The 72,089-nt window shown below is 42.3% G+C and overlaps 1 protein-coding gene across 1 annotated transcript; it reads right to left on the bottom strand.

Annotated features, from left to right (window-relative positions):
• Window positions 1–12,226: 12,226 nt before the first annotated feature.
• Window positions 12,227–70,631, bottom strand: LOC306920759 (NACHT, LRR and PYD domains-containing protein 3-like; the record flags this gene model as incomplete). The annotated part of the gene is made up of 17 exons (XM_079497620.1): window positions 12,227–12,404; window positions 12,492–13,715; window positions 28,065–28,114; window positions 28,687–28,815; window positions 32,991–33,167; window positions 33,957–34,111; window positions 38,168–38,261; window positions 39,869–39,912; window positions 40,896–41,004; window positions 43,627–43,791; window positions 45,442–47,305; window positions 47,565–47,646; window positions 60,755–60,854; window positions 62,552–62,662; window positions 64,237–64,347; window positions 69,904–70,044; window positions 70,495–70,631. 16 exons carry the CDS (start codon window positions 70,629–70,631, stop codon window positions 13,168–13,170), a joined length of 4,017 nt encoding a protein of 1,338 aa, XP_079353746.1. The 3' UTR covers window positions 12,227–12,404; window positions 12,492–13,167.
• Window positions 70,632–72,089: the final 1,458 nt, after the last annotated feature.

The raw sequence follows: 72,089 nt of genomic DNA, 5'->3' as shown, positions 1-72,089 counted from the left end.
TGTACAACTGACCACAGAACCACCTCTCCATTCATCTGAACTGTACAACTGACCACAGAACCACCTCTCCATTCATCTGAACTACAACTGACCACAGCACCACCTCTCCATTCATCTGAACTGTACAACTGACCACAGCACCACCTCTCCATTCATCTGAACTGTAGCACCACCTCTCCATTCATTTGAACTGTACAACTGACCACAGAACCACCTCTCCATTCATCTGAACTGTACAACTGACCACAGAACCACCTCTCCATTCATCTGAACTGTACAACTGACCACAGCACCACCTCTCCATTCATCTGAACTGTACAACTGACCACAGCACCACCTCTCCATTCATCTGAACTGTACAACTGACAACAGCACCACCTCACCATTCATCTGAACTGTACAACTGACCACAGCACCACCTCTCCATTCATCTGAACTGTACAACTGACCACAGCACCACCTCTCCATTCATCTGAACTGTACAACTGACCACAGCACCACCTCTCCATTCATCTGAACTGTACAACTGACCTGCACAGCACCACCTCTCCATTCATCTGAACTGTACAACTGACCACAGCACCACCTCTCCATTCATTTGAACTGTACAACACACACACACACACACACACACACACACACACACACACACACACACACACACACACACACACACACACACACACACACACACACACACACACACACACACACACACACACACACGCAGGCTGCCGTGGCAACAACTCCAGCTCCCAGAAGGCCTCAGGAGTCAGACAACAGACAGGTGTAGGTGTTTGAGGCAGAGCTGGGAGAGAACTGCAACTCCCAGAGGGCCTTGCAGCACAGCACACAGTAGCCTACTATTCATTCGTTTTTTAGTAATAGTACAAAACATTTACAGAGACTTTAGTTGTCGCTGTAGCCGAGTTTGGAAATGGTCGCCTATGAAAACAAATACCGCTCACTGTACAATACTTGTATTTAAAATTAAAATACTAAAATTGCTGATATTTGCACCGCCCTTGTTGAAAAACAATGTATTTCAAACTCCATCTTGTCCCTCTCCAGTCCAGGCTGCTTGGACAGTTTTCTGCCCCCTCTATGGCACAACTTTGTATAATTCAATAGCTCTGATCCTCATTAGCTCCTACATGCAGCTCTACTGACCCCTTGTGGAAGGCCTTTGGCCGTGTAGAACCAAGAGCCATCATTTTCAGCACTGTTATGTTACTTTGAGTCAGTAGACTAGTACTAAGACTATACCAGTCTCAGACCCAAAACTAAAGAATATTGTTATCATTGGATAATATTTTTGTCCACAATTCAATAGCAAAAACACTTGCCATGAACAATTATGTTCATGGCAAAAAGCAGGACAACTGTGACAAATAGCCTACATTAAAAACAGCTTTAACGAGACCAAGTCTTTCAGCTGGGGACCACCTGGGAACGTCCACAAGGACCACTGGTTGAGAACCACTTGCTTTAGACTTTTTAGATACATTTTCTACCAAAACAGTTTTTCCACATGAATCATGAAAGCGCTTCAGAAAGGAGTATGAGTGGCTGTCTCTCAGTGATAAAATGTTCTCATTAAACTATTTGATTAAACTAAATATCCTTTAAGTGCCACATTCAAGGTTGGAGTCCTGCACACAAACAAGCATTTTTGTACAACATTCTATTCCACACTCATTTCCATCAGCAGGCTATAGTTATACCACACATATCTTTATTTATTCACTTTTATAGAAATATAGTTAACTATTGTATAAGGTGGTTTGTTGTATCCTTCACATGCATGTTCCAGGTCCTGTAAGACCATATAAATATAGTTAACTATTGTATAAGGGGGTTTGTTGTATCCACCACATGCATGTTCCAGGTCCTGTAAGACCATATAAATATAGTTAACTATTGTATAAGGGGGTTTGTTGTATCCATCACATGCATGTTCCAGGTTCTGTAAGACCATATAAATATAGTTAACTATTGTATAAGGTGGTTTGTTGTGTAAGACCAAACTTACTCACAGAGCCCCAATGCTCGGGACATTTTTGGTGATGGTTATGGACCTTATTCTCCTTTTTGATCCTTTGATCCTTAACCGTTTTTATTGTTTTCATTTTTCTGGTACTAGCCTTCTGATTTGAATGTTATATTTATATTTATTTTGGCATATCACAAGCTGACCCAATATTGGGACATGCAGAAGACACCCAGATTGTAATGTAGGCTACTGTACGCTGTCAAAATGTAAACAAAAAACAAAACAAAAACAAGTCATTTTTAATAACTACATCTATCTTTTTAATAGCCATGATTCTTGTCATCAAACCAGTGACTGATGGTCAGAAACATTCCTGCTCTCTGAGTGACATACCAGGCATGTTGATTTGAGATATCTATCTAATCCACCTACTGTACTAACTGCATGGACCCCTGGTCTGTATGCACTTTGATTTATGTTCAACTGATAGACCTTTTATTTGCGTTATTTATTTCTCTGACAGGAATCCTGTCATTCCATAAATAGCCTATAACTCTCTGGTATAAAGGACTCTCTGACAGGAATCATTTCCATAGATAGTGGACCAACCAACCCATAATGAAGAGGTTATCACTTGAAGAGTTGCCTTTTCTTTTCTTAGTTTTACATGTCATGGAAAAAACTTCATCTCACATCAAAGCATATTAACAGTAAAAGACACAAAGGACATAAAGAGAGAGAGAGACATTGATTGAAGTTCAGTTCAAATTATGGACAGATACTGCAGGTCAGCATTAAGTTGGCATTTCTTTCCCCTTAAATGTATACAATAAAGAATAAATGTATGCTTTGGAAAATGGACGTAAATAATGTCATCAATATCCATGACTTTACGGTACATAATTATCAGACCTAACCCTTCAACGTCTTGTGTATGACTGGCTATAGTGGCTATCACAGGTTTTATAGCATTTAAAAACATATTAGATGCCACATAAGCTCTGTTTCCAAACATTAAAAATCACACCCATGTGAAGTGAGGGGCGCTAAAGTCTAACTCATTAGGTGATGTAATGGTGGTGTAAAACAAAAGGTGACAAAACAAACATTAAATTATCTTTATTGTTAATGGCATTTAATGTTTGTGTTAGGGACAAGATGCATGGCGTAAACTTTCCCTTGCATTGTCAATGGCGTTTTTAAAACAAACATTGAACTAAAAACTAAACTAAAACTAAAATAAATAATACAAAAGCTTAGATTGTAGATCTATTTTCAATGGATTTCAACAAATCTGTTTCAACAAATTTGTGACCAGAGGCATTTGTGACCCACGGCCGCATTGTTTATTATTAGTATTAAAAAAAAATCCCCCAAAAAGCAAAACCTTTCATGAAATAAACCAAAATGCAATTTTTTTTTCCCAGTAACTATTGGAAATAAAAGACAAATCGAATACATTCCATGAATTAGAACAAATATTTAAGAAGTAGTGAAAATAGCCGATTTACAAGCTCACAACGCGGCGCGAAGCTATCTGCTATTATCGCTAATTATTGAGGGTCCCTTAATTAATGTCTAATTTCTGTTATTGGTCACGGATTAAAATGTTTGGGAACCACTGCATTTTATAGTCTATCAGCGTTCATTCTCAAAGCCAGGAGACGGAATGGAAGATATAGAGCCTATACTATTCAGACATAAAAGACACATGCAAGATAAGAAATGATACCCTACAGAAAGTGGACATTCAATTTAAAATGAATAGCCTAATAACATATAGGCTCACGGTGAAGAAGCCATATACATCTGAGTTTTCTCATCCTAGGCCTGATGTCGAAATTTAAAAAATGTCTTCTAAATCATGACAATTTTCTGAAAAACCTCATGTTTCTATGTCAGTGGTGCTCAACCTTTTTCATGGCAGGGACCCCCAGAATTATCTGTATTTGGCTGCGGACCCCCATCTGAAAATATGTAGTTCCAGGGACCCCCCATGCAGAACCAAAGATTCCCATTCTGGACGGGAACCTCTTTTGGTGTTTTAACTAAGCATTATGTTATACTTTAGCTATTGAAAAATAGCAGATCTACGAGCTCATAGCGCGCCACCGAGTGGCGCCACCGAGTGGCGCGCTACGAGCTTGTAGGTCTGCTATTTTTGAAAAATCATAAAAATGCGGCACAAATCTTTGAATATATATTATTTCAGAGCGAAAGTTTTTTTTATTTCGACGTCAGGCTTAAATGGGTTAAAAGCGTTCGCTCTGAAAGAATATATATTCAAAGATTTGCACTAAATTTTCACGATTTTCAATAGCTAAAGTGTAACATAATGCTTAAAACACCAAAAGGAGTTCCCACCCAGAATGGGTTAAGCTTTAAATAACCCATAGGCTTCATTCCTCGTAGCCTATCGCACAAATTCACACCAAATTCTAATTTCTTACCAAGGTGACTGCTAAAAATAAATAAATAAATCAACATAATAACAACAATACCATCAGGACAGGGTCATTAAGTAAAAAAGTAAAATAAAGATCGTAAGATCGCTGTCTGTTTTGGCACTTATAGCTGTGCCAATCAATAATAACACAGTGGAGGACTGCACTGCTCTCTCTCTCTCTTGCACGCACGCACGCACGCACGCACGCACGCACGCACGCACGCACGCACGCACGCACGCACGCACGCACGCACGCACGCACGCACGCACACACACACACACACACACACACACACACACACACACACACACACTCAAATCAAATCAAATTCCGATCACATCAAATGATCGGAATCGGATCGGGAGCAAAACAACGTGATCGGGACATCATTCACAAAGTGTAGCCTAGTGAAAATCCTAGTGCCTGTTTAACAACAGTCAGTCAGGCTGCTGCGTGTGTGTCTTAATTGTAGCCCAGTGGTTCCAAAACTTTTTCATGTCAAGGACCCCCAAATTGACACTAATTAGCCCGCGGACCCCCATTTGAAGAGATGCGCGGACCCCCATTAGAGAAGATTTTTACGGCTCTAGCAGTGATTCTCAACCTGTTTAATTCCAGTTTGACATGCATTAGTCTACCTACAGACCCCCATTTAATGGAATTTATATCTCTGAGACCCCCAATTTATATTGTAAAATCAAATTTAATTTAATGTGTAGGCCTACTTGAAATGGAACCAAATGGACCCCAATCAGAATTACATATACCCATAAGGGTCCATTTTGTATCATTTAGCTGGGGACCCCCTGGAACTCCCTTAAGGACCCCTGGGGGTCCCCGGACCCCACTTTGAGAAGCACTGTTGTAGCCTACAAGAAGACACACACATAGCCTAGCCTATACTCAACTCAAGTCCATTTTATTTCTATAGTGTTTAACCTGCAGGGCCAGCTGGTCAAGTGCTGTACAGGTTCAAAGAAAACAAAGAGCAAACCATGCAATATAAACAGACAGTAGAAAACATAAATATAAGCAGGCATTAGAAAACAATCAAGGAGCAAACGGTGCAATATAAATGGACATATAGGCCTACAAATATGCATGTTCAAATGAATCATTTATAGACAGTAAAATGATTAAAACATTTAAATAAATGATTTCACTTAAAAGAACATATATGGGTAATGTTATCCATATCTGGGCTTTTGAACCCCCCCAGATGTTCAGTTGCTCCATTCAGTATTTAGATGTTTGACTCGTTTTATCACTCACTCACACACACACACGCACACGCACACGCACACGCACACGCACACACACACACACACACACACACACACACACACACACACACACACACACACACACACCTTCCAATACAAATCCATTGTAACTCCAAACCTTTTTATTACATTTTTTTAAGATTTGTTTTGGGCTTTTCTGCCGCCGCCCCTCAATCACACCCGTGTGAAGTGAGGGGCATTATCATCATCATCCGTCGTCTCATTCCGGCCAATCACAATTTGCGTCCTCACTTTTCCCTCCCCGCTTTTCTGCCCTCACTTTTAGCTTCAAATTTCAATATATATGAACTCAGCCAATCAATTCATCGCTGTGGGGTGATCAGCCAATCACAACAAGACAATATTTGTGTTCACACAAACCCGGAAAGCTGGCCATAGGGCTACCGCGCCTCAAAAATAAATAATATTGTTTTGTATTTTCGACGAGCTCCTATATATTCAGCTATTAGTGTAGACTTTCGTCTTACACAAACATTAAATTCCCATTGACAATGAATGGAGAATTTACATCATTATGTGTCTGAGCAAATCGGCAAATGTTGTCCTACACAAAGATTCAATTCCCATTGACAAAGGAGAGTTTACGTCATTATGTGTCTGAGCAAATGGTTACGTCATGATGATGTACAATGAGAAGAGCGTCCCTCACATTTTGGACTGAGGTCGATAAAAAAAATGTCTTCTAGATCTTACATTTTTTCTTAAAAACCCATGTTTCTATGTCAGTGGTGCTCAACCTTTTTCATGTCAAGGACCCCCAGAATTATCTCTATTGGGCCACGGACCCCCATCTCAAAGTAGATATGTAGTTCCAGGGACCCCCCAGAAGCCAATATTTTAATTAAAAATGTTCGCTCTGAAATATATATTCAAAGATTTATGCCACATTTTCACGATTTTTCAAAAATAGCAGACCTACAAGCTCGTAGCGCGCCACTCGGTGGCACGCTATGAGCTTGTAGATCTGCTATTTTTCAATAGCTAAACAGAATGCTGTATAACAGAATGCTTAAAACACCAAATGGGGTTCCCACCCAAAATGGGTTAACACAGGTATGTTTTTTTTCTTTTTACATCTCACGTCGTCATTAGTGCCCTAAACAAACTGCCTTATGACGTCATTTCAAAAGCCATACATAGTCTATAGTAGCCAGAATGTGAACCCGGACATGTTGAGTACACCAACGTTTATGTTAGAAATGTTTACTATGGGCCCCAGCATGTAGAAACTGATAGTCTAGTAGCCAGAATGTGAACCCGGACATGTTGAGTACACCAACGTTTATGTTAGAAATGTTTAGTATGGGCCCCAGCATGTAGAAACTGATAGTCTAGTAGCCAGAATGTGAACCCGGACATGTTGAGTACACCAACGTTTTATGTTACAAATGTTTAGTATGGGCCCCAGCATGTAGAAACTGATAGTCTAGTAGCCAGAATGTGAACCCGGACATGTTGAGTACACCAACGTTTTATGTTACAAATGTTTAGTATGGGCCCCAGCATGTAGAAACTGCCAGATGCTAACTTGCATATGTTGAGCAATTTTCCTAATCGGCATAATTAGCTTTAATGACTATCATTAAACATGGACACTATTTCAGATGATATAGTCCGAGACTTTAGTCATATTTTTGCGGTAATCAGTCTTAGAAGCACCACATTTGGCACAGATGTAGCCCAGGGCATGCTCTAATGATTTAGCTAGGGTGGGGGCCAGTGTGTCAGTGTAAAAACCAGATAAATTAATGTCCACTGACTGCATTGAGTCTTCTGCTCACTTTGAATTAACTAATTGCTACTTCTAGTCTCTCGAGACAGACTGTTGACTAACGTCACATTCACAGGAAAAGAGGGAGCTGTTTTTTTTTTTTGACAAGGGGTTCTCAGATTGCTTCTTGTCTGAATGGGATCGAGGAATGTCACAACAAATGTGTAGGTCTGTCGCCCTCTGCTGGACAAACATCGGACATAACATTAAAATAATAAACATCCACGGTTGAGAGAGACAGACACAACATTTGTCACACCATAAACACAACATTTACCACCACCTCCAATCCCAGGTATATCATTTTAGATATATAATTTTACCCAATATAATACATTCCATAAAAGCAATTTGAGGTACCGTAAAATGTGGAACGCCCTACCAACAGTCATTAAGACATGCGAATCCCTTGACTCCTTCAAAACCGCTCTCAAAGGGCACCTACGGATGGCTGCAATTCGAAACTGGCCCCTGTAAAATCTGAATCCCCTAGGCTAAAACGAACGCAAGAGAACGTTTGAGAAGAAAGAAGGAAATGAAAATAGCAGATCTACAAGCCACTCAGTAGGTGACGTTCCCGCATAACTTCTGGGTATGATGATGATGTCATTCGCATACCCTCTATTCTGGGGGGAACCTTCAGCCAAAAATAGCAGATCTACAAGCTGTAGGACGACTATGTTTGGCAACATTTGGTGTAGACAGAAAATAAGGTACAGAGACAACTCAGGTCCAGTTTAGTAAGTCTAGAGGGTTTAAGATGATAAATAACAAGCTGTATTATAGTGTGTATATGAATTAATTTTAACAAACTGTATTCTACTATATGTTTATATGTATATGAATGTATTTTAACAAGCTGTATTCTATGTTTATATATATGAGCTGTTTGAACTGATTTTGAAGGATGTGTCATTGATTGATTCCATCAATTGGTTCATTAATGGACGTGTCTTTTAGTTTACAAATAAGGAACAAAGTGTGTCTCCTATCAGTTCAATAACGGACATGTCTTTTAGTTTACAAATAACAAAGTGTGTCTTATTGTTGTTTCCAAACAAGGGACGATTCCTTATTCCTTATTCAGTTGGCGACCCAATATATGGCTATTTACGTACACAATAAATTACCAGAATGATCCAAAAGTACAAATGAAACAAAGTATTTCATTGCTTACGGTAATGAAAGTAGTCCATTAGGCCATTGGTTCCCAACCTTTTTATACTGAAGTACCACCTCAGAAAATATTTGTCTCTCCAAGTCCCACCAATAACTGATGTTAGATAATTAATGGGAATTGACCCATGAGTAAAAACTAAATGAAGGTGGATTTCATTGCTTACAGGAATGAAAGAATTCCATTAGTTTATGCCAGGTGAGTCCAGTGCAACACGCCTCAGAAATCAACGGGAAGTGTTGGAGAAATAGAATCAATATCCAGTCAGTGCGTTCAGTGTCTGTTTCTCGCTTCAAATGTTTTCAGAAACATTCTTGAGAGAAATGTTTAGCTGTAAATGACATTGTTTGTTTATACATGAAATAATAACGTGTGTTCCGATTGGATCCAACGTAGTTCTTATTGTGGACATGTTGTCACACTATGAATATTAATACACAGGAACAACGACAGACTGTCAACAAATAGCGGTGCACGATTATGAAATTATGACCGATATCCGATTATTTGCAGAGTCATATCTGCCAATACCGATTGTGACCGATTCCGATATCATACAGAGGACCACAATGGAAACAAGCCTATAGGCCTTATAGGTGCTTGGCCCAAAGCCTGTTAATAAAGTATTAAAGCAATCAATAAATAGCCTAGATACTCTTTTCCAAGTGTCTGTTTTCACAACTGAATGACTGAATGAGATAAGTACACAAATTAAATGTAGAAAAATGTAAAGTTTATTTTTTAATAACAATTTACATCATATTTGATGTGGCTTTTGTTCTAGACTAGAGGTACTAGACACTTTGGATTTATATTGAACTCATTGATGATTTTTTACATTTTTCATTTAAAACCGATTAAATAATCTGTATTATTTTGAGACTGTTCCGATACCAATATGGCATTTTTATGGCCGATATGGCCGATTCCGATTTATGCTACCGATTAATCGTGCATCCCTATCAACAATCAATTTATTAAACAATTATGACTTCTACACATGATCATACAATAACATGTGAAGAATGAGAATATCAAATGAATGAATGAATGAATGAATGAATGCAATATTTATTTTCGTGTCATGCCACTTTGGCTCATCCCATATGGGATTATATGACACATTTCACAAAGTACATTGAATACAACTGACAGTCCTTCCTGTTCATACATATTTGTACATTATTCGAACAAAAAAAGAAAACAAAACGAAAATAAACATAACGAGGCCATTTTACATGTAAATGGCCCTCCTCCTCATTGACCAGGCCTTTAGTCAACCATTTCTCATGATTCTGAAATCATTGCAAACATTTGTTTTGTTACTAGACACCTTTACAAACACATTGAAATCATTGCAAGCATTTGTTTTAGTCAACTTTCTTGTACCGCGCTCTGACTTATGGTGCGTCACCGGCTTAAATCAACATCATAAAAAGTAGAGAGGTCGCACACACCAAGAAATAAATTCAAGCAGGTTTATTTCTCTATTTCATCAGGACAAACGTTTGGGCTAACAGCCTTCTTCAGTGTGAGGAGTTGTGGGAGTCAAGTCTCTTTTGAAGGAGTGGTGACGTTGTGCAGGTGCACACCATCACTAATCATCACCTCACAGTCACACCCAAGGTGTGATTACAGACTGGATAGATAAAAGCTATCAGTATCTATTAACAATGTCAATACATTTGCCCAATATATAGAAATATCAAATATACAAATATACAAATATTATAAAAAGATTGAACACTAATGAAAGTGGCTGAGGACATCGGGTATTACTGCCGTTCATAAATCGTTAGAGGAAAACGATTACTGTTTGTTTGGGACCTCCTTGGACTCCCATTCCTTTGTCCAAGCTGATTGGACGGTGAAGTCAGCTGGTGGAGGGTTGGTCTAGATGGAAGTGGAGCAGTGGGGGGGTGTAGATGTCTGCATGGTAGATGAATGAAGACAGGGACTGTGTTCCTCCACCTCACAGCTGCCTTTGATACCGTCTGGCACAAACACCTCACAGTGAAACTCACAAAGACCTCACAGGGAAACTCACAAAGACCTCACAGTGAAACTCACAAAGACCTCACAGTGAAACTCACAAACACCTCACAGTGAAACTCACAAAGACCTCACAGTGAAACTCACAAAGACCTCACAGTGAAACTCACAAAGACCTCACAGGGAAACTCACAAAGACCTCACAGGGAAACTCACAAAGACCTCACAGTGAAACTCAAAAAGACCTCACAGTGAAACTCACAAAGACCTCACAGTGAAACTCACAAAGACCTCACAGGGAAACTCACAAAGACCTCACAGGGAAACTCACAAAGACCTCACAGTGAAACTCACAAAGACCTCACAGTGAAACTCACAAAGACCTCACAGTGAAACTCACAAAGACCTCACAGTGAAACTCACAAAGACCTCACAGGGAAACTCACAAAGACCTCACAGTGAAACTCACAAAGACCTCACAGTGAAACTCACAAAGGGCGCTCCCTGCTTGTACGCGGCAATAATTCAAACTCTGCTGACCAACAGGAGGTTCAGAGTTCACCTAGGTCAGAACACAGGCACACGGAGAACACAGAGAAATGGAGTCCCGCAGGGCTCAGTTCTAGAGCTCCAACCCTGTTCAACCTCTACACAAAACAACCTACCATCCACCAACTCCTGCAAATGTATCTATGCAGATTACATCTGTCTGGCATTCCAAACCACCAGACCTTGACCGACTGGAACAGGTGCTCACCAAATACCTTTACAAAACTGGACCAGTTCTGCAAAACCTGGTGCCTAAAACCAAGCCCAACAAAAAAAGTTTCCAGCGTATTCCATCTCCACAATGCTAAAGCTGCCAGAGAACTGAACATCCATCTGAGTGGACTCAAGCTAAAGCTGCCTCTAATCCAACCCACCTCGTTGTGACCCTCGACAGAACCCTGTCCTTCAAAGAACAACTAAAAGGGAACGACAGCGAAGGTGAAGTCCAGAAACAACCCACTCTGCTGCAGATGAGCTTTGCTGCAGCATCCACACTGAGCTCTGCTGCAGCCTCCACACTGAGCTCTGCTGCAGCCTCCATACTGAGCTCTGCTGCAGCCTCCATACTGAGCTCTGCTGCAGCCTCCACACTGAGCTCTGCTGCAGCCTCCACACTGAGCTCTGCTGCAGCCTCCACACTGAGCTCTGCTGCAGCCTCCGCTCTGCTGCAGCCTCCAATCTGAGCTCTGCTGCAGCCTCCACACTGAGCTCTGCTGCAGCCTCCACACTGAGCTCTGCTGCAGCCTCCACACTGAGATCTGCTGCAGCCTCCACACTGAGCTCTGCTGCAGCCTCCACACTGAGCTCTGCTGCAGCCTCCACACTGAGCTCTGCTGCAGCCTCCACACTGAGCACCAGCAGTTACTCAGAGGATGCTTCAGAAAGTCAAAGACTCTCCCCGTCTACCAGGTCAAAGACTCTCACATATACCAGGTCAAAGGTCAGAGACTCTCCCAGTCTAACAGGTCAAAGGTCAAAGACTCTCCCATAGTCTTTGGAATGAAGCTTCATTTAGTTTTAGTCATATTTTAGTCATCTGAAAAGTTTTAGTGTTAGTCTAGTTTTAGTCGACTAAATATAAGATGTTAGTTGACAAAATCTACAGTTATTTTAGTTGACTAAAATGTATTTTGGTGGGCCTTGGTGGCGTCGTAATGGCTGAGTTTACATGCTGAAAATAGCAGATCTACAAGCTCACAACGTGTCGCAATGCGACGCGTTGTGGGCTCTGAAAATAGCAGATCTACAAGCTCACAACGTGTCGCAATGCGACGCGTTGTGGGCTTGTAGATCTGCTATTTTCAGCAACCAAGCATAACATGACTTGTCTTTTAGTTCTACTGGATCTCTTCTCCACCTTAACATTTTAGTCTAGTTTGTATTTGTTGATGAAATTGTCAGTATATTTAGTCTTAGTTTTAGTCATCACAGCTTAGTTTTTATTTTGTTATTTAGTCTTCCTCAGTGAAAAAAGGTAGTCGGCGAACATTTTCCGTCAGTTTTAGTCGACGAAATCAACACTAAATGGTTCTCAAAGTGTGGTCCAGGGTCCTCCGGGGGTCCTTGAGGGGGTTCCAGGGGGTCCTAGAAGCTAAATGATCAAATATTAACCATATATTACTTTGCTATTTGAAAATAGCAGATCTATAAGCTCACAATGCATTGGGTCAAAGGTCAAATACATGGGGGGAGTTGACATGACAACGTCCAGGAGCTGTAATGTGTGATGTCACTAGTGATGCTTATTACATCATCACGATGATGTCACCGTGATGTCATGAGTCACTCATGCCCAAATATGGAGTCCATGATGTCAGACTCGGCTATAGTGTCAAAGTACCCCGTGGCGACGGTGGTAACCATGACAACCTGCAATCACTCAAACATGTTGAGTAACCATGGCGACCTGATGATGTCACCCTCACATAGAGCCTCTATCTCTGCTCACACAGACACACTGAGGAGGAGGAGAAGGGTAACCAGAACCCGGCATAGAGAGATTGAGTGGGCGTGGTCTGGAAGGTGTACAGGTGTCTCAGTGAGTCAGAGCACACTGTGTAGAAGGACAGAGTCCCAGCGGGACGGTCCACATACACTGATACTCTGTTGGAGCCTTTAGAGGCTCTGACAGGGAGGAAAGTCTGCTGTCCGTTGTGTCTGACAGAGTAACTGGTACCATCATCACCACCACAGAACAGACTCCAGGACTTGTCATTGTATCCAAGCCAACAGTCACCACCACCTCCTTTCCTGCTGATTGTTCCGTCAGCCACTCCTATATCAACCCTTCCACTGCACTCTACCTCCCAGGAACAGCGTCCAGTCACACTCTGTGTACTCAGAACCTGATCCCAGAAATCAAACCTGTCAGGGTGATTAGGAGGATCCTGACCCCCTGACCTCCGTGTGACCTTCCTGTTGTCCTCAGACAGAGAGAGGTTTCTGTGTGCTGTGTTTGTGTCCAGTGTGAGACGCTGGAAATCTGATGAGAAAACAACACAAGGAACATTAAATACATCATTCACTGACTGACACACACGCACAAATGCACATGCACGGTCGCACCCATGCGCACACACACACACATGCACGGTCGCACACACACACACACGCACGGTCGCACACATACATGCGCACGGTCACACACACACACACACACCCATGCGCAGTCACACACACACACACACGCACAGTCACACACATACACACATGCGCGGTCACACACACACGCGCGGTCACACACACACACGCGCGCGGTCACACACACGCGCGGTCACACACGCACGCGGTCACACACACACACACGCGCGGTCACACATGCGCAGTCACACACACACGCGCGGTCTCACACACACACACGCGCAGACACACACACATGCGCGCAGTCACACACACACGCGTGCAGTTACACACACACACGCGCGCAGTCACACACACACACACGCGCACAGTCACACACACATGTACACATGCACGGTCACACACACATGCACGGTCACACACACACGCGCGCGCGCAGTCACACACACACGCGCAGTTGCACACACACACACACGCGCAGACCCACACACGCGCGCAGTCACACACACACACACGCGCGCAGTCACACACACACACGTGCAGTTACACACACACACGCGCGCAGTCACACACACACACGCGCACAGTCACACACACACACACACACATGCACGGTCACACACACATGCACGGTCACACACACACACACACGCGCGCAGTCACACACACACACACGCGCACAGTCACACACACACACACGCACACAGTCACACACACACATGCACGCACGGTCACACACACATGCACGGTCACACACACACACACACACACATGCGCGGTCACACACACACGCGCGCACAGTCGCGGTCACACACACATGCGCGGTCACACACACACTCACAGTCACACATACACGCACGGTCAAGGTCACACTCACACGCGGTCACACACACAGTCGCGGTCACACACACACATACACGCACGGTCACACACACGCGCAGTCACACACACACACGCGGACACACACACACGCGCGTGGACACACACACACACAAGCGCGGACACACACACACGCGTGCGCGCGTGGACACACACACACAATTGCGGACACACACACACACACACATGCGCGGACACACACACACACACACATACATGCACGGTCACACACACATGCGCGGTCACACACACAAGCGCGGACACACACACACATGCGCGGACACACACACACACATACATGCGCGGACACACACACGCGCGCGTGGTCACACGCGCATTCACACACACACGCACGCAGTCACACTCACACGCGGTCACACACACCCGCGCGCAGTTACACACACACATGTGCGCAGTCACACACACACACAAGTGCGCAGTCACACACACACATACACACGCGCAGTCACACACACGCGCGCGGTCACACACACACACGCGCGGCCACACACACACGCGCGGTCACACACACGCGCGCAGTCACACACACACACACACACACACGCGGGCGCGGTCACACACACATGCGCGGTCACACACATGCGCGGTCACACACACACTCGCGCAGTCACACACACACACGCGCGGTCACACACACACGCGCACAGTCACACACATGCACGCAGTCACACACACACACAAGTGCGCAGTCACACACACACGCGCGGTCACACACACGCTCGCGTGGTCACACACACACGCGCGCGCGGTCACACACACACGCGCGCGGTCACACACACACACACACGCGGTCACACACACGCGCTGTCACACACACGCGCTGTCACACACACGCGCAGTCACACACACACATGCGCGGTCACACACACACATGCGCGGACAAACACACACATGCGCGGACACACACACACACATGCGCGGACACACACACACACACAGACATGCGCGGACACACACACGCGCGCGCGTGGACACACACACACACACACACACAAGCGCGGACACACACACACAAACACACACACACACACACACACACACACACACACACACACACACACACACACACAGTTGGGTGAAGGGTTAGAGTCCAACCACCAGGGGGCAGAATGTCTAAAAGTCTCCACACAGTGTGATTTTATTTGAACTGGAGACCCCCCAAAATAATCATTTGAACTGCATGGGGACCAGTGTTGTTTTCGTCGACTAAAACTATGACGAAAAATGTTTGTCGACTGCCTTTTTCCACTGATGAAAACTAAATGGAAACAAAATGAAAACTAAGCTATGATGACTAAAACTAAGACTAAATATACTGACAGTTTTATCAACAAATAAAAACTAGACTAAAATGTTAGGAAGGGACTAGTGGACAAGAGATCCAGTAGAAGTAATTTTACACTTGGTTGCATGCTGAAAATAGCAGATCTACAAGCTCACAAGCTTGTGAGCTTGTAGATCTGCTAGTTTTAGCAAGTGCAAAAACAGTCATTACGACGGCACACACACATGCGCGGTCACACACACACTCGTGCGGTCACACACACGCGCGGTCACACACACACACACACACACACACACACACACACACACACACACACACAATTGCGGACACACACACACACACATGCGCGGACACACACACACACACACATACATGCACGGTCACACACACGAGCGCGGACACACACACACATGCGCGGACACACACACACACACACACACACACACATACATGCGCGGACACACACGCGCGCGTGGTCACACACACACACACGCACGCAGTCACACTCACACGCGGTCACACACACCCGCGCGCAGTTACACACACACATGTGCGCAGTCACACACACACACAAGTGCGCAGTCACACACACACATACACACGCGCAGTCACACACACGCGCGCGGTCAGACACACACACGCGCGGCCACACACACACACGCGCGGTCACACACACGCGCGCAGTCACACACACAAACACACACACGCGGGCGCGGTCACACACATGCGCGGTCACACACATGCGCGGTCACACACACACTCGCGCGGTCACACACGCGCGGTCACACACACACGCGCACAGTCACACACATGCGCGCAGTCACACACAAGTGCGCAGTCACACACACACGCGGTCACACACACGCTCGCGTGGTCACACACACGCGCGCGGTCACACACACACGCGCGCGGTCACACACACACACGCGCTGTCACACACACGCGCTGTCACACACACGCGCAGTCACACACACACATGCGCGGTCACACACACACATGCGCGGACTAACACACACATGCGGACACACACACACACATGCGCGAACACACACACACACACAGACATGCGCGGACACACACACACACATGCGCGAACACACACACACACACAGACATGCGCGGACACACACACAAGCGCGGACACACACACACACACACACACACACACACACACACACACACACACACACACACACACACACACACACACACACACACACACACACACACACACACACACACACACACACAGTTGGGTGAAGGGTTAGAGTCCAACCACCAGGGGGCAGAATGTCTAAAAGTCTCCACACAGTGTGATTTTATTTGAACTGGAGACCCCCCAAAATAATCATTTGAACTGCATGGGGACCAGTGTTGTTTTCGTCGACGAAAAATGTTTGTCGACTGCCTTTTTCCACTGATGAAAACTAAATGGAAACAAAATGAAAACTAAGCTATGATGACTAAAACTAAGACTAAATATACTGACAATTTGATCAACAAATAAAAACTAGACTAAAATGTTAGGAAGGGACTAGTGGACAAGAGATCCAGTAGAAGTAATTTTACACTTGGTTGCATGCTGAAAATAGCAGATCTACAAGCTCACAAGCTTGTGAGCTTGTAGATCTGCTAGTTTTAGCAAGTGCAAAAACAGTCATTACGACGGCACACACACATGCGCGGTCACACACACACTCGGGCGGTCACACACACGCGCGGTCACACACACACACACACGCACAGTCATACACATGCGCGCAGTCACACACACACACACGCGCACAGTCATACACATGCGCGCAGTCACACACACACACACGCGCACAGTCATACACATGCGCGCAGTCACACACACACACACACACACACATGCGGACACACACACACACAGACATGCGCGGACACACACACGCGCGCGCGTGGACACACACACAAGCGCGGACACACACACACACACACACACACACACACACACACACACACACACACACACACACACACACACACACACACACACACACACACACACACACACACACACACACACACACACACACACACACACACACACACACACACACACACACACACACACACACACAGTTGGGTGAAGGGTTAGAGTCCAACCACCAGGGAGCAGAATGTCTAAAAGTCTCCACACAGTGTGATTTTATTTGAACTGGAGACCCCCCAAAATAATCATTTGAACTGCATGGGGACCAGTGTTGTTTTCGTCGACTAAAACTATGACGAAAAATGTTTGTCGACTGCCTTTTTCCACTGATGAAAACTAAATGGAAACAAAATGAAAACTAAGCTATGATGACTAAAACTAAGACTAAATATACTGACAATTTGATCAACAAATAAAAACTAGACTAAAATGTTAGGAAGGGACTAGTGGACAAGAGATCCAGTAGAAGTAATTTTACACTTGGTTGCATGCTGAAAATAGCAGATCTACAAGCTCACAAGCTTGTGAGCTTGTAGATCTGCTAGTTTTAGCAAGTGTAAAAACAGTCATTACGACGGCATCAAGGCCCGCCAAAATACATTTTAGTCGACTAAATCAACTGTAGATTTAATATCCTATGATATTAGTCGACTAAAACTATACTAACACTAAGACATTCCAGGTGACTAAAATGTGACTAAAACTTAAATGCAACTATTCAAGAGACTATGACTAAAACTAAAATCAAAATTTGCTGCCAAAAACAACACTGCTGGGGACCCCCCAAAATAATCATATTTTAACTGGGGACCCCCCCAAATTATAATAAATGAAGTGGGGACCCCCCAAAATTATAATAAACGAAGTGGGGACCCCCCAAAATTATAATAAATGAAGTGGGGACCCCCCAAAATTATAATAAATGAAGTGGGGACCCCCCAAAATTATAATAAATGAAGTGGGGACCCCCCACACTGACAAGCACATGGAATTGTAGGCGTTACATTTAGTTTGAGGCATTGTGAGCTTGTAGATCTGCTATTTTCACAATATTTTCCACTTTCTTATACACCTTATTTGACATTTTTGGCCAATTTGGCCACAACCATCTGGGGATCCCCAAAACCATCTGGGGATCCCCACAACCATCTGGGGACCTCCACAAACATCTGGGGACCCCCCACAACCATCTGGGGACCCCCACAATCATCTGGGGACCCCCACAACCATCTGGGGACCTCCACAATAATCTGGGGACCCCCCACAATCATCTGGGGACCCCCCACAACCATCTGGGGACCCCCACAATAATCTTGGGACCCCCCACAATCATCTGGGGACCTCCACAATCATCTGGGGACCCCCCACAACCATCTGGGGACCCCCCACAATCATCTGGGGACCCCCCACAATCATCTGGGGACCCCCCACAACCATCTGGGGACCCCCCACAACCATCTGGGGACCCCCACAATCATCTGGGGACCCCTACAACCATCTGGGGACCCCCAGGGGGTTCATGGGGGGAGGAGGTGCCTAGTTCATGTATATGCAGTGATAGGTCAGGCTAGAGGGGGTTAAAGCAATGGGCGAAGGTGGTTGGTGAAGAGGAGAGCCCGAAGAAAAAGGAAGTGACACACTGACAGTGGGCAGAGAGAGACTAGCCTAGACAGAGACAGACAGAGAGACTCTTTGTTATTTTATAATTATAAAGGAAGTTACACACTGACAGTGGGCAGAGAGAGACTAGCCTAGACAGAGACAGACAGAGAGACTCTTTAGCCAAATTCCAATACCCAAAATCTCGGCCACTCGCTCACTCCCACTCGGTCACTCGGGGTCATTCCAGCTTGACCCGGAAATGGTTAACGTTCCAATTGTTAATGTGCTCCATCGAGGAGGCGAGTGGAGTCGAGTGGAGGAGCCGAGTGGGCTCTCCGAGAGCGCATAGAGCGAGTGTACATCAGGTGCAGGCTCGGTGGGGTATGTTGTCTCCTCGCGCCGGATTTCCGCATCACGTGTACATGTTTTTTTCTTTCTCCAGTGACATAAGTCCGCCTCCTCCACATGTGGCACACTGCTTGAAACCCGATACTATGCACCCCCCCCCCCCACACCCCCCACCCCCATCAACCAGCGCTGAATTAATAGAGCTTCTGAATGATGATAAAGTAGCCTATCTATCTATATATACAAGTGAGAAGTTGTACCCAACCCAGGAAAAGGGACCCAAAGTCACACACTGCATACATCACTGACACGTCACTGACACACTGCAACACACTACACTCACACGGCAGTCACGTCACACACTTACCCTCCGCGTCGTTCGGCCGCTATCTCCTCATATCGCGCCGAACGCCGCCCCTCAACACCAACCGCGGAACATCACTCATTGCACTGACACCAACGTTGCCTCCCTTCCACACCCACGCCGGCATTGTATCTCTTCACAACAAACAATATCTCCCCAAGCACCCACACCCCCGCACGCACACACTCACATGTTGCCAGGTCTATTAAAACAAGCCCAGAAAAAATGCCATTCAACACGCTACTTACAACTCGCTTACAATTCGCGGACCTGGCAACACTGCATCCCGTGATTCCCCTCTTTTCATTGGCTGCACCGCCAACATTGATGCCACTATGTAAACAACACCGCAAACCCTGACTTCCTACAGCCTACAGCCTATACTTACACACACTACCACTCGCTTACAATACGTGGACCTGGCAACACTACATCACCCCTTCCCAATGGCTCACAACCCCACCACGTGACCCAGTGGCGGCCGGTCCATAGGGGGCGCTGGTGCGCCGCACCACCATGCACAACCCCTGAATAAAACGTGAATAAGAATGACGGAGAAATGACATCTGCAGCCTGTAATTTATTTAAAATTAGCAATCCAGAAACGTCAATATTATATAATATAAGGAACCACTAACCAAAGGCAGTGATTACAAGTTGTATTATGCTGCCACGTTGTATTCTGCTGCCATGAAATGTCACATGTTGTTTACGTTGTGTGACGTTTCTGATTGGTTACTGAGTGTCACATGTTGCTGCGCGTTCATCTGGAGCATAGATATATACAAACACTAGATGGCTCAAGGCGGAGTTTCTGACGTCGTTCACCCGGCAGCCATCTTACTTCGGGCCTACAGTACAGTATGTTCAATGGCAGCTCAAACAGAAACAGTCATAACTCGCTCAAATCTTGACGGATTTACAAACGGGTTGGTTTATTACAAACGTTGTCAACGTGGCTATGATTCAGACTTCAATACAAACGATAGAAAGCCACTGGGTCGAAAAATGTGTGCGATCAATGTTATTCACACCACAAACCACTTGGGGGCAGCATAAACATCACAACACAGTTTGACATATAGTTTAACACACAGTCAACACAGACGCTAGAAAAACATGAATGATGAGCCACATGGAGCCAGGTAAAGATAATAATTAATTTTCATAATGGAACAACAAGACAATGACAAAAAAAAATGTAGCCTCAATCTACATGGAAAATGCAGTGAAATTAGCCATGTTTGGCAATGCCATGTTTATTTTGTATTTTTAAAAGCCTTCCATTGAATGTGATGATACCTATAGTGCATGTTTTCTTGATATTTTCATAGCGCCCTCTCTAGGACAAAAGTCACCAGCCGCCACTGACGTGACCCACGTGTTTTTCGTGATACCTTTCACACTTCCGGAAACACTACCGGAAGTTACACAGTACACACACACACACACGCGTGCACACACACACAGTGTACAGCCTGCCGGAAACCAAACGTAGAAGAAGAACAACAACAACACAGGTTCTACACTGATTCTAACTTGGACGGAGAGCACCGCGATTACATACACAGTTACAATAATGCAAACACGACCGTGTCGACACCTGACGTCGTACAATCAGGACGAACCGAGGCGCATATATGGATAAGAACAACAACACTACACGCGCGCGCGCGCAAGCGCAGCAGCACAAAACAGCTACATACAACGCGTGTCACTGTGGACTTCTGTATCTGGGGACTTCTGTATCGCAACGGCGGGGCAACGCAACTCTGGGATGAGCGGGCCGAAGGCCCGCGAAATTCTAGTAGCCTACATATGTGAAAGTGAAAGGACCACAACAAGCCACTGGCTTTATTGCGTTGTGTGATATAAGCATAATGAAAGTAGGTATATAAATATAGCCTATATTGTGCGCGACTCAAAAGCTATAGTTAATTTCTCTCTGTGCATGCCTGAATGCGCAGACTGCTATGAATGACGGTGACAAAAATGTATTTAGCCTATTTATGTGGACTGAACTGAATATGTAAGTCAGAAAGACTACCTAATTCCTGTTATAGTGTCCGTTATTTGCAAAGAGCGTCGGAGGAGGGACTGTCGGAGGAGGGGGGGGGGGGGGTGATTTATAAGCAAAAAGGAACGTGGGCTGTGGGCAGGTCAGGAATTCCCTTCACAATCATATAATATAAAAGTGTGCGCACTGCGCATCCTGGCGCTTATTCACTATTTCAGGAATAAATAGCCTTGCACATGTTACCATACACATTGGCCTCGGGCTCGGTTACATGCACAAAATGATGAATTGTCTATTCTGTAGACTGTACGGCTCTGGGTTCGGAGTTCCAGTGATCCAGCTGTGTGACACTGTATTGTTCCACCACTTTTGCTTTGGCAATGTAAACGTATGTTTCCCCATGCCAATAAAGCCATTTGAATTGAATTGAATTGATACACGTCATAAGTGATCGCGGAATGTACCGTCGCTTTGAAATGACAGCGTAGTACATTCCGATTCTAGAGGCAAATCCACTCCACCACTCTGTCCTTGCATCGAAACACACTGACAGACACAGTGGGCAGAGAGAGACTAGCCTAGACAGAGACAGACAGAGGCCCAATCCCAATCGCCTCCCTCAAGCCCTGAGCCCTGAACCCTCATTGACTTTAGTGACGTCAGCTGTAAGTGCTTGAGGGTGAGAGGCTGCAAGGGCTCCAAATTGTTGTGAAGGAAATGGGACAGCACTTTGAAGATGTGCCATTCATGACAATTTGCATCACTTTATAAAAAAAACTGTCCTTATTCACAGCAAGTGCTTTAACCCACTCAGGGCGGGAATCCCTTTTGGTGTTTTAAGCATTATGTTATACTTTAGCTATTGAAAAATAGCAGATCTACAAGCTCGGCACTCAGTGCCGCGCTACGAGCTTGTAGATCTGCTATTTTAGAAAAAACAATAATAACGATAATGTGGCGCAAATCTTTGAATATATATATATTCTTTCAGAGCGAATGTTTTTAACTCATATCTTTGCTTCTGAGGGGTCCCTGGGACCAGTGACGGATCAACCCCTCTCAAGGCCCTGGCGCTTCACCAAATCAAAAGGCCCTACAGATTCAGCCAATTAATTAATTAATTAACATGCATGCATGCGTTTCGCCGTTTAGCGCATATCCACTACTGCCTGCTGCCCGCTGACACACAAGACACAGCCGCACTGGGCACAGCCTTTCCAACTTCAGTGAGCTGCTAAACTATTATGTAAGGACTAGGAGATTACTTTATGGTTATTAATACAGTCATTAACAAGAAACATGCAGCAGCATGTTTTGTCTAAATTGGCCAACAAATGCAGCTACATTTGCAAACAGTGCTATTGACCATGTTGTTACATGGTCCATATAACATGTGTGCACCAACAGACAATGCCAATATGCTATATTAATATTAGAACGTTTTAAAGAGATTAATTATTGACGACAATGCAACCAAGTTGTGGGTGCAACGTCACTGAAAACTTTCATAATAGCAAATTAGCAATTACATTAATTTACTCACGAGTGCTGAAATCGTGAAATGGAGGATGTAAGAACACACTTTTGTTGCATTAGAGCAGGGTAAATATGAAGTTTTGCGCCATGGTCTTGTGTTTATATTCCTCTTACATAGGCTGTAGGCTATGTTATTGTCGCACGTTGGTCGGTCTGACTGGGACAACATATTTTCAGATTGGGGTCGACGGCCAATTACATACATTTTTGGGTGTCCTTGATGTAAAAATGTTTGAGAACAACTGACATTAAAATATGGGGTTTTCAGAAAACTGTATAAATTTAGAAGGCATTTGTAGAATCATCCTCAGGTCTAATCCTACTATAAATGTGCCACATCTGTGTACGTGCGTGTGTGCGTGCGAGGTTGTAATGCACGTAACTCGATAACCGTTTGCCCCACCGACTTCAAATTCGACACACACGTCCCACGCCCCCGCAGGGAGTGCAGTGCCCGGTATCGAGACGGTCGGACCCACGGTTCTCCAAAACCACCACAAAAAGCTCTGGTCAGGCTCTGCCAGTGGGCCTAACGAGGCCAAGTACCCTCACCTGTGCAATTTCCAGCCTCTGCCTCAGCCAATTGATTGTCATGTCTATCATGTCTATTTTAGTATTTAGGCTGATATATTAGTTTTATAAAAACACTTTCCTGTGTGATAGGGGTTGTAATATCCATAGATAATAATATTCATAATATGCATTATAAATTGCATTTCCACATTATTTTACTTTGCTCAATAGTCATTTCTCATCATGTTTCCCTTATTATTATTGTTATTAAATATATATATATCCTATCCTTCCATTCCGTCTCCTTTTGAGAACAGTGAGAAAGCACTATTGTTTGTTGACATTCTAACCGCGATACATAACTTATTTGCATTCTTAAATGATTGACGTTCAGAGGATCCCCCTCATTCCCCTGGTAACGCTATGAACTGTGGGTCATTTCTTTATCAAAGTCAGCCTATGGCCCAATCCCAATCTGCTCCCTTGCTGACTCAATGAGCCCTCACTGATTTAGGTGTGCGTTCATGTGAAGTCTGTGAGGGCTTGAGGGATGTCCCATTTGAAATCGTTAAGTCAGTGAGGGCTCAGCCCCGCCCCTTTATGCACCCTTTGCCAAAGTCAGCATCGATGCTGACTTTGGCTGACTTTGACAAAGAAATTACCCACAGTTCATAGCGTTACCAGGGGAATGAGGGGGATCGTCCGAACGTCAATCATTTAAGTATATGCAAATTAGTTATGTATCGCGGTTAGAATGTCAACAAACAATAGTGCTTTCTCACTGTTCTCAAAGGGAAACGGAATGGAAGAATAGGATATATATATATTTAATAACAATAATAATAAGGGAAACATGATGAGAAATGACTAATGAGCAAAGTAAAAGAATATGGAAATGCAATTTATAATGAATATTATGAATATTACAACCCCTATCACACAGGAAAGTGTATTTATGAAACTAATAATAAAACGATCAGCTTAAATACTAAAATAGACATGATATAAATAGGCCAAGCATGTAGGCACTGGCTGTGAATAAGGACAGTTTTTATAAAGTGATGCAAAGTGTCATGAATGGTGGACTCATCTTCAAAGTGCTGTCCCATTCCTTTCACAACAATTTGGAGCCCTTGCAGCCTCACTGACTTACCGATTTCAAATGGGACATCCCTCAAGCCCTCGTGGACTTCACATGGACGCGCAGCTAAGACAGTGAGGGCTCATTGAGTCAGCAAGGGAGCGGATTGGGATTGGGCCAGAGAGACTCTTTGTTATTTTCGGCACCCTCCCAACCCAGTTTTAGCCTGTATTAAAACCTCCCAACCCAGTTTTAGCCTGTATTAAAACCTCCCAACCCAGTTTTAGCCTGTATTAAAACCTCCCAACCCAGTTTTAGCCTGTATTAAAACCTCCCAACCCAGTTTTAGCCTTATTAAAACCTCCCAACCCAGTTTTAGCCTGTATTAAAACCTCCCAACCCAGTTTTAGCCTGTATTAAAACCTCCCAACCCAGTTTTAGCCTGTATTAAAACATCCCAACACAGTTTTTGCCTGTATTAAAACCTCCCAACCCAGTTTTAGCCTGTATTAAAACCTCCCAACCCAGTTTTAGCCTGTATTAAAACCTCCCAACCCAGTTTTAGCCTGTATTAAAACCTCCCAACCCAGTTTTAGCCTGTATTAAAACCTCCCAACCCAGTTTTAGCCTGTATTAAAAGGGCAATCCTGTTTCCTCCCTTTATTTTCTAAGTTAGTGAGTCAGCTTGAGGGAACGTAAACGCTACAGTACTTTACTTGAGTATTTCCAATATCCAACACTTTTATTTCTACTCCACTACATCTCAGTGGCCTTGTGGTTAGTGTCCGCCCTGAGACTGGGAGGTCGGGGTTCAATCCCCGGCTGGGTCATACCAAAGACTCTAAAAATGGGACCCAGTGCCTCCCTGCTTGACACTCAGCATCAAGGGTTGGATTGGGGGTAAGTCCCTGCGACATACTAGCGTCATGTCCAGGGGGTGTACTTGTACATCAAGCTGCCTCACGCTACAGAAACAGGAGATAGGCTCCTGCCCTATGGGCCTCATGGCTCGGCAAGGCTACTTACTACTACTACTTACATCTCAGATTACAAATATTGTACTTTTACTCCATTACATTTAGTTACTAGTTACTTTGTAGATTTGGATTATTATTACAAAACATACATTTCCCACTTAAGCCCATATACATTTTGACATTTTGGCCATTTGAAAAAAGCAGATCTACAAGCTCACAATGCGTCGCATCACGGTGCATATTAGTGAATGAGGCCCATTGTTTCTGTCAAAAGATTTTTATACATTTGAAAACTTGAAATGGGACATTCTGCATAAAGAGTACTTTCTACTTTTGGTACTTTAAGTACATATTGATACCAATACTTTTGTACTTTTACTCAAGTACATTTTGTATTCCAGACTTGTACTTGTAACAGAGTATTTCTATATTGCAGTACAAGTTGTCAACGTGGTGCGACTCGACGCGTTGTAATCTCAGATCTGTAGTTTTTATGAGCAGTGCCTCCTCTCCATTACGCAGCTGTATGTGTACGTGTCTGTCTCTCTGTGTACGTTTCTGTCTCTATGTGTACGCGTCTGTCTCTCTGTGTACGTGTCTGTCTCTATGTGTACGTGTCTGTCTCTCTGTGTACGTGTCTGTCTCTATGTGTACGTGTCTGTCTCTATGTGTACGTGTCTGTCTCTATGTGTACATGTCTGTCTCTGTGTACGTGTCTGTCTCTATGTGTACGTGTCTGTCTCTCTGTGTACGTGTCTGTCTCTCTGTGTACGTGTCTGTCTCTATGTGTACGTGTCTGTCTCTCTGTGTATGTGTTTGTCTCTCTGTGTACGTGTCTGTCTCTCTGTGTACGTGTCTGTCTCTATGTGTACGTGTCTGTCTCTCTGTGTACGTGTCTGTCTCTATGTGTACGTGTCTGTCTCTCTGTGTACGTGTCTGTCTCTCTGTGTACGTGTCTGTCTCTATGTGTATGTGTCTGTCTCTCTGTGTACGTGTCTGTCTCTATGTGTACGTCTCTCTGTCTCTCTGTCCGAGCACGGAAAGCTGCAACACGGTAACTCTGTCATTTCTCAACCATGTCGGACGCGGGAAGGCTTGCCAGAACCGCCCCGGCCCCCTGGGCGCGTTCCTGGGGGTCTGGATGTTCCGGTGACCCCCACACGGTAACTCTGTCATTTCTCCAAACATAATCAAAGTACAGCATAGAGCACAGTACACTACAATACAGTACAGAGCAGTAACTATACCAATAAATGTATAGTTGCACCGCCCAGTTCACACAAGTGTGATTTTTATTTCCAGTTGTCTCGTATGTTGTTAAATGGAGCGTGGAACAATGCAAATGATCAACACGGAGATCACTTGTGAGTTTCTAACAAAAACGAGACACACCTGTGATCTGCACACATCACGGCTCTGCACCACCTTTCATGCATCGCACGTCAGAATTGAACTTATGCCAAATATAGACGAAATACATGTTATTTACGACCAGGTTAGTGAATGAGGCCCATTGTTTCTGTCAAACCACATGACCTTATCTTGATGGTGTTAAGGACCAGGCCAAGAGCACAGAGTAGAGAGCACAAGAGTTTTCAGGACATCAACCAAGTATACAACAGTGTATAAAATGTTAATGTGTGATGTTGACACAGACAGACAGATACTCACGTTTTGAAATGAGTGTAGAATTAAACCCATCTTCTCCTCCATGTTTCACTCTGTAGGAAGTAGAACAACAATGCATCAATGTCTAACTGTCTAACACAACGTCTCCACTAGCTGACACTACAGTGTTTCACTCTGTAGGAAGTAGAACAACAATGCGTCAATGTCTAACTGTCTAACACAACGTCTCCACTAGCTGACACTACAGTGTTTCACTCTGTAGGAAGTAGAACAACAATGCATCAATGTCTAACTGTCTAACACAACGTCTCCACTAGCTGACACTACAGTGTTTCTCCTATCATTATCTTGGCCCTGCAGCTCATCCAGACATACTCACTGCTGCCCAGTTTGGATCTCATCACCTCCTCAGACTCCACCTTAACCCCTATAGCACTCCACTCTCCTTTTATACCTTCTTCGTGCAACTTTACTATGCACATATATCTGGGATATGTCTTGTTCTTAATTTAGATTATTTTTGTTGTTTAGAGTACACTTTTAGAGTTTCTTTGAGGCACTGCATTGTTCTCTCTGTATGCTTTGTGACGTTGTGTCATAGTGAATACACTGTTAAGGGAAACACTGCACTGTCCAACATGGACACAGCCCCAAGTCTACTCACTTGCAGTTCTCCAGGACTGAACCATTCACCACGTTGAGGCTCAGGTCCAACTCTCTTAGGGAGGGATTAGAGTTTACAGCTGAGGCCAGAGCTTCACAGCATCTCTCTGACAAGCCGCAGTGAGCCAGTCTGAAACATCAGATGAAAACATATAAATAAATGAATGAATAAAGAACACATTTATAATATGCATTATTCCTGGATTTAGAACCTGCTTACAGCCATCTATTAAAGGAGACTCTTGTGTCACTTAGGGTGCCTTCACACCTGGATGATTTAGTTCCATTAACACTAGCACGTCTAAGCGGTCCATCTGACCGATTTTGAAGTGGATTTTCTTTGCCCATGAAGTTCTGAGAAAGTTCCCCTTGCATGACTTTTTCTAAATATTCGATTCAAATCATCTCTGTTTTGTTTTTCATCTGAAATGTTTTCTAAATATGATTTTAGGCATACTTATACCTACTATATCTGCTCTTTTTCGCGCAAATGACCGCCATCACCCTTTCTCCCCCGCAAGCAGTGAAGTTCACACCTCCCTCCCGGCTGGAGACGGGCATTGTTCAAGCTAATGGGTCATTTGCATTCCAACTACTTCCACATGTAGGCAAACTTACATTACGAATTTAGACTAAATGTTGTTTTAGAGGTTATATTTGTTATATGCGGTTTGCAGAAATAACAATGTCTGACTTTATTTTTCCCGAAATGGAAAAAAATATATGGTGAAATATGGTGTGTTGACTGACTGGCGTATTGTTTCCACCAAGTGCATAGCTCAATAGATAAATGTTGACTATACACGCCATCTTTATAGCATAATTATGTAAGGTGGTGATGATACAAATAAATAAATTATCCTGGTTCGGAGGGCACGCTAAAACCGGCATTATAGCCTGCTGCTGCTGTGGATTGTTCCACAGCCTATTCTGGCATATAAATATCGCCAGCTCTTTCTAATCCGGATCATGTTTTTTTTTATTTCAGGCCATTTTCAATATACCCTGCAGAAGGCAACCTGTTTGCCGAAACGTTGGAATAATAAAGTTTATAGCATCGTGACTACGAGCTGTGCATGGTCTGTTTGACCCGACCGACATTTCCTTTCCTTGGAGCGAGAATGCTTGCCGATGCGATTCCAAATAAAAATGACAGTGTTTGAAATCATTCCAACCCGATAGACGTCCCGAACATCTAAATGTTTTGTCAGTCAAAAGATAACAGTTCTGTCCGTCCTTCTTTGTCTGTAAACTTTTCTGCACGCGACCAGTGGAACTGATTTGCACGCACGGCTCTCTTTTTTTCTCTCTCCCTCTCTCGCGGAGGCATGTAAATGTTCATGAATCCAAGTAACTGAAGGTGAGGTATGCGGAAATGCATTTTAGATAACCCTGTAGCACTATTTGTGGCGGTGATGCGTCACATGACTTGATCTATCCTATGGTATATAAACCGTGCTGCTACAAACCTTCTGCTGCTGAGATGCAGACCTCTGGAGCTGGCACAATCAATGAAATATATAAGAATTACATTGATGCGCCCTTGCCCCTTAACCATACACGTGTAGCCTATAATGTTTCCCCCTCTATATAAAAATGACAATATATTACTCTAATGTCGTATTTCGTCTGACTGAGCAATGCGCCTGGCTCTGGCTGTTACAATAACGTGTGTTATTTTATTGGCTCAATACAAAGTCGGACAGTGTTTTATCCGCTCCCAAACTGTGTTGGACGCAGCTGTTACCTCCTGACCGAGCTGACGCACCCCCAACGCCCAGTATTGTATTTGTTATTTGGTCTAACGCTCCACACGTCCCAAACTCTTCTCCCTTCTGGCTCCAAAACTATGGAATGCACTTCCCATCACAGTCAGAACTGCAGCCTCACTCCCAATCTTCCGCCGTAGTCTGAAAACCCACCTCTTCAGACTCCACCATGGCCCGTAGCACTTGCCCTAGCCTAGCCCCTTAGATAGCACTTTATATAGACTTAGATGGTATTTTGAACAGACTTATAGCTTGTTACGTAGACAGCACTAGAATTGCATTTTATGTAGTCATAGCACTTTATAGTACATAATATAGTATGTATAGTTTACATAGATACTCCACTGTTACGTTCTTAGTTTACGCATGATTCAACTACTTTTTATATGTGATGTATGCCATGCTTTTGTTATTGCTTAATGTAAGTCGCTCTGGATTAAGAGTCTGCTAAATGCCTAAATTGTAAATTGTCTAAAAGGATTTATATATATAATCCGTTAATCACACGATCAAAGACCAAATAATTTGCAGGCAGCTGGCGTTAATTACCTCGCGCTGCGCAAGGGTATTCAATATAGCGCTCACACCGTCACTATAATTATAGTTTGGTAAACTGAAAAAATAAGTCGAGTTGTCCTGTCGAGTTTAAACGCTGCCTTGAATTAGTTGGAATGTGACATTTAGAAGACAATGGCAAGTCGTCAACCCCCCGCCGCGGGGGGAGAGGTGTGAAGAGCATTAGAAGAGATGCAGGGAGAGAGTGGCCAATGGAATTGCACAAAAAACACGGTCATCTTGACTGTTAGCCGTCAGAGTAGTAGGTGAGTTGAGTTCAGACATGCTAGTGTTAAAACAAACCCTGGCCCCCGACATAATCATATTTGAACTGGGAACCCCCAAATAATGATATTTGAACTGGGGACCCCCCAAAATAATATTTGAACTGGGGATCCCCCAAAATAATATTTGAACTGGGGACCCCTCAAAATAATATTTGAACTGGGGACGCCCCAAAATAATATTTGAACTGGGACACCCTAAATTCTAAAATGATGATATTTCAACAGAAGTTGAAATATCAAGCTCACAAGCTCACAGCGCCTCACAGTGAACTTGCAGATCAGCTATTTTCACGATGTTTGCTTCTTTCTTCCATAATATTAGTATTAATATTAGTATTAGTATTATTATAATATAATTAAGAAGCTTGATAACTGTGGCGTAGCTACAACGGGTTGCCAATACATAGTAGCCAATACATTCGCCTTAAAGGGATATTACACTTTCATGTTTGGGGTAGTTTTCATGTCTCTCAGGCACATAGGCATGTTAATACGTTCTCGCCATAACATTCATATTATATTCACATAATACAGTACATAATAAACAGAAGTGATAAATAAATGTGGTAAATTGTGATGATATTAAAGGTTATGCAAGGGAAGTCGGGCAGTGTTTTCCCCTGTGTATGTGTAGTCTGCGTGTGCGCGCGTGCACGTGTGCGCCTGTGTGTGCAGGCTTGCGTGCGTGTGTGTCGTGGTGTGAGTGGGTGATTGTAACAGGGGGAGTGCCAGGAACAGACGCAGTCTCGCCGGATTGATGCACAGAGGACGACGCCAAGTTTAAAAGGCTGTCAGAGAGCCGGCGACAGCGAACCTGTGCCTTCCTGACTCCCAACCCGTCCGCTCCATTGTTAGCTCTGTATCCACTTGTGAATGTGAAGCTGAACAGATATGTAGCCTAATAGTCAAAGTCAAAGTCGTATGATTTGTCACACGTTACCGCAGTGAAATTTGTTCTCCGCATTTGAACCATCTCTTGGAGCGGTGAGCCGCCGCCAAGGAGCGGTGAGCTGCAGCCGTGCCGCGCTCGGGAATCATTTGATTCGTTGATTTGACCCCCCAATCCAACCCATTGCTGCTGAGTGTCAAGCAGGGAGGCATTGGGTCCCATTTTTACAGTCTTTGGTATGACCAATATAATATAATACAACATTGCATCAATTGATCCAGTATGTAGCTAACAGATAACAGTCCGACTTGAACACGGCCTCCTGCCAAGTTCTGCTCCGCTAGAAGGTCCGTTTTCTACACTTTATGTTGTCTCGGTTCCCCTTGGCCGAGACATCACATGGGGGCTCGTTTCCAAAACCGTTCATTTTTTCCATCAGGTAAGTGCGTTCTTTTTTTCTCCTTCGTATATCTGGTTGGCAGTTTTGGTAAAGTTATGATGGAGCCGCAGTTTGATGTGGAGGATTTTCAGAAGGGTCCCTCAAAGGATAAATTTGACCGGTGTACAAAGGACAACCTGTTATTGCTGGTAAATATTTTGGGGGTTGATGTGCCACTTAATGCTAATGAAGATGACCTGAAGCAGATTCTGAGTGAGAAATTGGAAAAGGGTGGGTTATTTCATGGTAGCGGGGGGGCCGAGGCACGGGATACGTTGACACACGACGCAAAGGCAGACCGTGCTGCTCAGCTCCCGTCCAACATAATCTACAATGTCACACCAGCATGATGACTATGTATCTTACTTTAGAACTTCCAGTCTACTGTGTGGGCTCTTCAGTGAAGCACAGAGCAGCTCCACTAGTCTTGAGTCCTGCAGGTCGTTTTCACTGAGGTCCAATTCTCTCAAATGGGAAGGATTAGAGCTGAGAGCTGAAGCCACAACTTCAACGTCTGTCTTTCTGAGTTTACAGCCAGCAAGTCTGTAAATGCAGATTAAATAAGAAATTATAAAAACAAATGATACCTAAATAATGATTTGAACTGAGGACCCAATACCCTGACAAGCAAGAATTGTAGGCATTTCATTTAGTTTGACTCGGCTGCACAGATACATGTTGTGTTTGCGTCTTCCGTAATATTCGCCAATTTACCAAATTGGTTTTAAAAATGTTTTAAAAGTCATTAAATTGTACCTTTATAAATGTGCAGATACTAGTCTGTATACACTTAAACTGTATGTTGGTGTGTTTACTGTTGAGTGAGAAACCACACTAGTTGCACATTAAGCTAATCATCTGGGGACCCCCTTGGGGGTCCAGACCCTCAGTTTGGGAACCACAGGCCTAGACTAATATAATGATATTTGATTGGTACAGTAGGTAGATGCAGGATATTGATTATGTGTTGATCTGTTGCGTACCTCGGTAAAGCTTGATAACTGTGGCGTAGCTACAACGGGTCGCACATAGACGATCTACAAGCTCACAAGCGTTGCGTCCTCGACGCGTTGTGAGCTTGTACATCAGCTGTTTATGGTGTGTAATCCAGTTGTATGACCAAGTAGCTCAGAAGCCTATACATTTGCCTTAAAGGGTTATTACCCTTTCAAACATATTTGGGTAATTTTAACATCTACTCAGGCCCATAAGCTTGGGTTACCATGATATCAAGCTTATTAATATTCTCACCACAGCAATCATATTATATTCACATAATACAGTGCATAATAAACAGAAGTGATTAAAATGAATGTGGTAAATGTATCTTACTTTAGAACTTCCAGTCTACAGTGTGGGCTCTTCAGTGAAGCACAGAGCAGCTCCACTAGTCCTGAGTCCTGCAGGTAGTTTTCACTGAGGTCCAATTCTCTCAAATGGGAAGGATTAGAGCTGAGAGCTGAAGCCACAACTTCAACGTCTGTCTTTCTGAGTTTACAGCCAGCAAGTCTGTAAATGCAGATTAAATAAGAGATTGTAAAAACAAATAATACCTAAATAATCCGATTTGAACTGGGGACCCCCTACCCTGACAAACACTTGGAATACATAATTTACATTTAGTTTCACTCAGCTCCACAGATACATATTGTGAAAATAGCCAAACTACAAGCTCACAATACCTGACAGTGAGCTTGTAAATCGGCTAGTTTCACACTGTTTGCCTCTTTCTTCCGTAATATTTGCCAATTTTGTTTTAAAAGTAATTGAATTGTACCTTAACTTTTTTCGCTGCTATCTACGTTTATAAACGTAGCTAGGCTAACTAGACAACCGTGTACTCTCTATATGAAAGCGCAGACCGTTTATTTACCTTTTAACATTGCTCCGGTTAATAGACCAATTATTTGTTTACAAACATTGGGACTGGGCGCACGGGTGACTGTTTCATTTAATCAATTCCCAACAGATCTCCAAACCTGTTGTTTTGGGGAGCGCTGGTTTCAGTCCATTCAACCTCCTCTTGTGAGTTGGCTAGTGAGGTGCACCCTAGGAGACATTTATACTTCAAAGCCCAACAGTATTGCGCACAGAGAACAGCTGATATACAAGCTCACATCGCATCGCAGATGCGACTGTTGTGAGCGTAGAGGTCTGCGTGTGCGACACCATCGCGGGACGAAGCATAAATTATACTTGATGGACTGCAGGTGTGTAGGCTCTGCTGCCATGTTCATGAGCGCACCTCCCGTTCTTATGACAGCGACTGGAGGTGTGGTTTTGAGGACAACTGTTTTGAATTGCTATCATTGTTCAAACACAACAGAAACCAAGGATTATATATTTCAAGGGCGAGAGATCACAATAAAAATCCTAATCATTCTTCCTCCACACTGGGAGAAAAACTGCATCTGAAAGTTTGATGGGGCATTTTTTACACGTGAATGCAGTTAGAACTTTTCCATTGCATCTTATGAGAGGTGGTGTTCTTCTGCTGCCTTTATGCGCGCGCATGCTGTTTCTTATCAGTGTGACGTCGTCTGATAAGGCGTCTATATGGAGAGCCTCCGTCCCCACCAGCTATGGGATATTTTAAATCCAGCTCCATTGAGCCTCCAGGATTTTCAAAGCGCTGTTCGAGAGCTGTCCATGGTGCGCCGCCGCGCACCTGGCGACCGTAAATCATTTGTGAGTTTGTACCGCATGTCTGAGCAAATGTAACTGGTTGTAATGCTAGCTAAAGGCTGTGAGCTAATGCGGGTGGTGATGTACTCATAACATAAGCCCCCACCTTCCTGAATAACCCGGAAAGGAAACAAGCACCGTCGAGTGAGAGCGGACGGGTGGCATTCCTTAGGAGTGCGTATGCTACCACTAGATGGCGCTAAAGGAGTAAGGAGTAAAGCTCGATAACTGTGGCGTAGCTACAAGGGGTTGAACGTCGAAAATAGCCGATCTGCAAGCTCACAAGTATGTTGTGTCCTCGACGCGCTGTGATTCAATTCAGTTCAATTTTATTAAAGTGTCGACTCACAACAAGTTGTCTCAAGACACTTTACATGTAGAGCAGAGAACCAACATAGATCCCACCCTGAGCATTAAGACATTTGGAGACAGTGAGCTTGTAGATCAGCTATTTTCGGTGCGCAACCACGTTGTATGTCAAAGTAGCCTATACATTTGCCTTAAAGGGATATTACACGTTCAATATCAAGCTTATTAATACATTCTCACCACAGCATTCATATTATATTCACATAATACAGTACATAATAAAACAGAAGTGCATCAAAATAAATGTGGTAAATGTATCTTACTTTAGAACTTCCAGTCTACAGTGTGGGCTCTTCAGTGAAGCACAGAGTCCTGAGTCCTGCAGGTCGTTTTCACTGAGGTCCAATTCTCTCAAATGGGAAAGATTAGAGCTGAGAGCTGAAGACACAACTTTAACGTCTGTCTTTCTGAGTTTACAGCCAGCAAGTCTGTGAATGCAGATTAAATAAGAGATTATCAAAACAAATTATACCTAAATAATCATATCTGAATTTGGGACCCCCTACCTGACAAGTACTTGGAATTATAGGCATTACTTTCAGTTTCACTGATACATATTATGAAAATAGCCAAAATACAAGCTCACAATGCCTCACAGTGAGCTTGTAGATCAGCTATTTTCACAATGTTTGCGACTTTCTTCCGTAATATTTGACAATTTGGTTTTAAAAACCTTTTAAAAGTAATTTAATTGTACCTTAAATCCTAAACCACACCAAAGGGTCGGGTCGGGACAAAACCTTTTCTTTCTTTTTGTTTTTACATCAACCACACCAATGCAACTCAATGAGTTTCATTGGTGTGGTTTATCTTAAAAACACTTTGTCCCGACCCAACCCTTTGGTGTGGTTTGGGCTTTAGAAATGTACAGATACTCTGTATACTGTACACTTATACTGTTGGTTTGTCTACTGTTCAGTGAGAAAACAATGCTGCACATTAAGCTAATCCTCTGGGGACCCCCTTGGGGGTCCAGACCCTCAGTTTGGGAACCACAGACCTAGACTAATAGAATGATAATTGATTAGTACAGTAGGTAAATGCAGACTATTGATTACGTATTAATGCGTACCACGGTAAAGCCCGTTAACTGTGGCGTAGCTACAAGGGGTTGAACGTCGAAAATAGCCGATCTGCAAAGCTCACAAGTGTGATTCAATTCAGTTCTTTTTTATTAAAGTGTCGACTCACAACAAGTTGTCTCAAGACACTTTACATGTAGAGCAGAGAACCAACATAGATCCCACCCTGAGCATTAAGACAGTGAGCTTGTAGATCAGCTATTTTCGGTGCGCAACCACGTTGTATGTCGAAGTAGCCTAGATACATTTGCCTTAAAGGGATATTACACGTTCAATATCAAGCTTATTAATACATTCTCACCACAGCATTCATATTATATTCACACAATACAGTACATAATAAAACAGAAGTGATCAAAATAAATGTGGTAAATGTATCTTACTTTAGAACTTTCAGTCTACAGTGTGGGCTCTTCAGTGAAGCACAGAGTCCTGAGTCCTGCAGGTCGTTTTCACTGAGGTCCAATTCTCTCAAATGGGAAAGATTAGAGCTGAGAGCTGAAGACACAGCTTCAATGTCTGTCTTTCTGAGTTTACAGCCAGCAAGTCTGTAAATGCAGATTAAATAAGATATTATAAAAACAAATGACACATAAACAATTATTTGAACTGAGGACCCAATACCCTGACAAGCAAGAATTGTAGGCATTTCATTTAGTTTGACTCGGCTGCACAGATACATGTCGTGTTTGCGTCTTCCGTAATATTCGCCAATTTACCAAATTGGTTTTAAAAATGTTTTAAAAGTCATTAAATTGTACCTTTAGAAATGTGCAGATACTAGTCTGTACCTTAAACTGTATGTTGGTGTGTGTTTACTGTTGAGTGAGAAACCACACTAGTTGCACATCAAGCTAATCATCTGGGGACCCCCTTGGGGGTCCAGACCCTCAGTTTGGGAACCACATGCCTAGACTAATATAATGATATTTGATTGGTACAGTAGGTAGATGCAGGATATTGATTATGTGTTGATCTGTTGCGTACCTCGGTAAAGCTTGATACCTGTGGCGTAGCTACAACGGGTCGCACATAGACGATCTACAAGCTCACAAGCGGTGCGTCCTCGACGCGTTGTGAGCTTGTACATCAGCTGTTTATGGTGTGTAATCCAGTTGTATGACCAAGTAGCTCAGAAGCCTATACATTTGCCTTAAAGGGTTATTACACTTTCAAACATATTTGGGTAATTTTAACATCTACTCAGGCCCATAAGCTTGGGTTACCATGATATCAAGCTTATACATATTCTCACCACAGCAATCATATTATATTCACATAATACAGTGCATAATAAACAGAAGTGATTAAAATGAATGTGGTAAATGTATCTTACTTTAGAACTTCCAGTCTACAGTGTGGGCTCTTCAGTGAAGCACAGAGTCCTGAGTCCTGCAGGTCGTTTTTACTGAGGTCCAATTCTCTCAAATGGGAAGGATTAGAGCTGAGAGCTGAAGACACAACTTCAACGTCTGTCTTACTGAGCTGACAGCCAGCAAGTCTGTAAATGCAGATTAAATAAGAGATCAAAACAAATGATACCTCATTCACTGTCATGGAATTTAACTAAAACATCTCCTATCTAGTTATCCAGACATACTATAGACACCACTTGACAGCACAGAATGACTGTACAGAGGAAGATAGACATTTTGATATACAAGATTTCAACCAGCAGTTGAAGGAGTGAAATGAAGACTGAACAACAACATTGCATATTTACTGCCTAAACTGTGTAAAAGCTTTACAAACAAGCTGCTGGAGACCAGCATTCAGTCTCTATTTCTGTTCCCTGTCTCCTCAAGCTGGGCCACAGCTGTAGGCTTTACTGTTAGTTTGAATTTACCCCAATATTATAATATTGCATAACCTACAATATTATAACATTTCATAACCTACAATATTATAACATTTCATAACCTACAATAATAACATTTCATAACCTACAATATTATTACATTTCATAACCTAAAGAATGTTATGTGTTGTTTTTGGCAGCACATTTTGATTTTAGTTTTAGTCATAGTCTCTTGAATAGCTTTCATTTAATTTTAGTCACCTGGAATGTTTTAGTGTTTAGTCTAGTTTTAGTCGGCTAAATGTCATAAGATTTTAGTCGACTAATCTACAGTTGATTTAGTCGACTAAAATGTATTGTGGCGGGCCTTGATGCCGTCATAATGACAGATTTTTGCTGAAAATAGCCGATCTACAAGCTCACAGCGCGTCGCGCTGCGACGCGTTGTGAGCTTGTAGATCGGCTATTTTCAGCATGCAATCAAGTGTAAAATGACTTATACTGGATATCTTGTCCACTAGTCCCCTCCTAACATTTTAGTCTAGTTTGTATTTGTTGACAAAATTGTCAGTATATTTAGTCTTAGTTTTAGTCATCATAGCTTAGTTTTCATTTCGTTTTCATTTCGTTTTCATTTCGTTTTCATTTCGTTTTCATTTCGTTTTCATTTCGTTTTCATTTCGTTTTCCTCAGTGGAAAAAGGTAGTCGACGAATATTTTTTGTCATAGTTTTAGTCGACAAAAACAACACTGGTTATAACATTTCATAACCTACAATATTATAACATTTCATAACCTACAATATGGAACAAGAGACAGAACCAGGACATGCTAGTGATGCTCTGACCAGCTGGACAGTTATAAGAATGATGAAAGAATTATCCAATTTTCTTTTCTTTTTTGTTAACCCAAGAAAAGGAAATGAGCAACTCCAAACGTTGCATCAAACATATGCACAGCAGATATAAGAAGTGTCTAATATTATTAATAATGTTCCGGGTCGCACATAGACGATCTACAAGCTCACAAGCGTTGCGTCCTCGACGCGTTGTGAGCTTGTACATGAGCTGTTTATGGTGTGTAATCCAGTTGTATGACCAAGTAGCTCAGAAGCCTATACATTTGCCTTAAAGGGTTATTACACTTTCAAACATATTTGGGTCATTTTAACATCTACTCAGGCCCATAAGCTTGGGTTACCATGATATCAAGCTTATACATATTCTCACCTCAGCAATCATATTATATTCACATAATACAGTGCATAATAAACAGAAGTGATTACAATTTATGTGGTAAATGTATCTTACTTTAGAACTTCCAGTCTACTGTGTGGGCTCTTCAGTGAAGCACAGAGCAGCTCCACTAGTCCTGAGTCCTGCAGGTCGTTTTTACTGAGGTCCAATTCTCTCAAATGGGAAGGATCAGAGCTGAGAGCTGAAGACACAACTTCAACGTCTGTCTTTCTGAGTTTACAGCCAACAAGTCTGTAAATGCAGATTAAAAAAGAATCGATATTATAAAAACAAATGACACATAAACAATTATTTGAACTGAGGACCCAATACCCTGACAAGCAAGAATTGTAGGCATTTCATTTAGTTTGACTCGGCTGCACAGATACATGTTGTGTTTGCGTCTTCTGTAATATTCGCCAATTTACCAAATTGGTTTTAAAAATGTTTTAAAAGTCATTAAATTGTACCTTTATAAATGTGCAGATACTAGTCTGTATACACTTAAACTGTATGTTGGTGTGTTTACTGTTGAGTGAGAAACCACACTAGTTGCACATTAAGCTAATCATCTGGGGACCCCCTTGGGGGTCCAGACCCTCAGTTTGGGAACCACAGGCCTAGACTAATATAATGATATTTGATTGGTACAGTAGGTAGATGCAGGATATTGATTATGTGTTGATCTGTTGCGTACCTCGGTAAAGCTTGATAACTGTGGCGTAGCTACAACGGGTCGCACATAGACGATCTACAAGCTCACAAGCGTTGCGTCCTCGACGCGTTGTGAGCTTGTACATCAGCTGTTTATGGTGTGTAATCCAGTTGTATGACCAAGTAGCTCAGAAGCCTATACATTTGCCTTAAAGGGTTATTACCCTTTCAAACATATTTGGGTAATTTTAACATCTACTCAGGCCCATAAGCTTGGGTTACCATGATATCAAGCTTATTAATATTCTCACCACAGCAATCATATTATATTCACATAATACAGTGCATAATAAACAGAAGTGATTAAAATGAATGTGGTAAATGTATCTTACTTTAGAACTTCCAGTCTACAGTGTGGGCTCTTCAGTGAAGCACAGAGTCCTGAGTCCTGCATGTCGTTTTCACTGAGGTCCAATTCTCTCAAATGGGAAGGATTAGAGCTGAGAGCTGAAGCCACAACTTCAACGTCTGTCTTACTGAGCTGACAGCCAACAAGTCTGTAAATGCAGATTAAATAAGAGATCAAAACAAATGATACCTCATTCACTGTCATGGAATTTAACTAAAACATCTCCTATCTAGTTATCCAGACATACGTATAGACACCACTTGACAGCACAGAATGACTGTACAGAGGAAGATAGACATTTTGATATCAAAGATTTCAACCAGCAGTTGAAGGAGTGAAATGAAGACTGAACAACAACATTGCATATTTACTGCCTAAACTGTGTAAAAGCTTTACAAACAAGCTGCTGGAGACCAGCATTCAGTCTCTATTTCTGTTCCCTGTCTCCTCAAGCTGGGCCACAGCTTTAGGCTTTACTGTTAGTTTGAATTTACCCCAATATTATAATATTGCATAACCTACAATATTATACCATTTCATAACCTACAATATTATACCATTTCATAACCTACAATATTATAACATTTCATAACCAACAATATTATACCATTTCATAACCTACAATATTATACCATTTCATAACCTACAATATTATAACATTTCATAACCTACAATATTATTACATTTCATAACCTACAATATTATTACATTTCATAACCTAAAGAATGTTATGTGTTGTTTTTGGCAGCACATTTTGATTTTAGTTTTAGTCATAGTCTCTTGAATAGCTTTCATTTAATTTTAGTCACCTGGAATGTTTTAGTGTTTAGTCTAGTTATAGTCGGCTAAATGTCATAAGATTTTAGTCGACTAAATCTACAGTTGATTTAGTCGACTAAAATGTATTGTGGCGGGCCTTGATGCCGTCATAATGACAGATTTTTGCTGAAAATAGCCGATCTACAAGCTCACAACGCGTCGCACTGCGACGCGTTGTGAGCTTGTAGATCGGCTATTTTCAGCATGCAATCAAGTTTAAAATGACTTATACTGGATATCTTGTCCACTAGTCCCCTCCTAACATTTTAGTCTAGTTTGTATTTGTTGACAAAATTGTCAGTATATTTAGTCTTAGTTTTAGTCATCATAGCTTAGTTTTCATTTAGTTTCCATTTAGTTTTCCTCAGTGGAAAAAGGTAGTCGACGAACATTTTTTGTCATAGTTTTAGTCGACAAAAACAACACTGGGTATAACATTTCATAACCTACAATATTATAACATTTCATAACCTACAATATGGAACAAGAGACAGAACCAGGACATGCTAGTGATGCTCTGACCAGCTGGACAGTTATAAGAATGATGAAAGAATTATCCAATTTTCTTTTCTTTTTTGTTAACCCAAGAAAAGGAAATGAGCAACTCCAAACGTTGCATCAAACATATGCACAGCAGATATAAGAAGTGTCTAATATTATTAATAATGTTCTGGGTCGCACATAGACGATCTACAAGCTCACAAGCGTTGCGTCCTCGACGCGTTGTGAGCTTGTACATCAGCTGTTTATGGTGTGTAATCCAGTTGTATGACCAAGTAGCTCAGAAGCCTATACATTTGCCTAAAAGGGTTATTACACTTTCAAACATATTTGGGTCATTTTAACATCTACTCAGGCCCATAAGCTTGGGTTACCATGATATCAAGCTTATACATATTCTCACCTCAGCAATCATATTATATTCACATAATACAGTGCATAATAAACAGAAGTGATTACAATTTATGTGGTAAATGTATCTTACTTTAGAACTTCCAGTCTACTGTGTGGGCTCTTCAGTGAAGCACAGAGCAGCTCCACTAGTCCTGAGTCCTGCAGGTCGTTTTTACTGAGGTCCAATTCTCTCAAATGGGAAGGATCAGAGCTGAGAGCTGAAGACACAACTTCAACGTCTGTCTTTCTGAGTTTACAGCCAACAAGTCTGTAAATGCAGATTAAAAAAGATATTATAAAAACAAATGACACATAAACAATTATTTGAACTGAGGACCCAATACCCTGACAAGCAAGAATTGTAGGCATTTCATTTAGTTTGACTCGGCTGCACAGATACATGTTGTGTTTGCGTCTTCTGTAATATTCGCCAATTTACCAAATTGGTTTTAAAAAAAAAAAAAAAGTCATTAAATTGTACCTTTATAAATGTGCAGATACTAGTCTGTATACACTTAAACTGTATGTTGGTGTGTTTACTGTTGAGTGAGAAACCACACTAGTTGCACATTAAGCTAATCATCTGGGGACCCCCTTGGGGGTCCAGACCCTCAGTTTGGGAACCACAGGCCTAGACTAATATAATGATATTTGATTGGTACAGTAGGTAGATGCAGGATATTGATTATGTGTTGATCTGTTGCGTACCTCGGTAAAGCTTGATAACTGTGGCGTAGCTACAACGGGTCGCACATAGACGATCTACAAGCTCACAAGCGTTGCGTCCTCGACGCGTTGTGAGCTTGTACATCAGCTGTTTATGGTGTGTAATCCAGTTGTATGACCAAGTAGCTCAGAAGCCTATACATTTGCCTTAAAGGGTTATTACCCTTTCAAACATATTTGGGTAATTTTAACATCTACTCAGGCCCATAAGCTTGGGTTACCATGATATCAAGCTTATTAATATTCTCACCACAGCAATCATATTATATTCACATAATACAGTGCATAATAAACAGAAGTGATTAAAATGAATGTGGTAAATGTATCTTACTTTAGAACTTCCAGTCTACAGTGTGGGCTCTTCAGTGAAGCACAGAGTCCTGAGTCCTGCATGTCGTTTTCACTGAGGTCCAATTCTCTCAAATGGGAAGGATTAGAGCTGAGAGCTGAAGACACAACTTCAACGTCTGTCTTACTGAGCTGACAGCCAACAAGTCTGTAAATGCAGATTAAATAAGAGATCAAAACAAATGATACCTCATTCACTGTCATGGAATTTAACTAAAACATCTCCTATCTAGTTATCCAGACATACGTATAGACACCACTTGACAGCGAGGAAGATAGACATTTTGATATCAAAGATTTCAACCAGCAGTTGAAGGAGTGAAATGAAGACTGAACAACAACATTGCATATTTACTGCCTAAACTGTGTAAAAGCTTTACAAACAAGCTGCTGGAGACCAGCATTCAGTCTCTATTTCTGTTCCCTGTCTCCTCAAGCTGGGCCACAGCTGTAGGCTTTACTGTTAGTTTGAATTTACCCCAATATTATAATATTGCATAACGTACAATATTATACCATTTCATAACCTACAATATTATAACATTTCATAACCTACAATATTATAACATTTCATAACCTACAATAATAACATTTCATAACCTACAATATTATTACATTTCATAACCTAAATAATGTTATGTGTTGTTTTTGGCAGCACATTTTGATTTTAGTTTTAGTCATAGTCTCTTGAATAGCTTTCATTTAATTTTAGTCACCTGGAATGTTTTAGTGTTTTGTCTAGTTTTAGTCGGCTAAATGTCATAAGATTTGTATGTATGTATCACACACATGGTCCCTGGAGGATGGACCCTACAGATCATATCACACACATGGTCTCTGAAGGATGGACCCTACAGATCATATCACACACATGGTCCCTGGAGGATGGACCCTACAGATCATATCACACACATGGTCTCTGAAGGATGGACCCTACAGATCATATCACACACATGGTCCCTGGAGGATGGACCCTACAGATCATATCACACACATGGTCTCTGAAGGATGGACCCTACAGATCATATCACACACATGGTCCCTGGAGGATGGACCCTACAGATCATATCACACACATGGTCCCTGGAGGATGGACCCTACAGATCATATCACACACATGGTCCCTGGAGGATGGACCCTACAGATCATATCACACACATGGTCCCTGGAGGATGGACCCTACAGATCATATCACACACATGGTCTCTGAAGGATGGACCCTACAGATCATATCACACACATGGTCCCTGGAGGATGGACCCTACAGATCATATCACACACATGGTCCCTGGAGGATGGACCCTACAGATCATATCACACACATGGTCCCTGGAGGATGGACCCTATAGATGAAGTGACTCCATGGCCTTTCCCTCTAGGTCAAGTTTGTACCACTTTCAAAAGCTTTGGCTGTTGTTTATATTACATCGCATCGAGGGACTCGCTTTGATAATAAACCAGACCTACAAGCTGTCATGTGTTGCGATGCAAAGTATTGTATGCTTATAGATATTTTGTTATTGACGAGTGACACCTTTCAACTTGTTCTACTGAGTGCTTTCACCACAGTGAAGCGGGTTTAACGTTGGGTATTTTGGCTGTATTTTATGGTGTTAAAAGGGGTGTGGAACAACGCAGAACAATGCAGACAATACACACAATACCCACAATACCACACAATACCACTAATCACTATTTGAAATGCAGACAACTTTTATGCCAACCTTCATTTACAACTATAGTGTTAACTGTAATGGCAGATTGACTCTAGGATGTTTCTATTCACTTGACTACTAACCGAGCCTTTCTGCAGTTCCTCACAGCTGGGATCAGCCTCCTTCGCCCCTCCTCTGATGTGTTGTATTTGTCCAGGTCCAACTCTTCCAGAACCTCCTCTGACATCTGCAGCATGACGGCCAGAGCTGAACACTGGGTCTCAGACAGTTTCTCTGTTCTGTTCTCTGACTTCAGGAACTGTTGGATCTCCTGATGTAGTGAGTGGTCGTTCATCTCCATCAGACAGTGGAAGATGTTGATACATCTGTCAGGAGAGACATCATCACGAGTTAACATCTCCTTCAGGTTCTGGATGGCTTTCTGGATCTCCTCTGGACTGTTCTTTGTCTGACCAAGCAGACCTCCTAACAGACTTTTCTTTGTCTGACCCAGCAGGCCTCCTAACAGACTTTGGTTGGACTCCAGTGAGAGGCCATGAAGGAACCGAACAAGTAGGTCCAGGTGGCCATTTTTACTCTTCAGGGATTTTTCCATAGCAGCTTTCAGGAAGTCGGAGAGGGAGCTCTTACCGCTGTATTTATCATCTTCCAGGAATGTCTTCAGTACCTTCATGTTCTTCTTGTTCTTCTTTGTGAAACAGTGGAACAGGTAGACTGCAGCCAGAAACTCCTGGATGCTCAGATGAACAAAGCTGTAGACGGTTTTCTGGAACAGCACACTCTCTCTTTTGAAGATCTGCGTGCACACGCCTGAGTACAGCGATGCGTCTTTCACATCAAGACCACACTCTTCCAGGTCTTCTTGGTAGAACATGAGGCTACTTTTCTTCAGGTGTTGAAATGCCAGCTTGCCCAGATTCAGAAGAACTTCCCAGTCAGTCTCTGTGAGCTGCTGTTGTGTCCCCTTTTCTTTTTCTTTCTTGTTCACATCATGAGTCTCATCATACTTCTGCTTCTTCCTGTTTGTCAGAACCAACAGGAATTGGCAGCACATCTCAGTCAGGGTCTTGGGCAGCTGTCCTATCGTGGTGTGTGTCCTCAACATGTCCAGCAGAACGGTAGCAATGATCCAACAGAAGAGTGGGATGTAACACATGATGTGGAGGCTCCTCGATGTCTTCAAGTGTGAGAGGACTCTGTCGGCCAGCTTCTCTTCACTGAATCTCTTCCTGAAGTACTTCTCCTTCTGGGGGTCTGTGAACCCTCGCACTTCTGTCACCATGTCAACACATGCAGGAGGGATCTGATGGGCTGCTGCTGGTCTGGTGGTTATCCAGAGGAGGGCTGAGGGGAGCAGATTCCTCTTGATGAGGTTTGTCAACAGATAATCCACCGATGATGTCACTGTGACATCAGAGATGATTTCATTTTTGTCGAAGTGCAATGGAAACCTGCTTTCATCGAGGCCATCAAAGATGAAGCAAACTTTCCAGGCAGCGAGCTGCTCTGCTGTGACCTTCTTTAATGTTGGGTGGAAATCATGGATCAGTTTGAGAAGGCTGTACTGCTTATCTCTGACCAAGTTCAGCTCCCGGAATGAAAAGAGAACCAGGAGATCTATATCTTGATTCTCCAAACCTCTTGCCCAGTCCAGAGCAAACTTGCGCGCAGAGAATGTTTTTCCAATGCCAGCGATGCCTTCGGTCAGAACACTTGTGCTGGGTGTCTCTCTGCCAGGGAGGAGGATCTTAAAGATTTTACAGCAGTTGATTGGTTCGTCATGGAAGGTCTTCATGTTGGAAACTGTCTCAAGCTGTATCACCTCATGTTGGCAATTAACCCCTTCACTCTCTCCCGCTGAGATGTAGAGCTCTGAGTAGGTGCTGGTGACGGAGGTTCCAGACTCTTCCGTCATGTCGTCTTTCACTTCATCAAGACTGTCCAAACTGACCTTATAATCGTTCAAATCATCCTGCAGACTGACATCTGAAATGAGAAGAAAATGTTTTAAACATTGAGGTTAATTTATAGCTTTACATGTTTACAGCACACATTACTAATTAATTACCCCCAGAAAATATGCTTTTTGATAAGCAACATTGCCAAAGGTAAGGTAAGATCAGCTGTTTTTGTCCAGGATTGATAATTGTTTAGCTTCATTATTTGCACTTAGATATAATTGATACACACCGATAATTTGAACATTTAGTCTGACTATGAATTTTCAATGAGTGCACATTCTTACTTTGTCCAGGTGTGGTTTGACTGGGTGTCTTCAGTCCAGGTGTGGTTTGACTGGGTGTCTTCAGTCCAGGTGTCTGATCAGCCTCAGTCACAACGCACCCCTCTCTGTGGACACGAATACATATAATAGTTATTCTAATATGTACATACACTGTGTGTGTGTGTGTGTGTGTGTGTGTGTGTGTGTGTGTGTGTGTGTGTGTGTGTGTGTGTGTGTGTGTGTGTGTGTGTGTGTGTGTGTGTGAGACCATATAGCTCCTTGTAAAACAATGTGATAAGAATGAAGGATAAGATATCAGCAGTTTACTGTAAACCATGTGACCACAGCAGAGGAAGATGGCAATTTGCTGCTTTCTGCTCTCTAGTTCTAGGCGATGCTTTCTGTACCCGTGATCTGTATCCTGAAGCACTTGTTGTAGAGTTTTCCAAGTTTGTGCATCCACTATTGTTTGTGTTCAAGAATTTCTTGTTAAATGTGAATGCAAATAAAGATGTTAAGATGTGTGTGTGTGAGTGTGTGTGTGTGTGTGTGTGTGTGTGTGTGTGTGTGTGTGTGTGTGTGTGTGTGTGTGTGTGTGTGTGTGTGTGTGTGTGTGTGTGTGTGTGTGTGCGTGCTCATATTTATGTATTCATGTCTGATATAAGTATATGTTCACATTGCATTGTGTTGGTACTTGGTATACAATAATAATAATATGTTGTTGTGTTGTGTATATTGTACATATCAGATTTTGTATTGACCTGTACTTTCTTTGAAATGTCCATTCTACAAACTGATAATAAAATTTTCAATCAATAATGGTTAGAGAAGTGCCCTTGTTGCCGAAAGGTTGCCGGTTCGATTCCCTGGACGGGCAGGAAAAATATGGGTTGTGAATAGGCATGTAACGCTACACTCAACTCACGATACGATACGTATCACGATATGAGGTTCACGATACCATTTTTTTTTAATGATTTATCTTCCCCCCAAGCTTTTTTCACAATTTTTATTTAACTACATTGCAAAAGTAGCATTACTTTTCATGTAAAATTACTTAATTTCTGTGCAACAACTGTAAACATGCTTTCATGTTTAAACCTAGCTCGAGTTAACATTTCTTCTTTTCTTTGATGGCATCTTAGGATAGATTTAGACCTATTTGACAGTGCAGAAACATAATTGCCTTCCTTGATGTATTATTGAGCATCAATAACGACCATCACCTGTGTCACAGACACATACAGCTCCCTTATGCAGGCCTCTACTACTGAAAGTGACTGCATGGAGTCTGTCTCATTTCTCTCCAAAATATGATGGAATATGATTACAGCTCACATTTCATATCACACACTAGCCCCCCTAAGAAAGATCGATATTAATTTTTAATAAATCGATACATATCGTTGGGATATAATATATCAATATATAATATATCGTTACATGCCTAGTCGTGAAGTGATTGTCATCACTCACCCATCACCGCTGAAGTGCCCTTGAGCAAGGCACTGAACCCCCAACTGCTCCAGTGGAGCTGCTTAGTGGTTAACAGTATAAGACTGTGGTTGTACTGGTCAGTACAACAGTATAAGACTGTGGTTGTACTGGTCAGTACAACAGTATAAGGTGACATTCACACCAGAAAGCTTTGCTGCGATTAAAACGAATCCTGCTGCCCATTGTCAGAAAGTGCACTTTGTTTGGCAGGTGTGAAGGCTCATTCGAATCCTAATGCGTATCAAAGAACCGCATTCTACTCCGAGCAAAAACGGGGGTTTCGCTTCGCTTCCAATCGCACTTGATTACATTCGGTGCAGGTGTGAATGCAATCCACAGTAAATAAAGGAAATTAAGCAAACAATGTGGCGGGTGAGGAGCTGAACACAGTTGGAGACGGAGAAGGCATATTTTACGCAAAGATGTCCCGTTACCGTGGATAGACGTGGTCGAATGAGGAGACTGAAGCCCTGATCGAAATGAGGATGAGTACATTAATCAATTGCTTAAGGAAACACATAAAAACACTGCAGTGTAGCCTACAGAATATTCTGTCTGTCTGTCTGTCTGTCTGTGCGTGCCGTAAACATGGAGTGCTGTCACTGTGTGTGTGGGGACTGGGTAGTAGGGACTTTCATCTCGATAAACTTGTAAACATTTTGCGCTGCTGTCTGTTATATCAGTGCGCTCAGCGCTGTGCCTCCATGCCCAAAAGAACAGTGCGTGGCTGCGTGCGTAGAGAGAGAGAGAGAGGGGGGGGGGGGGGGTGATAATTTTATCACCATGGATTTCACTGTGTAGGCTAGTTTATGAATGGAACACATTGATAAAGGTCCCCCCTGCTGCGTTTCCAATTGCTGTGTGAAGCATTGACAGTGTGAAGGAAAACCGCAGCAAATTAAATATGCAAGAATCCCAATTTCTCCGAAGTATTAGGTGAGAATGTGACCTAAGAATGTGGTTGTACTGGTCAGCTCCCAGGTTTTAATGTGTGTGTCTCTATGTGCAGGGCGTTGCTGAAAATGAGCACTTGTGCTCAGATACTATCCTGGGTAAATAAAGGATAAAGAAAACAGTTTATTACATAGACAGGACATCATGCACACAAGCAGTCAGTCTGTATAGTGCAGCTTCACCTCTGAACTCCACATTGTCTGGAGTCTGACTTCCTGTCTGAAAATACCTTTATGGTTCAGATAAATGTGGTTCTATCTGATTGGTTTAGGAGGATTCACATACTTGTGTGGAGGTCCAGGTTCATTACTGAAGTAAGGACCCCATTCTTTAGACCAGTCACTCTTCATAGACACACAGCTGGGTGTTGGAGACTCTGCTCTGTGGTGAACACTTCTGGAATCATAGAAATGTTGTTACAATTATCACATTCATTTAAAAAAGACTGTGTTCAAAACTATGTATTATGTCTCAATATCCAGGTATAGTAGAGTACAATCATTAGGTGTCCCCTCACAACATACACAATGGAAACATAACAATAATAGATAGATAGATTTAACAGTGTGTTACATAGACAGTGTGTTACAATCCACAGTAAATAAAGGAAATTAGCAAACAATGTGGCGGGTGAGGAGCTGAACACAGTTGGAGACGGAGAAGGCATATTTTACGCAAAGATGTCCCGTTACCGTGGATAGACGTGGTCGAATGAGGAGACTGAAGCCCTGATCGAAATGAGGATGAGTACATGAATCAATTGCTTAAGGAAACACATAAAAACACTGCAGTGTAGCCTACAGAATATTCTGTCTGTCTGTCTGTCTGTGCGTGCCGTAAACATGGAGTGCTGTCACTGTGTGTGTGGGGACTGGGTAGTAGGGACTTTCATCTCGATAAACTTGTAAACATTTTGCGCTGCTGTCTGTTATATCAGTGCGCTCAGCGCTGTGCCTCCATGCCCAAAAGAACAGTGCGTGGCTGCGTGCGTAGAGAGAGAGAGAGGGGGGGGGTGATAATTTTATCACCATGGATTTCACTGTGTAGGCTAGTTTATGAATGGAACACATTGATAAAGGTCCCCCCTGCTGCGTTTCCAATTGCTGCGGATGACAGTGTGAAGGAAAACCGCAGCAAATTAAATATGCAAGAATCCCAATTTCTCCGAAGTATTAGGTGAGAATGTGACCTAAGACTGTGGTTGTACTGGTCAGCTCCCAGGTTTTAATGTGTGTGTCTCTATGTGCAGGGCGTTGCTGAAAATGAGCACTTGTGCTCAGATACTATCCTGGGTAAATAAAGGATAAAGAAAACAGTTTATTACATAGACAGGACATCATGCACACAAGCAGTCAGTCTGTATAGTGCAGCTTCACCTCTGAACTCCACATTGTCTGGAGTCTGACTTCCTGTCTGAAAAGACCTTTATGGTTCAGATAAATGTGGTTCTATGTGATTGGTTTAACACCAGTTCAGATAAATGTGGTTCTATCGTACCTGATTGGTTTAACACCAGTTCAGATAAATGTGGTTCTATCGTACCTGATTGGTTTAACCCATTCTGGGCGGGAATCCATTTTGGTGTTTAAAGCATTATGTTATACTTTAGCTATTGAAAAATAGCGGTGGCGCGCTACGAGCTCGTAGGTCTGCTATTTTAGAAAAATCGTGAAATGTGTCTCAAATTTGGAATATATATTCTTTCAGAGCGAACGTTTTTAACTCAAATCTTTGCTTCTAGGGGTTCCCTGGAACAACATATTTTCAGATGGGGGTCGGAGGCCAAATACATATGATTCTCGGGGTCCTTGACATTAAATAGTTTGAGAACGACTGACATAGAAACAGGGTTTTTCACAAAACTGAAAACTGATTTAGAAGACATTTTGTAGAATCGTCCTCAGGTCTAAATGGTTTAACACCAGTTCAGATACATGTGGTTCTATCTGATTGGTTTAACACCAGTTCAGATCAATGTGGTTCTATCTGATTGGTTTAACACCAGTTCAGATCAATGTGGTTCTATCTGATTGGTTTAACACCAGTTCAATTCTATCTTCTGTATTGTCAACAAGATGGAGACATGAGAGTGACAGGCAGGAGAGGCCATTACAGTCACCTCAACAAGATGGAGACATGAGAGTGACAGGCAGGAGAGGCCATTACAGTCACCTCAACAAGATGGAGACATGAGAGTGACAGGCAGGAGAGGCCATTACAGTCACCTCAACAAGATGACATAATAACAGGCAGGATATGCCATTATGAAATGATCACTTGTGCTTTAGTAATTTGCATGTACCTTATTGTGTTGTCATATCATAGTGTTGTGTATATTGTACATCATCATCATAGAAAATGTTTGTGTGAATGAAAAGGTCAATTAGTTAAGATACTTTTTTAGTTTATTTATTTGTAGTGTCCTCTCATGACATTGCATGACAAGAAAATGTAATAAAATGTGCAATAACATAATAGAAAATATTGTACAGGAGGATTCACATACTTGTGTGGAGGTCCAGGTTCATTACTGAAGTAAGGACCCCATTCTTTAGACCAGTCACTCTTCATAGACACACAGCTGGGTGTTGGAGACTCTGCTCTGTGGTGAACACTTCTGGAATCATAGAAATGTTGTTACAATTATCACATTCATTTAAAAAAGACTGTGTTCAAAACTATGTATTATGTCTCAATATCCAGGTATAGTAGAGTACAATCATTAGGTGTCCCCTCACAACATACACAATGGAAACATAACAATAATAGATAGATAGATTTAACAGTGTGTTACATAGACAGGACATCATGCACACAAGCAGTCAGTCTGTATAGTGCAGCTTCACCTCTGAACTCCACATTGTGATTTGTACAACTTAATTCACAAACTGCACACATCATAGTAATTTGTAATCTATAGTTAAAGATGGAGTGCCGTGATTTTTGTACTTTTACAGTATTGTATGTGTCTATAGCGTTAACATTACTCTAATAGACCCCCAGGTGTGGTTATAATATTCAAATATGTCTAACAGTTTATTACATAGACAGGACATCATGCACACAAGCAGTCAGTCTGTATAGTGCAGCTTCACCTCTGAACTCCACATTGTCTGGAGTCTGACTTCCTGTCTGAAAAGACCTTTATGGTTCAGATAAATGTGGTTCTATCTGAATGGTTTAACACCAGTTCAGATAAATGTGGTTCTATCCGATTGGTTTAACACCAGTTCAGATAAATGTGGTTCTATCTGATTGGTTTAACACCAGTTCAGATAAATGTGGTTCTATCGTACCTGATTGGTTTAACACCAGTTCAGATAAATGTGGTTCTATCGTACCTGATTGGTTTAACACCAGTTCAGATAAATGTGGTTCTATCGTACCTGATTGGTTTAACCCATTCTGGGCGGGAATCCCTTTTGGTGTTTAAAGCATTATGTTATACTTTAGCTATTGAAAAATAGCGGTGGCGCGCTACGAGCTCGTAGGTCTGCTATTTTAGAAAAATCGTGAAAATGTGTCTCAAATTTGGAATATATATTCTTTCAGAGCGAACGTTTTTAACTCAAATCTTTGCTTCTAGGGGTTCCCTGGAACAACATATTTTCAGATGGGGGTCGGAGGCCAAATACATATGATTCTCGGGGTCCTTGACATTAAATAGTTTGAGAACGACTGACATAGAAACAGGGTTTTTCAGAAAACTGAAAACTGATTTAGAAGACATTTTGTAGAATCGTCCTCAGGTCTAAATGGTTTAACACCAGTTCAGATAAATGTGGTTCTATCTGATTGGTTTAACACCAGTTCAGATAAATGTGGTTCTATCTGATTGGTTTAACACCAGTTCAGATCAATGTGGTTCTATCTGATTGGTTTAACACCAGTTCAGATAAATGTGGTTCTATCTGATTGGTTTAACACCAGTTCAGATAAATGTGGTTCTATCTGATTGGTTTAACACCAGTTCAGATAAATGTGGTTCTATCTGATTGGTTTAACACCAGTTCAGATAAATGTGGTTCTATCTGATTGGTTTAACACCAGTTCAGATAAATGTGGTTCTATCTGATTGGTTTAACACCAGTTCAATTCTATCTTCTGTATTGTCAACAAGATGGAGACATGAGAGTGACAGGCAGGAGAGGCCATTACAGTCACCTCAACAAGATGGAGACATGAGAGTGACAGGCAGGAGAGGCCATTACAGTCACCTCAACAAGATGCAGACATGAGAGTGACAGGCAGGAGAGGCCATTACAGTCACCTCAACAAGATGGAGACATGAGAGTGACAGGCAGGAGAGGCCAATACAGTCACCTCAACAAGATGGAGACATGAGAGTGACAGGCAGGAGAGGCCATTACAGTCACCTCAACAAGATGGAGACATGAGAGTGACAGGCAGGAGAGGCCATTACAGTCACCTCAACAAGATGGAGACATGAGAGTGACAGGCAGGAGAGGCCATTACAGTCACCTCAACAAGATGGAGACATGAGAGTGACAGGCAGGAGAGGCCATTACAGTCACCTCAACAAGATGCAGACATGAGAGTGACAGGCAGGAGAGGCCATTACAGTCACCTCAACAAGATGCAGACATGAGAGTGACAGGCAGGAGAGGCCATTACAGTCACCTCAACAAGATGCAGACATGAGAGTGACAGGCAGGAGAGGCCATTACAGTCACCTCAACAAGATGCAGACATGAGAGTGACAGGCAGGAGAGGCCATTACAGTCACCTCAACAAGATGCAGACATGAGAGTGACAGGCAGGAGAGGCCATTACAGTCACCTCAACAAGATGCAGACATGAGAGTGACAGGCAGGAGAGGCCATTACAGTCACCTCAACAAGATGCAGACATGAGAGTGACAGGCAGGAGAGGCCATTACAGTCACCTCAACAAGATGACATAATAACAGGCAGGATACGCCATTATGAAATTATCACTTGTGCTTTAGTAATTTGCATGTACCTTATTGTGTTGTCAATTGTCATATCATAGTGTTGTGTATATTGTACATCATCATCATAGAAAATGTTTGTGTGAATGAAAAGGTCAATTAGTTAAAGATACTTTTTTATTTTATTTATTTTTAGTGTCCTCTCATGACATTGCATGACAAGAAAATGTAATAAAATGTGCAATAACGTAATAGAAATATATTGTACAGGAGGATTCACATACTTGTGTGGAGGTCCAGGTTCATTACTGAAGTTAGGAACCCGTCCTTTAGACCAGTCACTCTTCATAGACACACAGCTGGGTGTTGGAGACTCTGCTCTGTGGTGAACACTTCTGGAATCATAGAAATATTGTTACAAGTATCACATTAATTCAAACAATCAATCCAAAGACAACATGGAAACAGATCAACTAGTAATTAAATAATAGATAGGTCAGCGGTGGCCTAATGGTTAGAGGAGCGCCCTTGTTGCCGAAAGGTTGCCGGTTCGATTCCCTGGACGGGCAGGGAAAATATGGGTTGTGAAGTGATTGTCATTCTGGGCAGAAATCCCATTTGGTGTTTAAAGCATTATGTTATACTTTAGCTATTGAAAAATAGCGGTGGCGCGCTACGAGCTCGTAGGTCTGCTATTTTAGAAAAATCGTGAAAATGTGGCTCAAATTTGGAATAGATATTCTTTCAGAGCGAACGTTTTTAACTCAAATCTTTGCTTCTAGGGGTTCCCTGGAACAACATATTTTCAGATGGGGGTCGGAGGCCAAATACATATGATTCTCGGGGTCCTTGACATGAAATAGTTTGAGAACGACTGACATAGAAACAGGGTTTTTCAGAAAACTGAAAACTGATTTAGAAGACATTTTGTAGAATCGTCCTCAGGTCTAAATGGTTTAACACCAGTTCAGATAAATGTGGTTCTATCTGATTGGTTTAACACCAGTTCAGATCAATGTGGTTCTATCTGATTGGTTTAACACCAGTTCAATTCTATCTTCTGTATTGTCAACAAGATGGAGACATGAGAGTGACAGGCAGGAGAGGCCATTACAGTCACCTCAACAAGATGGAGACATGAGAGTGACAGGCAGGAGAGGCCATTACAGTCACCTCAACAAGATGGAGACATGAGAGTGACAGGCAGGAGAGGCCATTACAGTCACCTCAACAAGATGGAGACATGAGAGTGACAGGCAGGAGAGGCCATTACAGTCACCTCAACAAGATGGAGACATGAGAGTGACAGGCAGGAGAGGCCATTACAGTCACCTCAACAAGATGGAGACATGAGAGTGACAGGCAGGAGAGGCCATTACAGTCACCTCAACTAGATGGAGACATGAGAGTGACAGGCAGGAGAGGCCATTACAGTCACCTCAACAAGATGGAGACATGAGAGTGACAGGCAGGAGAGGCCATTACAGTCACCTCAACAAGATGCAGACATGAGAGTGACAGGCAGGAGAGGCCATTACAGTCAACTCAACAAGATGACATAATAACAGGCAGGATACGCCATTATGAAATTATCACTTGTGCTTTAGTAATTTGCATGTACCTTATTGTGTTGTCATATCATAGTGTTGTGTATATTGTACATCATCATCATAGAAAATGTTTGTGTGAATGAAAAGGTCAATTAGTTAAAGATACTGTGTCCTCTCATGACATTGCATGACAAGAAAATGTAATAAAATGTGCAATAACATAATAGAAATATATTGTACAGGAGGATTCACATACTTGTGTGGAGGTCCAGGTTCATTACTGAAGTCAGGACTCAATCCTTTAGACCAGTCACTCTTCATAGACACACAGCTGGGTGTTGGAGACTCTGCTCTGTGGTGAACACTTCTGGAATCATAGAAATATTGTTACAAGTATCACATTAATTCAATCAATCAATCCAAAGACAACATGGAAACAGAACAACTAGTAATTAAATAATAGATAGGTCAGCGGTGGCCTAATGGTTAGAGGAGCGCCCTTGTTGCCGAAAGGTTGCCGGTTCGATTCCCTGGACGGGCAGGAAAAATATGGATTGTGAAGTGATTGTCATCACTCACCCATCACCGCTGAAGTGCCCTTGAGCAAGGCACTGAACCCCCAACTGCTCCAGTGGAGCAGCTTAGTGGCCAACAGTATAAGACTGTGATTGTTCTGGTCAGTACAACAGTATGAGACTGTGGTTGTACTGGTCAGTACAACAGTATACGACTGTGGTTGTACTGGTCAGTACAACAGTATAAGACTGTGGTTATACTGGTCAGTACAACAGTATAAGACTGTGGTTGTACTGGTCAGTACAAGAGTATAAGACTGTGGTTGTACAACAGTATAAGACTGTGGTTGTACTGGTCAGTACAACAGTATACGACTGTGGTTGTACTGGTCAGCTCCCAGGTTTTAATGTGTGTGTCTCTATGTGCAGGGCGTTGCGGAAAATGAGCACTTGTGCTCAGATACTATCCTGGGTAAATAAAGGATAAAGAAAACAGTTTATTACATAGACAGGACATCATGCACACAAGCAGTCAGTCTGTATAGTGCAGCTTCACCTCTGAACTCCACATTGTCGAGTCTGACTTCCTGTCTGAAAATACCTTTATGGTTCAGATAAATGTGGTTCTATCTGATTGGTTTAACACCAGTTCAGATAAATGTGGTTCTATCTGATTGGTTTAACACCAGTTCAGATAAATGTGGTTCTATCTGATTGGTTTAACACCAGTTCAGATAAATGTGGTTCTATCTGATTGGTTTAACACCAGTTCAGATCAATGTGGTTCTATCTGATTGGTTTAACACCAGTTCAGATCAATGTGGTTCTATCTGATTGGTTTAACACCAGTTCAATTCTATCTTCTGTATTGTCAACAAGATGGAGACATGAGAGTGACAGGCAGGAGAGGCCATTACAGTCACCTCAACAAGATGGAGACATGAGAGTGACAGGCAGGAGAGGCCATTACAGTCACCTCAACAAGATGCAGACATGAGAGTGACAGGCAGGAGAGGCCATTACAGTCACCTCAACAAGATGGAGACATGAGAGTGACAGGCAGGAGAGGCCATTACAGTCACCTCAACAAGATGACATAATAACAGGCAGGATACGCCATTATGAAATTATCACTTGTGCTTTAGTAATTTGCATGTACCTTATTGTGTTGTCATATCATAGTGTTGTGTATATTGTACATCATCATCATAGAAAATGTTTGTGTGAATGAAAAGGTCAATTAGTTAACCCTTAGAAGATGAAAGACGCCAATTGGCGTCTTCATCAGAATTCCGTAAATGATCAATGACGCCAATTGGCGTCTTCACAGTTTTTGATGAATCTAAACATATTAATATGCTCCGAAGCGCTGTTTAAATTCCTGAGCTTATATTCCAACTACATTACCCAGAAAACCCGTGTCACGTGACACACGTGTACGTGTTGCCATTGGAAGCTGGTCCCAACCCCTGTAAACAGTGGGGGCAGAGGGAGTCTTCATTGTTTTGCCTGTTTTGCCGTCTCGCCCGAGCGATTTTCTAGCAGAAAAAGTTGAAAGCAGTACTATTTATTTGAGCGAGTTTTGTGGTAGTAGTATTGATCCATACGCGTCCCAGTCGCCTTCTCCAGGCGGAGTAGCCCTGGTCCAGTGCTTACAGCGAGACTCGCTGCTCCCTCCCTCCTTTTTTCATTGTCTCCCCATCGTCGTCCGATGAGCTATACCGGGAAACCATTGAAGAAGACGATCAACCCGGAATGTTTTGAGGTAATCTTATTGTAGAAAATGCCCTTCTATAGTGATCAGAAATCATAAGATGATCGCTACAAATAGATGCTTGGATAATTACTACTACTAGTCAGATCATGACGCCAGAATGACTCACCACGATGGCCCCCAGCCATTAGCCAGCACCAAAGGTGCTGGCTAATGGTGTTGGTCGGTGCATTGGTGCTGGATAATGGCTGGAGGGGGGGTTGGTGTCGATCGGTTGGTGCAGTACAAATGTATCGTAGCAGGCATGCACGCATGGCAGTACAAGTATTTTCTATTGTAGCGTGCCTTATAGGCGATCTGATCTTTAGAGTAATGTTCGCTCCTTTTATTTACTGTCTACAAAGACGGAGAACAAACATGCATCGTTTACTGAAGCAACGCGTGGTTGCTTCGATCCTAGCCCCATATGTGCCCTCTCCCTACGCTCATTCTGTAGCTCATCTCGGAGCTACAGAATGAGCGTAGGGAGCTACAGAATGAGCGTAGGGAGAGGGCACATATGGGGCTACTTCGATCCTTGCTACAAGGATCGGAGGGGGGACGGGGAGTGAAGCTAACAGTAGCGTATTATATAAGATCTGTATGACGTTTCATTGACGTCTGAGCTTGCATGATAATTGCATTCATTGTATATTGTATACAGTCATGACTGTACATTGTTTAGTGTGTCTCCGTGTGATGATGATGATGACGATGATGTCAGATAGCCTACGTCCCCCCCCCCCCCCCAACTGGCTATTGGCCGGGCTGACTACAGCTAAATGTTTATTTTTATATATTTAGAACTGGCATCAGATGAGGAGGAGGAGGAGGAGGATGATGAAGACGAAGAGTCAAGACTGCGATGGAGTTCTCCGACACTGAACCGGATGCATTCATTCATTTCAGTTGTTTTTTTTAAATTTAGCCTACACACACACACACACCGTCAAGAACAACTGGAATGCAGTGGTTTGGGGACACTGGGGAGTTTGGGGACAACTGTTTTGTATGTAGGCCTATTTATTTTCTGTATTATTTATTATAATTGTATTATGTTAGTAGTCATAAAAAATAAAAGACAAGCTTTTACAATGAGTTAGACCTGTCATGGCTATTTTGTTCACTATTCTGAGGTTTATGGTTTGACTAAGCGAGTTTCAACTGTGATTTACTCTGTAACGGTAGATGGTAAGAACCCAATTTTTTTGTTATAATACAGTATACATTCAAGTCTATATTTTGATACATATCATGGGCACAAAGTCATATCAAAACAATGTCCTTGGATGTGTTTTTTATCCAAACTGTTTTTTCACAACAGGTTTTTGAGATACATGCATGAATAGACACGGTACTGGTAAGACTATGTAAACATGGTATATATCAAAATGTGCGTTAGAATGTCTAATTTTACCCCAAAAAAGAATTGAGTTTATATGATGTTCCATTTCAGAGCTAGGGGGACTTTTAGCTGGATAGGTCAGATTGATCATGACTGACCATGCTATTTATAGATGGCAAAATATCTACAGTGGTACATGTGAGAAACTTTTTATTTTATTTTAATTGAACTAGACAACTCACCCTTTAAAATGAGATATGGCATGGGTGTGTACGCCCAGCAGAAAAAAAGTTCTTTAGAAAATAAAACTTCAACTGGTCATAACTTTTTTTGTTGTCCTAGAAACAGAAAACAGTGTAAATGCAGGCTCTTTTAAATGGCTTCCAACACAAGAACTAAACATTTTATCAACTCAGTTCATTTTTTTCCTGGAAGCAGACAAGTCAAGCTTTCTCTGAAGGTCTTTCGTTGTCACACATTCACAACAGAGAATTTTCAATAAATCATTCAAAAACGCCATTCTGCCATAGAGAAGTCTAAAAACTATATAGAAATCCATGAATATCTCAAAGAGTTAAAGATACTGTGTCCTCTCATGACATTGCATGACAAGAAAATGTAATAAAATGTGCAATAACATAATAGAAATATATTGTACAGGAGGATTCACATACTTGTGTGGAGGTCCAGGTTCATTACTGAAGTCAGGACTCAATCCTTTAGACCAGTCACTCTTCATAGACACACAGCTGGGTGTTGGAGACTCTGCTCTGTGGTGAACACTTCTGGAATCATAGAAATATTGTTACAAGTATCACATTAATTCAATCAATCAATCCAAAGAAAACATGGAAACAGAACAACTAGTAATTCAATAATAGATAGGTCAGCGGTGGCCTAATGGTTAGAGGAGCGCCCTTGTTGCCGAAAGGTTGCCGGTTCGATTCCCTGGACGGGCAGGAAAAATATGGGTTGTGAAGTGATTGTCATCACTCACCCATCACCGCTGAAGTGCCCTTGAGCAAGGCACTGAACCCCCAACTGCTCCAGTGGAGCAGCTTAGTGGCCAACAGTATAAGACTGTGATTGTTCTGGTCAGTACAACAGTATAAGACTGTGGTTGTACTGGTCAGTACAACAGTATACGACTGTGGTTGTACTGGTCAGTACAACAGTATAAGACTGTGGTTATACTGGTCAGTACAACAGTATAAGACTGTGGTTGTACTGGTCTATACGACTGTGGTTGTACTGGTCAGCTCCCAGGTTTTAATGTGTGTGTCTCTATGTGCAGGGCGTTGCGGAAAATGAGCACTTGTGCTCAGATACTATCCTGGGTAAATAAAGGATAAAGAAAACAGTTTATTACATAGACAGGACATCATGCACACAAGCAGTCAGTCTGTATAGTGCAGCTTCACCTCTGAACTCCACATTGTCGAGTCTGACTTCCTGTCTGAAAATACCTTTATGGTTCAGAATCTGAACCATAAAGGTAGATAGAACCACATTTATCTGAACTTCAGATAAATGTGGTTCTATCTGATTGGTTTAACACCAGTTCAGATAAATGTGGTTCTATCTGATTGGTTTAACACCAGTTCAGATCAATGTGGTTCTATCTGATTGGTTTAACACCAGTTAAATTCTATCTTCTGTATTGTCAACAAGATGGAGACATGAGAGTGACAGGCAGGAGAGGCCATTACAGTCACCTCAGCAAGATGGAGACATGAGAGTGACAGGCAGGAGAGGCCATTACAGTCACCTCAACAAGATGCAGACATGAGAGTGACAGGCAGGAGAGGCCATTACAGTCAAGGACTGTCTAAGAAGGACGAGACGCGAAGACCGTAAGGGCGACGCCATGTTGCTTATAGTGCTCCATGGAAGGAAAGAAACATGCGCAATGGGCTATATGCAGCCAACACTTCCGCGTTCAGCTTCCTTGGTCTCAACTGCGCATGTTTCTTTCCTTCCATGGAGCACTATAAGCAACATGGCGTCGCCCGTACGGTCTTCGCGTCTCGTCCTTCTTAGACAGTCCTTGATTACAGTCACCTCAACAAGATGGAGACATGAGAGTGACAGGCAGGAGAGGCCATTACAGTCACCTCAACAAGATGGAGACATGAGAGTGACAGGCAGGAGAGGCCATTACAGTCACCTCAACAAGATGGAGACATGAGAGTGACAGGCAGGAGAGGCCATTACAGTCACCTCAACAAGATGACATAATAACAGGCAGGATACGCCATTATGAAATTATCACTTGTGCTTTAGTAATTTGCATGTACCTTATTGTGTTGTCATATCATAGTGTTGTGTATATTGTACATCATCATCATAGAAAATGTTTGTGTGAATGAAAAGGTCAATTAGTTAAAGATACTGTGTCCTCTCATGACATTGCATGACAAGAAAATGTAATAAAATGTGCAATAACATAATAGAAATATATTGTACAGGAGGATTCACATACTTGTGTGGAGGTCCAGGTTCATTACTGAAGTCAGGACTCAATCCTTTAGACCAGTCACTCTTCATAGACACACAGCTGGGTGTTGGAGACTGTGCTCTGTGGTGAACACTTCTGGAATCATAGAAATATTGTTACAAGTATCACATTATTTCAATCAATCAATCCAAAGACAACATGGAAACAGAACAACTAGTAATTAAATAATAGATAGGTCAGCGGTGGCCTAATGGTTAGAGGAGCGCCCTTGTTGCCGAAAGGTTGCCGGTTCGATTCCCTGGACGGGCAGGAAAAATATGGGTTGTGAAGTGATTGTCATCACTCACCCATCACCGCTGAAGTGCCCTTGAGCAAGGCACTGAACCCCCAACTGCTCCAGTGGAGCAGCTTAGTGGCCAACAGTATAAGACTGTGATTGTTCTGGTCAGTACAACAGTATAAGACTGTGGTTGTACTGGTCAGTACAACAGTATACGACTGTGGTTGTACTGGTCAGTACAACAGTATAAGACTGTGGTTATACTGGTCAGTACAACAGTATAAGACTGTGGTTGTACTGGTCAGTACAACAGTATAAGACTGTGGTTGTACTGGTCAGTACAACAGTATACGACTGTGGTTGTACTGGTCAGCTCCCAGGTTTTAATGTGTGTGTCTCTATGTGCAGGGCGTTGCGGAAAATGAGCACTTGTGCTCAGATACTATCCTGGGTAAATAAAGGATAAAGAAAACAGTTTATTACATAGACAGGACATCATGCACACAAGCAGTCAGTCTGTATAGTGCAGCTTCACCTCTGAACTCCACATTGTCGAGTCTGACTTCCTGTCTGAAAATACCTTTATGGTTCAGATAAATGTGGTTCTATCTGATTGGTTTAACACCAGTTCAGATAAATGTGGTTCTATCTGATTGGTTTAACACCAGTTCAGATAAATGTGGTTCTATCTGATTGGTTTAACACCAGTTCAGATAAATGTGGTTCTATCTGATTGGTTTAACACCAGTTCAGATCAATGTGGTTCTATCTGATTGGTTTAACACCAGTTCAGATCAATGTGGTTCTATCTGATTGGTTTAACACCAGTTCAATTCTATCTTCTGTATTGTCAACAAGATGGAGACATGAGAGTGACAGGCAGGAGAGGCCATTACAGTCACCTCAACAAGATGGAGACATGAGAGTGACAGGCAGGAGAGGCCATTACAGTCACCTCAACAAGATGCAGACATGAGAGTGACAGGCAGGAGAGGCCATTACAGTCACCTCAACAAGATGGAGACATGAGAGTGACAGGCAGGAGAGGCCATTACAGTCACCTCAACAAGATGCAGACATGAGAGTGACAGGCAGGAGAGGCCATTACAGTCACCTCAACAAGATGGAGACATGAGAGTGACAGGCAGGAGAGGCCATTACAGTCACCTCAACAAGATGACATAATAACAGGCAGGATACGCCATTATGAAATTATCACTTGTGCTTTAGTAATTTGCATGTACCTTATTGTGTTGTCATATCATAGTGTTGTGTATATTGTACATCATCATCATAGAAAATGTTTGTGTGAATGAAAAGGTCAATTAGTTAAAGATACTGTGTCCTCTCATGACATTGCATGACAAGAAAATGTAATAAAATGTGCAATAACATAATAGAAATATATTGTACAGGAGGATTCACATACTTGTGTGGAGGTCCAGGTTCATTACTGAAGTCAGGACTCAATCCTTTAGACCAGTCACTCTTCATAGACACACAGCTGGGTGTTGGAGACTCTGCTCTGTGGTGAACACTTCTGGAATCATAGAAATATTGTTACAAGTATCACATTAATTCAATCAATCAATCCAAAGAAAACATGGAAACAGAACAACTAGTAATTCAATAATAGATAGGTCAGCGGTGGCCTAATGGTTAGAGGAGCGCCCTTGTTGCCGAAAGGTTGCCGGTTCGATTCCCTGGACGGGCAGGAAAAATATGGGTTGTGAAGTGATTGTCATCACTCACCCATCACCGCTGAAGTGCCCTTGAGCAAGGCACTGAACCCCCAACTGCTCCAGTGGAGCAGCTTAGTGGCCAACAGTATAAGACTGTGATTGTTCTGGTCAGTACAACAGTATAAGACTGTGGTTGTACTGGTCAGTACAACAGTATACGACTGTGGTTGTACTGGTCAGTACAACAGTATAAGACTGTGGTTATACTGGTCAGTACAACAGTATAAGACTGTGGTTGTACTGGTCAGTACAACAGTATAAGACTGTGGTTGTACTGGTCAGTACAACAGTATACGACTGTGGTTGTACTGGTCAGCTCCCAGGTTTTAATGTGTGTGTCTCTATGTGCAGGGCGTTGCGGAAAATGAGCACTTGTGCTCAGATACTATCCTGGGTAAATAAAGGATAAAGAAAACAGTTTATTACATAGACAGGACATCATGCACACAAGCAGTCAGTCTGTATAGTGCAGCTTCACCTCTGAACTCCACATTGTCGAGTCTGACTTCCTGTCTGAAAATACCTTTATGGTTCAGATAAATGTGGTTCTATCTGATTGGTTTAACACCAGTTCAGATAAATGTGGTTCTATCTGATTGGTTTAACACCAGTTCAGATCAATGTGGTTCTATCTGATTGGTTTAACACCAGTTCAGATAAATGTGGTTCTATCTGATTGGTTTAACACCAGTTCAGATCAATTTGGTTCTATCTGATTGGTTTAACACCAGTTAAATTCTATCTTCTGTATTGTCAACAAGATGGAGACATGAGAGTGACAGGCAGGAGAGGCCATTACAGTCACCTCAACAAGATGGAGACATGAGAGTGACAGGCAGGAGAGGCCATTACAGTCACCTCAACAAGATGGAGACATGAGAGTGACAGGCAGGAGAGGCCATTACAGTCACCTCAACAAGATGGAGACATGAGAGTGACAGGCAGGAGAGGCCATTACAGTCACCTCAACAAGATGGAGACATGAGAGTGACAGGCAGGAGAGGCCATTACAGTCACCTCAACAAGATGAAGACATGAGAGTGACAGGCAGGAGAGGCCATTACAGTCACCTCAACAAGATGACATAATAACAGGCAGGATACGCCATTATGAAATTATCACTTGTGCTTTAGTAATTTGCATGTACCTTATTGTGTTGTCATATCATAGTGTTGTGTATATTGTACATCATCATCATAGAAAATGTTTGTGTGAATGAAAAGGTCAATTAGTTAAAGATACTTTTTTAGTTTATTTATTTTTAGTGTCCTCTCATGACATTGCATGACAAGAAAATGTAATAAAATGTGCAATAACATAATAGAAATATATTGTACAGGAGGATTCACATACTTGTGTGGAGGTCCAGGTTCATTACTGAAGTTAGGAACCCGTCCTTTAGACCAGTCACTCTTCATAGACACACAGCTCGGTGTTGGAGACTCTGCTCTGTGGTGAACACTTCTGGAATCATAGAAATATTGTTACAAGTATCACATTAATTCAATCAATCAATCCAAAGACAACATGGAAACAGAACAACTAGTAATTAAATAATAGATAGGTCAGCGGTGGCCTAATGGTTAGAGGAGCGCCCTTGTTGCCGAAAGGTTGCCGGTTCGATTCCCTGGACGGGCAGGAAAAATATGGATTGTGAAGTGATTGTCATCACTCACCCATCACCGCTGAAGTGCCCTTGAGCAAGGCACTGAACCCCCAACTGCTCCAGTGGAGCAGCTTAGTGGCCAACAGTATAAGACTGTGATTGTTCTGGTCAGTACAACAGTATAAGACTGTGGTTGTACAACAGTATAAGACTGTGGTTGTACTGGTCAGTACAACAGTATACGACTGTGGTTGTACTGGTCAGCTCCCAGGTTTTAATGTGTGTGTCTCTATGTGCAGGGCGTTGCGGAAAATGAGCACTTGTGCTCAGATACTATCCTGGGTAAATAAAGGATAAAGAAAACAGTTTATTACATAGACAGGACATCATGCACACAAGCAGTCAGTCTGTATAGTGCAGCTTCAACTCTGAACTCCACATTGTCGAGTCTGACTTTCTGTCTGAAAAGACCTTTATGGTTCAGATAAATGTGGTTCTATCTGATTGGTTTAACACCAGTTCAGATAAATGTGGTTCTATCTGATTGGTTTAACACCAGTTCAGATCAATGTGGTTCTATCGTATCTGATTGGTTTAACCCATTCTGGGCGGGAATCCCTTTTGGTGTTTAAAGCATTATGTTATACTTTAGCTATTGAAAAATAGCGGTGCCGCGCTACGAGCTCGTAGGTCTGCTATTTTAGAAAAATCGTGAAAATGTGGCGCAAATTTGGAATATATAGTTCATCGAGGCCTTTCGAGAACATTTAAGGGTGTGTTATTTAAATGTGTTTCAGCTGCGACATTTATCAAAGATCCGAGCAAATGAACGCTAGGATCAGCTGTATAGGATCACTTGATAAATCTCACGTGGACAATGGTGTACGCCACGGTTAAGAAATAAAATTAAGGCAGGATATACACTCCACTGACAAATGGAGTTAGTGAGTTGTGTCATAGTCAGTGTTGGGAAAGTTCTTATTTTTATACTAGTTCAGTTCACAGTTCAAAAATTTAAAAATGAACTAGTTCCGTTCATAGTTCATCATTCAAAATTTATGTTGTAAGTTATTTTTCGTTCTTTTCTTTTTTTTTCTTTTTTTTTTATTATTGCCACAGCCCATAGCCATATAAAACCACAGACTTTATTCCAAATGAAGTCCAAATCTTAAAAAACAACTTTGGGATTAATAAAGTGACAACTTTTACAATATCTCCATTACCATTATCCAAATTAATTCCTTATCATTTTTTATTTTTTTACATTTTACAAAAATTGCTCTTTTGCAATGTGAAATGCCACCGAATTCTTCATTATTTTCCTTGTCTTTATGGATACATTTGTGAAAGCTGCATGCTTTTATTGTGAAGGCAAAAGTTTCTGAATGTTCTCAGAGCCTGCATATCTCTGCATGCTGAACATAGCTGATCTACAAGCTCACAACGTGTCGCGGACGCGACGCGTTGTGAGCTTGTAGATCAGCTACTTTCAGCACGGAACACAAGTACGACAAAGAACAAGCACACCTTCCCGATTTTTCCGGTCAATTTGAGATATGGCTCAAGTGCGTACAGTCAAAACTGTGGGAGGAGTAGAGCGTCAAAAAAGGTCTTACTCCAGTAAAAATAATAATAGTGTAATAGTGTTACAATTACAAGAGTCTGGTTGCCCTTCAACCACACTAATAAATCAGGCATCACTGCGCTCAGAGCCGGACTAACAATGGAACTAGGTGGAGCTTAAGCGCCAGGGCCCGAAGCTTGCAGGGCCCGGAACGAGACTATAGGTACAACTGTTGCTTCTGTCGAAAAATATAACGCAACACAGGAACCCCCGCTAGTGTTTTTGGTCTTCTCGTCTGAGAGTTTCTGTAGCAGCCTGATACTAGCAGCAAGGGGGGGGGGGCTTGGGGGGGTTCCCGACGGCTGCGCGTCGCTTCCTCCTCCGACAGAGGGGAAGCGAGTAAGCGACGCCGTCAGAAGCCCCCTCGCTCAGGAAGGCCCCCTCTCTCAGACCGACCAACGTGTGTTGTTGCTGCGACAATAACATAGCCTACAGCCTATGTAAGAGGAATATAAACACAAGACCTTGGCGCAAAACTTCATATTTACCCTGCTCTAATGCAACAAAAGTGTGTTCTTACATCCTCCATTTCACGATTTCAGCACTCGTGAGTAAATTATTGTAATTGCTAATTTGCTATTATGAAAGTTTTCAGTGACGTTGCACTCACAACTTATTGGTTGCATTGTCGTCAATAATGAATCTGTCTTTAAAACGTTCTAATATTAATATAGCATATTGGCATTGTCTGTTGGTGCACACATGTTATATGGACCATGTAACAACATGGTCAACAGCACTGTTTGCAAATGTAGCTACATTTGTTGGCCACAAAGACAATTTAGACAAAACATGCTGCTGCATGTTTCCTGTTAATGACTGTATTAATAACCATAAAGTAATCTCCTAGTCCTAACATAATAGTTTAGCAGAGACTGAAGTTGGAAAGGCTGTGCCCAGTGCGGCTGTGTCTTGTGTGTCAGCGGGCAGCGCAGGCATTAGTGGATATGCGCTAAACGGCGAAACGCATGCATGCATGTTAATTAATTAATTCATTAATTGGCTGAATCTGTATAGGGCCTTTTGATTTGGTGAAGCGCCAGGGCCTTGAGAGGGGTTGATCCGTCACTGACTGCGCTTCACTCACTGTGGAAGAGAGATGTCTTTTGTTGGCCGTTCGCGGCGATATTATGGACACCAGGACACGTACCTCCTCGACGCAAAAATAACCAACTAAGCTATAGGAAGCTATTTTTCGTGGCACATTATGTTTAATCAAACAACAACAAGTTTCCTCAGTGTTTGTGTTGGGAGTTGGGACAGTGTCTGTCTGCGTGCTGCGTGCATGAGTGCGAACTTCAGCGACGGCTGAGAAAGATTAGTTAATTTGTGTCGGATAAGGACTTATTGGTTGGTTTTCCACAAGATATTAGGCATGTTTAGGGTGTGTTTTATCGCTGGGATTAAGGCTATGGAAACACTCACTCTTGAACGAAGTTGAACGTGAGAAAGTGACGTTCACACACGCCAGAAATGCGTGTGTGAACGTATTCACACTGACGCGTTCACAATGACGTTCATCAAGCAGAAATACAGTACGTTCAGTTCACGTTCACCCGAAATATGAACGAGTTTGTGAACGATCGTTCTTTGAACGCGGGTACAACACTGGTCATAGACCAATTATTTGTTTACAAACATAAGTAGTGTGTATATTGTATAGTGTTATAGTGTGTATATTGTATAGTGTTATAGTGTGTATATTGTATAGTGTTATAGTGTGTATATTGTATAGTGTTATAGTGTGTATATTGTATAGTGTTATAGTGTGTAGATTGTATAGTGTTATAGTGTGTATATTGTATAGTGTTATAGTGTGTATATTGTATAGTGTTATAGTGTGTATATTGTATAGTGTTATAGTGTGTATATTGTATAGTGTTATAGTGTGTATATTGTATAGTGTTATAGTGTGTATATTGTATAGTGTTATAGTGTGTATATTGTATAGTGTTATTGTGTGTAGATTGTATAGTGTTATAGTGTGTAGATTGTATAGTGTTATAGTGTGTATATTGTATAGTGTTATAGTGCGTAGATTGTATAGTGCTGTGTATATTGTATAGTGTTATAGTGTGTATATTGTATATTGTAGTGTTGTGTATATTGTACGTGAGGACATACTGTGTATTTGGCGGTCCAGGTTCATTACTGAAGTTCATCAGTCCTCCTTTAGACGTGTCACTCTTCATAGACAGAAGGCTGGGTGTTGGACACTCTGCTCTGTGGTACAGACTTCTGGAATCAAGACTGTAGTTACAGGGCCTGGCCAAGAGGGGGCACAAGTACACCAGACTAGGACTAGGCAGTCAGTAGGAGGAAGTAATTTGATTATAAGTCACCCTTCCAGCCTGTGTTTCAGCATATTGTACTGTAACCTTGGGTGGCGTCTTTAAGTTACCACAGCAATAGGAAATCTTACTAAATATACAATAGGCCTACAATAACAGGTGATAGTTTAAACGTATATGTTGCATACTGTACACATACCGTACACATATGCACACAAGCAGCCAGCCTGTTTGCTGAACACCACACTGTGATTTGTACCACAAACTGCACACACAGTAATACAATCTGTATAGATAAACTTTGAACAGGGTTGATACAAAAATTTTAAATGTTATATCTTGTTTTTGAAATTCATGTAATATAGCATGAGATTACGTTGTTGTGTTATAGTGTTGTGTATATTGTACAGGAGGATTGACATACGTTGTATCTGGAGGTCCAGGTTCATTACTGAAGTCAGGAGGTTCATGACTCTTCATAGACACAGATGGAGGCTCTGCTCTGTGGATGTGATGTTTGTCAGCTCCCTCCTCCTCCTCTCTCTCCTCACACTGACTCATCTCTGGTCTTCAGGAAACTATTACAGATTACAGTCACAATACACCAGGAAACTGTCAATGTTTGCTGTATACACACACGCACACACGCACACATGCACAGCTACAGGGACGTGCAGAGAACGTTAGAGGGGCAGACACTGACATTTCTATATGGGCTCACGACACATGGCAGTGTGTTGTGAGCTAAAATCACACCCGTGTGAACTGAGTGGTGCCTATTTTGTGCCTATTTTCACAGCAGCTGATTGGTCCTGAACACACACTCACACAGTATTGATCGTTTTGATTGGTCGAATACTTTAACAGTTTGATTGGTTGAATACTTTATGAAAAGTTTGATTGGTCGAACACAACAGTTTATGAACTGTTTGATTGGTCTAATAGTTTATGGAGAGAGAGAGAGAGAGAGAGAGAGAGTGAGGGAGAGAGAGGGAGACTCTGACAGAGCTTCTGCTGGAACCAGGCCAAGTCTCCACAGCAGTTTACTGTAAACCATGTGACCACAGCAGAGGAGGGAGGAGGCCGTTTCCTGATTTCAGTCGCAATCTCTCTTTGTCTCTCTCTCTCTCTCTCTCTCTCTCTCTCTCTCTCTCTCTCTCTCTCTCCATAAACTATTCGATCAATCAAACATTGGTTGGTATCTACCACCAAATGCAGTTGAAATAGGGAATTATAACTCATTCTTTACACAAGCCTATATATGTTCTGTTATTAACGTATAGCAGAATTATAACTCATTATTTATACAAGCCTCTATATGTTCTGTTATTAACGTATAGCAGAATTATAACTCATTCTTTACACAAGGCTCTATATGTTCTGTTATTAACGTATAGCAGAATTATAACTCATTCTTTATACAAGCCTCTATATGTTCTCAGGCCTGGCGTCTGTCCTGCTGAGGAAGAACATCTTTTCAGCAGCATTTAAAGGCATTTAAAGTCAGAATGAGAGCGAAGGAGTTTGGATGTTCAACTTTTAAGACAAGTCTTAAACACTGTATTAAAAACCCTAAAAACACTTACCCGATATTAATCTTTATACTTTAATCCAACGCGGCATAAAGGCTTCCAGAGTGTTCAGTTCTCTGTGCTGTTGTGTCAAAATGGTCGACTGTACGTGTTTTAACACGTAGGACTAGGAAGGGAGTCTAGGGGGAGGATCAGTTATCACACAGTATAGGAGGAGTCACATACAGTTATCATACAGCAGGTACAGTGAAGGAGGAGTCACTGAGCATTCAACTGGTGACACTATAGACTAGCCTGGCTAGGTTATGTGAGGACAGATGAAAGAGAGGGAGAAACAAGGAAACATGTTTTTTTAAACTTTAGGTTATGTGAGGACAACTTTAGGAGAAAATGAGGGAGCATGTTTTTAAAGGGCCATTCACACTGAGCACTAGTCTATATAACTATAACTAAAAATCACACCTGTGTGAAGTGAGGAGCGCTCTTA

The sequence above is a fragment of the Electrona antarctica genome, assembly GCF_951216825.1.
Source record: "Electrona antarctica genome assembly, chromosome: 1".
Taxonomy (NCBI): domain Eukaryota; kingdom Metazoa; phylum Chordata; class Actinopteri; order Myctophiformes; family Myctophidae; genus Electrona; species Electrona antarctica.
This window is presented reverse-complemented; position numbering and strand designations above follow the sequence as displayed.